Consider the following 70,951-nt stretch of genomic DNA (forward strand, 5'->3'; position numbering starts at 1 on the left):
GGAGTTAAGCTCCAGGGGGCCTGGTGACACCCTGAGGAGTGGGGGGAATGGTGGCATGTCCCCATCTGCAAGCAAAATGGCAGGAGCAATGAGAAACCGAGAACGGCGGTTGCAGAGAGAACACGCGTGGGTGGTGCAGCCTCAGCAGACACACTCCGAGAGGTGGTGGTGGTGGTGGTGGTGGTGGTGGTGGTGTGTGTGTGTGTGGGGGGGGTTGTTTGCATGCGGGAGGAGGGGCTCCCAGACTTGAGGACCGGAGAAAGCATTAGCAACCTGACAGAACCCTGTTAACAAAGGAAGGACTACATCTCCCAGCATGCTCGGGTTCGGTGGGGTGACGGCGGGCGGTGGCTGCGCCGCATCCGACTGGTGGGCGCGGGACCAGGGTGGGCACCCGAGCCTGTCATCCCTGAGGGGTCGGCGGGGTGCGGGCGGCGATGCACCGCTGTCCCTCGCACAAGGGCCGCGCCGGGCTCTTGTTCCCCGCCCCGCGGCCCCGCCCCTTGCCCCACCCCAGCCGGGAGACCTAGCCCGGGCCGCAGCGCAGCGGCCGCAGCAACATTACTCTCGCCGCCGCTGCTCCGCCCCATCCCCTTCTGTTTTTCGCTCATTCTCCGGTGGTGGCGGCGGCGGGGAAGGCGGAGGGGAGGCGGCAGCAGCCAGCTGCGTCTGCAATGAATGATCCCCCAGCCGGAGGGGAGGACTCCAGGTGAGCCTCTACCCTCGGGAGGACCGGGACTCCCCGGCCGCCCAGGTCCCGCATCCCCCGCCATGGATCCCTAGGGGAAGGGAAAAAGGAGGAGGAAAAGACAGTTCTGCCGCCCACCCCCATCTCGTTTTCCTCTTCCTTTATCTCATTGTTGCCGAAGCTGTTTACCGTAGCGCTCCCTTCTTTGCCCCAGCATGGGGCGGGTTCCAGGCGCTGCCCTTGGGCAGGAGCTGCTGGCGGGGTTGCCTGGGGATTCTGCCTAATTCTACCTCTCCAGTCTGTGCACCGAAAGCCGTGGAGAGCTGTGGAGGCCTGGATTGCAGCAGCCTCGGGGCCAACTCCCTGCATCCCCACGCTGGGAGGCTGCATGCGGATTGAGGAGCCGTGTCTGGGGGCTGGGCCAGCCCGGCTGATCCCGACCTAGGAGGAGTAGGACAGGAGGACCGCCCAGGCTGCAGAGCGGCCCATCTGGAAGGACAGAGCCGCAAGATGGCCAGTAAGACCAAGGCCAGTGAGGCCCTAAAGGTGGTGGCCCGGTGCCGCCCCCTCAGTAGGAAGGAGGAGGCTGCTGGTCATGAGCAGATTCTGACCATGGACGTGAAACTGGGCCAGGTGACTCTGCGAAACCCCCGCGCGGCACCCGGGGAACTGCCCAAGACCTTCACTTTTGATGCTGTCTATGATGCTAGTTCCAAGCAGGCCGACCTGTATGACGAAACGGTGAGGCCCCTGATAGACTCGGTGCTTCAGGGTTTCAACGGCACCGTGTTTGCCTATGGCCAGACCGGCACGGGCAAGACCTACACTATGCAGGGGACCTGGGTGGAGCCAGAGCTCCGCGGGGTTATCCCCAACGCCTTTGAGCACATCTTCACCCACATCTCCCGCTCCCAGAACCAGCAGTACCTGGTTCGCGCCTCCTACTTGGAGATCTACCAGGAGGAGATTCGAGACCTGCTCTCCAAGGAGCCAGGCAAGAGGCTGGAGTTGAAGGAGAATCCTGAAACAGGGGTCTATATCAAGGACCTCTCCTCGTTTGTCACCAAGAACGTCAAGGAGATTGAGCACGTGATGAACCTGGGGAACCAGACCCGGGCAGTGGGCAGCACCCACATGAATGAGGTCAGCTCTCGCTCCCATGCCATCTTTGTCATTACAGTAGAGTGCAGTGAGCGGGGTTCCGATGGCCAGGACCATATCCGAGTGGGCAAGCTCAACCTGGTAGACCTGGCTGGCAGTGAGAGGCAGAACAAGGCAGGTCCCAACGCAACTGGAGGGCCGGCCACACAGCCCACGGCTGGTGGTGGCAGTGGCGGCGGTGGTGGCGGCGGCCCTGGTGGTGGCAGCAGCGGAGAGAGGCCTAAGGAAGCCTCTAAAATCAATCTCTCACTGTCTGCCCTGGGCAATGTGATTGCTGCTCTGGCGGGCAACAGGAGCACCCACATCCCCTACCGGGACTCCAAACTGACCCGGCTGCTCCAGGACTCACTGGGGGGCAATGCCAAGACTATCATGGTGGCCACACTGGGTCCAGCTTCTCACAGTTATGATGAAAGCCTCTCCACCCTCCGCTTTGCAAACCGGGCCAAGAACATCAAGAACAAACCCCGGGTGAACGAGGACCCCAAGGACACGCTGCTGAGGGAATTCCAGGAAGAGATCGCCCGCTTGAAGGCCCAGCTGGAGAAGAAGGGGATGCTGGGCAAGCGACCTCGCCGAAAGAGCAGCCGCAGAAAGAAGGCTGTGTCAGCCCCAGCCGGTTACCCAGAGGGGCCAGTGATTGAAGCCTGGGTGGCCGAAGAAGAAGATGATAACAATAACAATCACCGCCCACCCCAGCCCGTTCTGGAGTCAGCTTTGGAGAAGAACATGGAGAATTACCTGCAGGAACAGAAGGAGCGTCTGGAGGAGGAGAAGGCCGCCATCCAGGATGACCGCAGCCTAGTGAGTGAGGAGAAACAGAAGCTTCTAGAAGAGAAGGAGAAGATGCTAGAGGATCTGCGGAGGGAGCAGCAAGCCACAGAGCTGCTCGCAGCCAAGTATAAGGTAAGGACCCCCAGAGGATGAGAGAGGTCCCCACCAGGATTTTGATTGGTGGATTTTCCTTGGAGGGTCTGTGAGTTGGCCTGAAGTGGGGTATGCCCCGTCTTTGGACCACGTACTGATGACTGTCCTAGAGCAGCTATGCAAAGTCCTGTGGTACTAGGTAGCCAGGTACACTTACATGCATGCACAGACACCAGGCAAAGTGGGCAGGTTCTGCAACCAGCGGACTTGAGATGGTCTGACCTGCCGCTGTCCACCTCTGCAAATGGTTCCAGAATTGGTCAGATCTATGAGAGGCCCATGCAGATTTCTCCTCTTATGGTGGCTTCTCATTCCTGCAATGGCCTCCTGCCTGGATACTTTTTTTTTTTTTACCCCCTCTGAGGTATCTTCAGACCTCATGTGGTATTAATAGTGTCTGACGCTTGGATAGCACTTCACAGCTTACAAAATACCACACTTTCATCTTGCCCCGTCTTCACAGGAGCCTTTCAACATGGTGGCTTTTAAACCTCATCTTATGGATGAGGAATTAAGGCTCAGAAAATGACGGGACCAAGGTTCCATTCTTCAGAGCTGCAGAGCTGAGCTAGTTCCTGCAGGCCTCATGCTTTTAGTCTTCAGTGGCAAGGCCAGACCGGGAGAGTGAGGGAATTCTGCTTCCTATGGAAATGACCCTCTGGAGGACACAGTGCCAGGCCTATTCCTTGGTATCATGAGGAAGGAGACTCCGAATGTCATGTAGGAAATAGGATGGAGAGAGAACCGGACTCCATCCCAGAGACCTAGAGTCTAGGCCTCTTAGGCAACAGCTCACTGAGTGACTGGCTGTGTTTTTCCCTTTCCCTTTTACGTCCATTTCCCTTTTTATAAAGTAGGATGTTAGCCTGGGGGATCACTGGGGTTCTACCAACCTGATAAGTCTATGACCCGTATTAATCTGAGAAAAAAGAACAAAACAATTGGCCTACACAATGAAGCCTTGTATCCATTATGTCCAGTTCCCCATTGTCCTGAGAGATGCCCGGACTTCAGCATCCTTACTGAGCTGTCCTCTTCTCAGAGAACCCTGGCTCTACATGGAGCTAAGTTACTAAGCCAATCGTAGACCTGTTAAATCTCTTTCTACTCCTTTTCCCTCACTTTGTAAATAGAATCTCACATAGCCTAGGTTGGCCTAGAACTCTGTGTAGCTAAGGATGACCTTGAACTAATTATCTTCTTGCCTCCATCTCCTGATTGCTAGAATTACAAGCAAGTACCGTCACTATGCCTGGTTTTATGCACAGCTGGAGATCAACCCCAGAGTTTTGTGCATCTAGATAAACTACCAACTGAGCTGCATCTCCAGCTGCCTGTTAAATTCCAGTGCTGCAAATGTCACAACCCAGTGTTCCAGGCATTTCCGGATCCCTGGAGCCTTCAACACTGGGGTTGGAGGAAAAATATGGAGAATTATGAGCTTGCTTGGAAGATCAAACACTGCCATGTCTTATTTCTTCTCGGGAGTGTGGGCTAGGAATGGGGAGGCCCAGCCCACAGCCAGTGGAAGAGCGACAGCTGAGCTGTGTGCATTGTCTGTGTGCTGGGATGTGCTGCTGCACCGGGAGCTATGGCCTGGCATGTTTAATATTTAATTCTCTCATGGAGAAGCTCAACCAGGGTTATTCTGAGCTGCTTCCTCAAGGGAAGGACCAGGGTCTGGTACCTGGGAGAGGCAGGATGTTAAAGGCAAGGCTGCTAGTCCAGGCCTGTCTAGCAGGGAGAGAATCTAATGGTCAGGGTGGTGTTATTTACTGGAAAATCCTATCTGGCCCATCGTCATTGATTTCTCTTCCAAGATATCCCTTACCTTGTCAAGCTGGGAGGCAGTGGGGGTCACAGAGGCTAATAAAGGAAGAAAGTGCTGATGGGTATTTTAGATGTTCTTCTTGGGAACTGACTGGTATCTTTCCATAAGATTTTTTCCATCGAAGACAATGTAAGAACACAGGTAAGGGGACAAGTCAAGAAATCAGGGTGCAGTTGTGCACAGTGGCATGCATCTGGAGTCTCAGTTGCTTGGAAGACTGAGGCAGAAAAACAGTTCAAGTCCAGAGGTGAGGCCAACCTGGGCAAGGTGATGAGACCCTGTTTCAAAATAAATAAACACACTAGCAGATCAGTCGATCGATGGGTCAATACAAAGACTGGGGTGGCCAGAACTGGAATTCCTACACTAGTTGTATAGCCCATCCATGCAACATTATAATCTTATTGTTGGCAGGGGTCTTGGAGTACCAGTGTAGGGTTGGCTCAGGGTCACACAGCCTGTTTATAAGCAATCTAGCTTCTTTCCATTGTTTACACTCCTGGCAAAGTAATTTCGTGGGTTTTTTTTTTCTTCTTTTCTTATTAGTGTATATTAATTATATACACTTTTTCATTATGCTACTTTAATACATGTATATAATGTATCTTGATTATATTTACCCTTATACCGTCTCTTGTCCCTCTCCTATTCCCACTGATCCCCTTACGCTTTCCAACCAACACCTCTTCTGCTTTTCCTGGGTGTGTGTGTTTGTGGTGTATGTGTGGTGTGTAGTCTGTGTGTGTGTGTGTGTGTGTGTGTCTGTCCCGATGAGTTTCATTAAGGTTGCTTACAAGAGCGTGGGCCCCTTACTGGCATCTAGACCACTGTGGAGGAGTGGGGATGTCTTCCTCCTCCAGCAACCATTAACTACATGAAAGTAATTTTTTTTTTCTCTGTGTAGCTTCGCGCCTGTCCTGGAACTCACTCTTTAGACCAGGCTGGCCTCGAACTCACAGAGATCCGCCTGCCTCTGCCTCCTGAGTGCTGGGATTAAAGGCGTGCGCCACCACCCAGCGAAATTAATTTTTTTAAAGGTTTATTTTACCTGTACGTGTGAGCCTGAGCGATGTGCGACATGTGTGTGCAGGAGCCTGCAGAGATCAGTCAAAAGGGGGCATTGGATCCCCTGGAACTTGAGTTGCAGGAGGTTGTGAGGCATCATGAGGGGTACTGAGAACTGGACCTAAGTACTCTGGATGAGCAGTAAGCATTCTTAACCACTAAACCATCATCCCGCTCCAGCAATTTGTTTTTATGTAACACTATAACATCTTAATCTTACTCCTTCAACAAACCCTAGTCATGGACACTGTTTCTATTTGGCAGCTATGAAAGCCAAGGCTGGGGAGATGTGGGCTTGTCCATGAATCTGGGTAAGTGGCAAAGCCAGTACCAGAATTCAGGTCTTCTGATGGCCACAACCCTGTGTTCTTTTTACGTCACCCAAGATTTCTCCAAGTTTGCTCCCTATGGGACTCAGGGCAAAAGCTTTTGCCTCTCGGAGCCTTGGGTTCCTGTCAGCTAATGAGAAACAGAAGTGTGACATGGATCCCCGGGGGAGTGGGTGAGGTGGCTGTTAGATACTAGTTATCAGATATAAACTGAGCAGCCTGGGAAATTCCAGGAGACGAATGAATCCGTATCCTGTGGTTTCTGAAACACCCAGCCCTGGATAATCAGCAGGGATCAAGGCCAGAATGGAACCCAGGGAGAGGACCCAACCTTCCTGTGCTGCCCCTAGGGATACAGCCGGGGTCAGCAATGCCACGATTCTGTGATGGCGGAAACATTTTGACAGCCACAGGGAAGCTATAACGATCCAGTCCCGCCTCTTTCCCAGGGTTGCTCTGAAGATGAAATGAGATCATTAGCGTGGGGGACATTTGAAATAGGTTGAAAACATTGAAATGAATAGTGGGCATTAGCGGCCACAGGGTACCTTCTGTCTGCCAAGCAGGGGTCCAAGACTGACATCTTTGTTGTTCGGATAACTCTTTCCTTACCCTGCTTTTCTAAGTGCATTCTCAAAACTCTGCAGAGCCAGGCAGGCAAGGTCTCGGAGACCTCAGGAGCCTGGGACCATTCCGTTCTCCATCTGCAATGAACTCTTCCCCACTTTCCGAGCTAGCCATCATAGGCACTTGGCACTCTCTGCCCCCTGCCTTCCTCCAGTTCCTTCCACCCCCACCCTAGGCCAGCTAAGAGTAGCTGAGCCGACCCAGTGCCCCCATTCAGTGTCTGACTCATCCTCCAGTCTGTCTTGCCTGCCTGCCACCCTCAAGGCTCCTGATCCTCTTTGTTCTCTGAATGGGCACAAATACCATGCCTGTCTCCTCTAAATCTCTCTTAAAAAAAAAAAAAAAAAATCTCTCCCTTTGCTTTGAGCGCAGTTACTTTGGGCCTCAGAATGTTAAGTGTACAGATGTGTGAGTTTGTGATTGTGACCGGTGCCCTATGTACCATTAATCATTAGCAAGCCACATACTTAGGTCATATCTCCAGGGGGCTGAGGGACTTGCTAGCAATCTCATCCTATGAAGGAGGTGGACTAAGGGAACATTACAGACTCCCAAAGCACAGTAAAGAGTCAGCTCTCTGTAACTGCACATGCACTGGTGAATGCATGAAGAGGAAGCCCTCTCTAGGCAAATTTAACTATGCAAGGAAATTTGAAAGTGATTGTTTTATTTTGAAGCTCCCTTTTTTTTTGGAGAGGTTGATACAGATTTCACAAACTTTGAAAGGAAGCTGTTTGAGGGAGGCAGGTCACAAAACCCAGGCAGAAATGGAAGCGAGACATGCATATGCAACATTGGGGTGATTCTGCAGGAAGCAGGTGGATCTTCAGAGCGAGAAGCTGGAGCCAGACTCTGGCTGGAACCCAACTCTCTCTCTCTCTCTCTCTCTCTCTCTCTCTCTCTCTCTCTCTCTCTCTGGTGGGTTTAGAAAAGAAACCCTCAGAAACAGCCACCAGAGCCAGAGGGATGAGGTCACTGCAGGGAGGGCCAACCTAAGGGAATATTCATTGTCCCCTCTGTGGGTTCCTCGTCTTCCTCCTATGCAGGAGAATGAGCGTTATCCTCATATGGGGTTAGCAGACAGGAAGTTTCAACCCCAGCATTAACAATCTCAGCAATAATAATGAGGTTTATTGAGATCTGCTTTATGCTAACTATATGCAAGCATGCAAATTAGGCCATTTGTTCTACCCAAGCACCTTCCAGGAAATGTCTTGTCACTGCGCCTGTTTTATTTGATTTCTTTATTAATTGAGTCCAGGGCTTTGGGCATACTAGGTAAGCACTGAAATGCTGAGCTACATTCTAACCCTATTTTATTTTTAGTTGGATTTTTTTTTTTCATGTGCTGTAAATTGAAACCAGCACCTTCCTAGTTGATGCAAGGCAAGCAGTCTGCCACTGAGCAGTATCTCCTACACCATACACATAACTTTTTAAAATCTTTATTATTATCTTGTTTGGTTTTGAGAGGTTTTGCTATGTAGTGATGACTGATCTGGAACTTGATAAGTAGACCAGGTTGGCCTTGAGCTCAAAGAGATCACAGCATGCCTCTGCCTCTCAAGTGCTGGAAATAATTACCACCATTCCCAGAAAAACTATTATTGGTTTTTTAAAATTTCATTTAATTTTATTATTTTGTGTGTTTATGGCTATACACCACATGCGTTCGGTGCTCTGGATACCTGAAGAAGGTGTTGAATCCTCTGGAACTGGAGTTACAGATAGTTGTGAGCCATTATATGGGTGCTGGGGCACAAATCTGGGTCCTCTGCAAGAACAAGTCTTTTAACTGCTACACCATCTCTCCAGCCCCTAAAACTATTATTATTAATACAAGGTCTTGCTATTATTATTAATACAAGGTCTCAGGCTAGCCTCCAACTCCTAAATGTCTTGTTTCAATGTCCTGATTCCTGGGATTGTAAGTGTGAATCACTATGCCTGGTTTCAAGAAGTACTTGACAGAATCCACTTGCTTTAAGAATGAGTGTGGGGGACAGGTGGTGGGGAGCACACCTTTAGTCCTAGCACTCGGGAGGCAGAGACCAGTGAGTTCTAGGCCAGCCTGGTCTACAGAGTGAGTTCTAGGACAGCCAGGGATACACAGAGAAACCATGTCTCAAAACAAAACAAAAGAATAAGTGTGGGCTGCAGATGTAACTTAATTAATAGAGTGCTCTCTTAGCATGCCTGAAAACATGGGTTCAGTCCCTAGCACTTACCAGGCTTGGTGGCACAAGCCTGTAACCCTAACTAACACTCAAGAGGATCAAGAGTTCAGGGTCATCCTTGGCTACATAGCAAATTAGAAGCCAGCCTGTGCTATGTGAGCCCCCTTCCCCCCCTTTAAAAACAACTTAGTAGCCTTAGTGGTGATGGTTTCATGTGTGAATACTTCTCCCCAAACTCATTGATTTGAATGTTAAACATGTGCAGCATCATTGTGTTAATCTCTCCTTGGTACAGTAATAGGCTCTCTGTGGAGATGGGATTCAATGGTAGAATAGTTGCTGAATTTGTCACCATCCAAATAGGGCTAAACACCACCCCAGAAGCTCCCCTAATAACCTGGAGAGTGTCTTCTTTCCCAAAGCTGATCTGGTTTCAAACACATGTTCTCAAGGACATTGACCCCTTGCAGACACTGGGGAATGTACAGGCTTAATCATCAGAGCTCTGTGTGCACCTCGACCCCATCCCAACTGAGTCTTCCATTGTCAGACCCTTAAGAAAAGCTTGGTGGTAACACATGGTCCATTTTCCAGACTGGGGCTAACATGTAGGTCAATGTCTATGGCCTCTCCCCCTGTTCGTGGGACTGTACCAGTATTCCTGTGTTCCTTCTAATCGCTGGTGAGTGTGCTCAGTTCTCAGAAGTGTTCTGTGCCCAAGAGCATTTTTGTTCTTGCTTGAGACAGTCTGTCCTGGAACTCACTCTTTAGACCAGGCTGGCCTTGAACTTGGAGACTCTCCTCTCTGCCTCCCGAGTGCTGAGGTTCAAGGCGTGTGCCACCACTGCCCGGCTTGTCCAGAGCATTTTGTAAGGGACAAATCTGACTAGTGGGAAGCCAGTGAGAAGGTGTGTTGGCACTGACCATGACCTTCCTCAGAATCTGTGGACATGAGGTTCAGTGGAGAGCTTTGCCTAGCTAGTCCAAGGCCCTGATCTAAATAAAGATTGAAAAAGAGAACACGTTTTTGAGACAGGGTCTTATGTAGCCCAGATTCTCAATGAGCTTGCTATATAGCCAAGGAAGACCTTGGATTTCTAATCTTCCTGCTTTTTCTTCCTCAGCGCTGGGCCCTCAGGCTTGCCCTGTGTACCCAATTTATCTGGTGCTGGGGATTGAACCCAGGGCTTTATTCATGCTGTGTAAGCACTCTACAAATTCAGCTACATCCATAGTCCATGTTTGGTTTGTTTGGTTGTTTGGTTTTTTAGACAGGGTCTCCTGTAGCCTAGTCTGACTTTGTATACCTGATTTCCTGCCTTCACACACCAGTGATGGATTTATAGGTGTGTACCACTATGGCTGACAGTACATTTTAAAAATGATTTGACCAGTGGGAAATAGATATAAGACTAACTCATTTCCACCTGCCATTTGGGTTTTGGGCTCTGACAAGCTCAGGAGGCCCTTTGGTTAGTTCAGGTTTCTGAGCTCTGTGCTGGCTGGAGGAGTGTGTCAGCCTCCCTGCCTTCCATCCTTCCAGCCCCCAGAAACATGCAATTAGATGAAGTGGCTGTGACAGTGTTCTCATTGTGTGCTGAGGGCCCAGAACAAAGGCCTGGAATTCAGATCAAGAAGAGCACTTTGCTCTTGACCCTGCCCAGCCAGCCTTCGGGCCTGGCCTGGGGCACTTCTTTTGTAGCTGCAGAACTGGGGGCACTTTTGAGTGGCTAGGAGAATGGCCTGTCTCTCCTTAGTACTGCTGTGTGGGTGTAAAAGACCAGCCTCCGTGCTCAGAGCTGTACAGTACCTGCACTTAGGGTTTGGATCTAGAGGTTATATGCTTATTTATTCATCTCTTGTCTTTGTTTGTTTCTGAGACAGGGTTTCTCTGTGTGGCCTTGGCTGTCCTGGAACTCATTCTGTAGACCAGGCTGGTCTCGAACTCAGAGTTCTGTCTGCTCCCATCTTAATGCCGGGATTAAAGGTGTCCACCACCACATCCCACCATTATGATGCTGGAAAACGAAGCCAAGTCCTCATTCATGCTAAGCTGTGCTCTATCTCTAAGCTCCTGGAATTTTTAAAAAATTTTTATTCTTTACTTTTAATATATTTTTTAAAATTTTATGTGCATTGGTGTTTTGCCTGCATGTATTGTAAGAGATTCCCTAGAACTGGAGTTACAGAGAGTTGTGAGCTGCCATGTGAGTGCTGGGAATTACCACTGAACCATCTCTCTAACCCTCTTTTTATTTTATTTACCTATGTATTATTATTATTATTATTACTATTATTATTATGGTTCTTTTCAAGACAGGGTTTTTCTGTGTATCCCAGACTGTCCTAGAAACTTGCTTTGTAGACCAGGCTGACCTTGAACTCACAGAGAGTCTCTGCCTCGGTCTCCCAAGTGCTGGGATTAAAGGCGTGCCCCACCACCGCCTGGCTCTTGCTTTTTCCTTTCTTTATCTGGCTCGCAGGAGGAGGTCGATGGCAACGGTAGTGATAACGCAGCTCCTTTTTGTCCTGGTGTGGTTGATGCAGACACTCTGATATGTTCCTTATGTGCATTGTCTCAGTCTCACGACAGTACCATGAAACAGTGCTACTCCAGGTGACCAGTAAGGAGACTGAGCAGTGTCCCATGCCTTGGGCACGGTGGTTCCAGAATTATGAGGCTGGTGACTAACTGGCACCACAGTACATGACCTTCTCCTCCACACTGCAACACACCTGATCACATGTATACTAGATCCCTCACTAACAGGTCCCGGTGGGAGCTCCCGTCTCCTGGGATGCTTACATAATCATCATGGTCCTTCCATATGATGCAAGCCTGTGCTTGTACTCACCCGTCACCACCAAGTCATAGACTCAAGTCAGATCTTTGGGAAAAAAAATTTTTTTTTTCTAGCCAACCTCATGGCCCAAGCTGTCCTAAAACTTGCCCGGCTGGCCTTGAACTTGAAACCCTCCAATCTCAACCTCCAATGCCTTGCTTCTTTTTAACTTTTTAAAATTTTTTTACCTTAAAAAAACAAAACAAAACAAACAAAAACCAGCAACAACAATATTTTGTTTAGTAAATTATTCAGTTGTGGATTGAACCTAAGGTCTCATCCATATGAGGCAAGTATTGTACCACTCAGCTGCAACTACATTTTATTTGAAACAGGCTCTTAATATTATAATCTAGGTTGGCCTGCAACTCACTACATAGCCCAGGCTGGACCTTGGGACCCTCTTGCCTTAGTCTTCCCCAAGGAGACCACAGGTGTGCACCACCACACTCCACTCATTCATTTACTCTTACAAGCTTTTGTTTGTTTTGTTTTGCGGTGTTGGGCATTGAGTGCAGGACCATGTGCACTACAGTGCTCTGCAGATAATTTCCATCTCCAGGACTGCTGCCTTTTATTTTTATGAGATAGAGTCTTAACTGTGTAGTCCAGGCTACCTTTGAACTCATGACTCTCCTGCCCCAGCCTCCCCAGTTGCTAGGACTACTGGCACATGACTGGCTTTTTTTTTTTTTTTAATTTTTAAAAAAAATTTATTTATTATGTATACAGTGTTCTGCATGCATGTATGGCTGCAGGCCAGAAGAGGGCGCCAGATCTCATTACAGATAGTTGTGAGCCACCATGTGGTTGCTGGGAATTGAACTCAGGACCTCTGGAAGAACAGCCAGTGCTCTTAACCTCTGAGCCATCTCTCCAGCCCTTAATTTTCCAATTAAGAACTTTATACATTCATTTATTTATATGGTATTAATGACACAGCAGTCTTGAAAGTCAGAAGAGAACTTTGGGGAGTTGGTTCTTCGCTTTTCTGGGATTGTGGGGATTGGCGGCATGTGCCTCTGTGCCTCGACCTGCTGAGCCATCTTGCCAGCGCTAGTTTGTTTTTGCCCCCCCCCCCTTTTTAAATCCAACAAAAACAAATCTAAACTTTTAAATGAAGAAAAGAAACTGTTGTCAGAGTTCTGTGGTTTTCAAAAAATAAAAAGTGGGGGGCATGTTTAGACTCCACATAGAAAGAATGGGAGCCAGGTATGGTGGCTCATACCTGTAAGACCAGTATTTAAAATGAGAAGATCAAGAGTTCAAGGACAGCCTTAGGCTACATGGGGAGTTTAAGGCCAGCCTGGACTATATGAGACCCTACCTTTAAAAAAAAGTGTTAACCCATCCTGATAACAAAGATCTGTACTCCCAGCTACTCAAGATTAAGAGTGCATTCTGCTTTTGTTCAATGCCCAGCACCCATATGTTGACTTACAACCACTGAAACTCCAGTTCTAGGGGATCCAGTGTCCTCTTCTGGCCTCTTCAGGCTCTGGCACGTATGTGGTGCACATGGACTCTCACAGGCTTACACACGCACACATAAATAACTAAAAAACACAACGCTGAAACCAAGAACTAGAAATTCAAAGCTGACCAGGTTACAAGAGTGAGTTCAAGGCTAACCTGGCCAACTTGTGAACCAGTCTCAAAATAAAAAGTAAAAAAGTCTAGGGTTGGGGCTGGGGATTTAGCTCAGTGGTAGAGCACTTGCCTAGCAAGCGCAAGGCCCTGGGTTCAGTCCTCAGCTCCAGTAAAAAAAAAAAAAAAAAAAAAAAAAAAAATCTAGGGTTATAACTGAGTTACAATAAAGTGATTGCCTAGGAAGAAGGAAGGCCTAGGTTCAAACCCAGTACCCCTCACCCAAACAAAAAAAAGTGTGTGTGTGTGTGTGTGTGTGTGTGTGTGTATGTGTGTGTGTGTATGTGTCTGTCTGTCTATCTGTCCATCTGTCTGTCTGTGTCTATGTCTGTGTCTGTGTCCTGGTGGGATGATTCACTTAAAAGCAGTAAATAATTTTGAGAAATCAGGGTTTGTAATAATTAGTTACTGATAATCCTGTGACTTGTACACATCTCTTGGTCTCCCAAGGAACATAAGAAACAGTCCCATCAACAGGTGTTCAGTGTATCTTGCTGATGAGTCTTGGCAACAGAGGGTCAGGAACTCAGGGTCAGACAGCCTGGTGAGAAGAGTGATAGAGGGTTATGACTGAGCCTGGGCTGGGAGCCTGGAGTCTCTGTCACCTAGAATGGCCCACCCCTCTGGGCCCTGTACTTCCTCTGCCAAGGACAGGCTAGTTGGCTTAGATTCTGTCACTTCTGGCGAGCTAGCATTCTATTGCCTGGATTTGCATCCCAGATGTTGGAGAGAACCTTCTAGAAAGTTACAAATACAGGAGGGAAATAGTGGGGCCAGTGAGATGGCTTAATGGGTAAAGACACTTGCTGCCAAGCCCGTGACCTGAGTTCTATCTCCAGGTCCCATGGGGTAGGAGAGAACCAACTCCCACATGTTGTCCTCTTGAGTTCCACGTGCCCACCAAGGCACAAGCACATGTGTACACCTACAATACATAAGCATAATATATATATATATATATATATATATATATATATATATATATATATATTTTTTTTTTTTTTTGGAGACAGGGTCTTTCTATGTTATCCCTGGCTGCCTTGGAACTCTCTTGTAGATCAGGCTGGCCTTGACCTCAAAGACATCATCTGCCTCTGTCTCCTGAGTGCTGAGATTAAAGGCATACACTGCCCAAATAACTTTTTTTGGAGAGGGAAATGGTGGAGAAAGATGAGACACAGGTCAGCCTGGGTGCCCCTGCTCTGCCCACTGAGGGAAACGGACCCACCCTTTTCTTAGTGCTCTTCTTTGGTATGGAAGGAGCACTTCTGGGTACCCCCACCTTGCCCAGAGCCAGCCTCACGTCATTCCCTGGCTAGTGTTTTTCCCAATCTCTAATTTCTCTCTTTGCTAATGAGAGTATTCCTGGAACTTGAGACATCAGTCATTTACGTTGCATTTTGCGCCATCCGAGGAGGAGACTCAGATGTAATGTCCTGGTTTATGTCCCCAGGGCAGAAAACCACTGAAAATAGCACTGTTCGCCTGAAAATAGATCTATTCATTCGCTCCCCTTCATCTCTCCTTTCTTCTTCCCTTATTGCTGACTCCTCAAGACCTACAATCAGGGAGCCTGAAAAGAAGAAATAGGTCTGTGATGGTAGGAATGGCTGTCTCTTTTAAGAGATGGAAGCAGGGGCTGTTGAGCTAGGGTATTGTTTTGTTTTGGTTTTGTTTTTTTTTTTGTCCTTTGCAGTGAGTGGTGATAAAATCCCAATGTTGCAATCAGTGAGTTACCATAGCATTTCATTGTGCATAATTTTTTTTCAGTGATACCAAGGCTTTGTTAGGTAATTGTACTGCCTAATGAGCTACATCCCTAGCCCTCCTATGTACATGTTCATTTATGAAGTTTTTCTGTATCTGTTGCCCAACTGATTTTTTTTTTCCCCCCGAGACAGGGTTTCTCTGTGTAGCTTTGCACCTATCCTGGAACTCACTCTGTAGCCCAGGCTGGCCTCGAACTCACAGAGATCCTCCTGGCTCTGCCTCCTGAGTGCTGGGATTAAAGGTGTGCGCCAGCACCGCCCGACTCCACCTGATCTTCTTTAACCAGGGCTGCAAGAGAGTGAGTGTTCCAGCTCGCCACTTTACACAAGAAGACCTCTGAAATCCAGAGGGCTGACCTCTCAGATGGTGTAACAGAGGGTGGCAGGGTGGACACAGAAAGGCTCACTCGAATGCCCAGCGCCCTTCACGTTAGCCTAGTACAGATCCTATAAAGCAGACCCTTGCCGCGAGCATTCCAGGTTTCAGACTCTTTAGGACCATCGAATCTTATAAGTTGAGACCCCTTTTGGGGGTTGAACAACCCTTTCAAAGAGGTCACCTAAGATCATTGGAAAACACAAGGTACTTACATTATACAATTTGTAACAGTAGCAAAATTACAGTTACAGAGTAGCAGCAACAATAATTTTATAGTTGCAGGTCACCACCATGAGAAACTGTATTAAAGGGCCGCAGCATTAGGGGGGTTGATAGAACCTCCCAAGCGTGTGGGTAAGAGTTCTCCAACCTTCCCTCCGTTCCAGAGGCCCCATAGGAGCCCCACACAGGCAAAAGCTGTTTCAGCTGGGAGAACGAAGTGCTCTTGAGCCTTCCTGATGGCTCCTGAGTCAGCAAAGATACAAATATCAAATGCAGCTTCTTTCCACATACTGCTGACCTGAAGCCAGTGGATAGCCAAGGGACAGAGATAAGAGCACTTGGAGTCAGGTTAGTGTCCGGATACAATCCTGCTGGCCAGCTCTGTAATCATGGGTGAGCCTGAGCTCATAGTTTCCTTATGTGTCAAGTGGAGACCACAAGTGTGATATCATGTCATAAGGTTCTTGTGATGACTGAATAGGATGATTAAAGGTAAAAAAGACCTGATGCAGGGGATGGTAAGATAGATTAGTGAGTGAAATGTCAGTCCTGATCCCCCAAGGCCCTCATGGTGGAAGAAAACTGACTCCTACCCGTGAGTCCTTGCTCCCTGACCATTAATAAATACATGGGTCAGGCGGTGGTGGAGGCGCACGCCTTTAATTCCAGCACTCGGAGGCAGAGGCAGGTGGATCTCTGTGAGTTCGAGGCCAGCCTGGGCTACCAAGTGAGTTCCAGGGAAGGTGCAAAGCTACACAGAGAAACCCTGTCTCGAAAAACCAAAAATAAATAAATAAATAAATGGGATTTTTTTTTTTTTTTTTTAAATAGGAAACCCAGTCTAGCCACAGACATAGGGCAAGATGCAGCTGAGAAGCTAGTCTTCTCAGATTGCCCTAGAGTAGCTGGGAGTAGCAGGCCAAAGCTAGTTTCTGTTCTTGGAGACTGACACTCATTGGTAATCTTCCCCAAAGAGTGGATGGTCAGATCTGATAGTCGCCTTCTAGCTTTCCTGACCAGCACTTAAGGAGCAGCACTGAGGGGCTCCTATCTCCTCTGGTCAGTTGATCTCTCTGTCTCTGTCTCTGTCTCTGTCTCTCTCTCTCTCTCTCTCTCTCTCCCTCAGAATGTCTATAGCCACCATGCCTGGTTTTTTATGATGCTGGGGATCCAACTCAAGGCCTCTTGCATCATCCAGCCTTTCTCCCTTCCTTCCAGTGAAATCTCACTGGGTAGCACAGGCTGGCCTTGAACTTATGATCTTCCTACCTGAGCCCCCTAAATACTAGGATCATAGGTGTGTGCCTCCAGGTCCAGTTCAACCTCTGGTTTTGTACTCTGGTTGTTCCTGGAACTGGGAGAAGTGACCTCTGAGGACTCCTGTGTCTACAAGCTGACACATTCCCTGTAGTGATTCTGTCATTAATTATATAGCTGCTGACCTGCCTCTCATACCCCAAGCTGGAGCCCTAATCAAATGGGGGAATTCCTTGAAAAGTTCAGAATTAATATAATAGGAGTTATGCACATAGATTCCTTAGGAGACACCAAGCATGGAGGTCTGTGGCAATGATTCCCAAGGTTTACTTGGTCACATGTGATCAGTTCCCCTCTCTCAAGAATCAGACCATGGCACCCTGGAGCTCCCAACCAGGTCTGCTCTTCCCCCACAGCCTTTGTTGACCTTTTACTCACATTGGCCATATTTAACAGACAGTATAGAAGCAAACAGTGCTTTCCCCAGGCCCCACCCACCTATACTCTTGCTCTGAAAGATCACAAAGGGAGCATTGACCAGAGCAACTGAGATCTCCAGGGAACTTTTCCTTGGGCCCAGAACCTTGTATTGCAGGCCCTCTGCCCTGCACACCCGGCTCGAACTGGCCAAGGGTTGGAGGCCTCCTTGTCCCTCCGATTTCCACAGGCAATGGCTAAGGACAGAGATTTCTAAGGCAAAGGAAGACAGGAGTCTGCTATCTTCAGAAGGAATAGAAAAGAAAAAAGAAAAGAACGAAGAAGCTGATGTGTGACATATTTCAGTGTGGGAGTAAAATGTCATGGGGCTAAGACTGGGGGGGAGGAGGGCTGAGGACCCTGCACCTGGACTCCATCTTGATTTCATACCAGAACCAGCCCCCTCTCCCAACACAAGGCTGGTCTTGTCTGCCAGGCTTGGCAGACACTGAGGGTTTGGGTAAGTGTGCAAGACTTCCTTCTGGGGAAGTGCTATGCAGATTTAATTGTTACCCAGCCTGGGCCGGAGCAGCGGAGGAGAGGGGCCCTGAAGAGATGGAATGGGGTGGAAATGGGTACTTAGTCACCAGCCGGGATATCCAGCCAGCAGGAAGGGTCTTGAAGCAATTCTAGGTCCAAGAAGGACCCCTAAGAGGAAGCAGGCTGGGACTCCTGCCATGGTGATTGCAGGGGGATGGCTGGACTTGGGGGACTCATAGTCTTGGTTGATGCTTTAGATGCCAGGCCTGATTGCTAGCCCAAATTCTGTTTGACAATGTCCAGATGGGATAAAGACCTCAGTAATGCATAGTCTTTGGGTAAGGAGAATATGGGCCTAGGCATAGGTCGTTGTGGAAGATGGAGCCTGGATAAACGGTCCTGTTATGTATCAAAAGCCTATGTTAAGGTTGGGCAATGGTGGCGCACGCCTGTAATCCCAGCACTCGGGAGGCAGAGGCAGGTGGATCTCTGTGAGTTCGAGGCCAGCCTGGTCTACAGAGCTAGTTCAGGACAGGCTCCAAAGCTACAGAGAAACCCTGTCTCGAAAAACCAAAAAAAAAAAAAAAAAAAAAAAAAAAAGAAAAGAAAAAGAAAAAAAAAAAAAGTCTATGTTTACCTAACAGTCACCCCAGCTGGGCATCACAGAACATGCCTGAATGGCAGAAGGATCATGAGTTCAAGGACAGCCTAGTCTATATAGTACGTTCCCGGGCAATCTAGGCTGTATGGCAAGATCTTGCCTCAAAATCAAAATCAAACAAACATAACAACAAACAAAGCATCCCCAAGCAGCACAAAAGAGTGGCTGGGAAAGGAGAAGTCAGGCCTTGATGAGACCATCAAGAAGGCATGGAGGACATGAAAGCATGCTGGTACATACCTGTAATGCAGCACTTGGAAGACAGGCAGAAAAAGCAGGCATTTAGGCCATCCTCAGCTATATATCAAGTTGGAGGCCAGCCTGGGCTACATTCACTCCTAAACCTGTCTTGAGAAAAAACAAACAAACAAAAATGCTGATGATTAAATTAATTAAATGAGGAGGGAGGAGGCTCACTTTCTTTTTTTTGGTTTTTTGAGACAGGGTTTGTCTATGTAACAGCTGGAACTGGCTTTGTAGGCTGGCTGAAAACAATTTTATTACAGTAGCAATTAGCATGAAATATTATCATTTAATTTTTACAGTAATAGATAGCCTCAGCTGGGTGTGGTGATGCATTCCTTTAATCCCAGCACTTGGGAGGCAGAGGCAGGCAGATTTCAGTGAGTTCGAGGCCAGCCTGGTCTACAAAGCAAGTTCCAGGGCAGCTAGGACTGTTACATAGAGGAACCCTGGCTCAAAAAAAATTATAATTGGAAATAGTCTATAAGTAACAAATGAAATATGAGTGGAAACTGCAGGACATGGCTTGTAATTTTTAGAAATTAATTACCATCAATGTGTATGTCCATGCCTTTTTATCACAGTTCACCTGTGGAGAGCAGAGGACAGCCTTGTGGAATTGGTTCTCTCCATTGACTTTTGTGGGGGTTCTAGGGGGTTGAACTCAGGTCTCCAGACTTTCACAGGAAGCACCTTTATTCACTGAAAGGCTCAGCTGTCATTTTAAGTGTGTCTGTAGAAGTGAAGAAAAGTGTGTGTACACGTGGCCCAGCCCAGTGGGCAGGGAAGAAAGAAGAAAGAAATTAACTATGCTAGGAAATGTGTGACGTTTATTATTTTCCCCCAAAGTCATTTTATTTTTAATTTATTACTTACTTTTATTAAATGTCTGTGGATGTGGATGATGTGGATGTGGATAGATGTAGATGTGGATGTGGATGGATGTGGATGTGGATAGATGTAGATGTGGATGTGGATGTGGATGGATGTGGATGTGGATAGATGTGGATGTGGATGTGGATGTGGATGGATGTGGATAGATGTAGATGTGGATGTGGATGTGGATGTGGATGGATGTGGATAGATGTAGATGTAGATAGATGTGGATGTGGATGTGGATGTGGATAGATGTAGATGTGGATGTGGATGTGGATGTGGATGGATGTGGATGGATGTGGATAGATGTAGATGTAGATAGATGTGGATGTGGATGTGGATGTGGATGGATGTGGATAGATGTGGATGTGGATGTGGATGGATGTGGATGGATGTGGATAGATGTAGATGTAGATGTGGATGTGGATATGGATATGGATGGATGTGCATGTGGATAGATGTAGATGTAGATGTGGATGTGGATGTGGATGGATGTGGATAGATGTAGATGTGGATGTGGATGGATGTGGATGTGGATAGATGTAGATGTGGATGTGGATGGATGTGGATGTGGATAGATGTGGATGTGGATGGATGTGGATGGATGTGGATGTGGATAGATGTAGATGTGGATGGATGTGGATGTGGATAGATGTAGATGTGGATGTGGATGGATGTGGATGTGGATAGATGTAGATGTGGATGTGGATGGATGTGGATGTGGATAGATGTAGATGTGGATGTGGATGGATGTGGATGGATGTGGATGGATGTGGATGGATGTGGATGTGGATAGATGTAGATGTGGATGTGGATGGATGTGGATGTGCCACATGAGTGGAAATGCCTCTCAGAGCCAGAAGAAGACATCAGATCGATCCCCCTGGAGCTGAAGTTTCAGGCCTTTATGAACCACCTGACATGGGTGCTGGGAACCAGGCTTGTGTCTGCTATGAGAGCAGCAAATGCTCTTTTAAGCACTGAGCCATCTCTCTGTTCCTCATTATTATTATTATTATTATTATTATTATTATTATTATTATTATTATTTTTGAGGCTGGGTCTCACATTGCCATAGCTGGCCTTGAACTCCTCATCTCCCACCTCCACAGTGCTGGGGTAGATAGGCATGCAGCACTACCCAGGCAGTCTTCCCCTCAGAAATCCTAAAAGCTGCCTTTGAAACCCCATGTATGTACTAGGACTGAACGGGAAAGTGGGAGATGCTTCCTTTCACGGCTGTTTTTGACTGTACCATGTCCGGGCCTATCCTCTTGATCTTTCTTTGTCTTCGCAGCCTGAAGAACCCTATTTTTCTCTTACAGTAGCCCCGAGAAGGCCTTTACTGCCCTTCTCTGGTGTCCTGTCTCCTTTGAGTCTCTGGAGATTCAGAATGGAACTGTACACAGTACTCCAGATTCGGCTGCCTCGTGGTTCTCTGCAAGGGGATGATTCGTTTTGTTCTGTTTCCAAAAAGCCTTCACGAAGGTCCTCGGTCCATGGCTGTTGGATTTTTTAGCTGTAGCAGCGTATGAAGCCGATGTCTTCTGGGAGCAGTGGAGAATTTCATCCTTTACTGTTCTGTCTTACTCTGGCTCATAACGCCTTGCCCACAGCAATCATTATGAGCAGCATTAGGGTCACTTTCCCCTCAAATGGAAAGCTGTAATAGAAGCTCACCTACCTGCCTTTAGAAGCTCACCTACCTGCCTTTTACTTACTTATATTTTTCAGTCAGCTCACATTGTTCCTTAGGACCTAGAATGATTTGGGGGTATCTGTGAAACGGAACATTTGATCGGTACGTGCTTCCTCCGACAATTTTTGTTGTTTGTTTCTTTTCTGTTTTTTGAAACAGGGTTTCTCTGTGCAGCCCTGACTGTTCTGGAACTCACTCTGTAGACCAGGCTGGCCTCGAACTCAGAGATCGGCCCGTCTCTGACTCCTGAATGCTGGGATTAAAGGTGTGCGCCACCACCGCCCGGCTTCCTTGTACAGAGCTCAGTCCTGCCATCCCACACTGAGGCGTTTTTCCACTCAGAGAAATGCCTGTGTTTCCTTGCCCTTTCTCCATCCCACACTCCACGCAATGTTGAATAACCTCTGATGTACAACCTTCTAGTGGCAGGGGCGGGGAGGCATTTTAACATCTCAAGTCCTGGCCACTGGCTTCCCTAATGCTGCAGTAATCGTGTCCCAGTTTGGAAGAGCTCCGAGAGCCTAGTCAGGCGGGCATGATCTTCTGTTGCTGAAAACATGTTGCTTTTCTTGTAGCTGGTCCTGTTTCCTAAAGTCCTCAACACGGGGACACCTAAGTCACCTGGGGACCTAGGAAAATGCAGATTCGTGCATGTGCGTGCGTGCGTGCGTGCGTGTGTGCGTGCGCGTGTGCGTGCGCGTGCATGTGTGTGTGTGTGTGTGTGTGTGTGTGTGTGTGTGTGTGTTATCCCTGCTCGTGCACGCGCATGCTGACACAAGATGCACAAGCTTGTGTGAGCCTATGGAAGCCAGAGATGGACACTGGCATCTTCCTCTATCACTTCCCAGACAAGGTCTTTTAGGGAGCCTGGAGCTCAGTGAACCTAGATTGGCTGGCCAGCACGTCCCAGGGACCTTCCTGTCTCCATCACCTCTCCCATCACTGTTGATCTAAACTCGGGTTACTTACGTTTACGCAACAAGCCTTTTGCCCACCAAGCCACATTCCCAGACCCAGAAAATGCAGACTCCGATTCACTGAGTCTGGGTGGTTTATTAGTTTCCCAGGTGATTCCAATAGGCAGCAAAATTTGAGAAGTGTTGTCTTTTTGTTGAGTGGCAAAGAGTAAAGGATGCTAGAATTACGGAAGATGCTGAGGGACATCTAAAGATGCAGGGCTGGAACGGGTGGTGTGCCAGATATGGAGCCTGGACCAAATGCCAGGCCCTTCGAAGACTTGCTGCCCAGGTGTTAGAGTGCGCAGATACCTGTGATCCTCAACAGTAGGTGGCTTTGTGTCCACCCATCCCACCACCACTTTGCTGGGTTTCCCAGAGGCTGTGACCCCATGACAAGGAACATGCGCTGATGGATGGAAGAAGAGGTTTGTTGTGTTTTGGGTTTTCGAGACAGGGTTTCTCTGTGTAGCTTTGGTGCCTATCCTGGATCTCGATCTGTAGACCAGGCTGGCCTTGAACTCACAGAGACTCCCCTGGCTCTGCCTCCCAAGTGCTGGGACTAGAGGCGTGTGTCACCACTGCCCGGCCAGAAGAAGAGGTTTGGATAGAGCCCTCCCCCCCCCAAAAAAAAGGCTGGGGACCCTCCCCCTTGGGATGAGCCTAAGGATTCTGTACCATTCTTCAAACACTTCAAGGGGAATGCTTTATGTCAAATACTGTGCTGAACCCCGGGGACCCTGATGTAGATGTAACCGTTTTGTTAAATAAGAAACACAGAACCAGTTGCAGAGTTAAAAACCACGAGGTCAGAGCACTTCACTGCTCCTGCTGTCCTTCCTTTCCACAAGAGACCTACTTCTGTGTGTCCTATCTTTTTTATAGACTTTCTGTTCTGCCTTCTCATTGGTTGTAAACCCAGCCACATGACCTCCTCCTCACTGCCTGTTTGTTCAGACCTCCATGTCTTCTATGGTTGGTATTGGGATTAAAGGCATGCACCACTACCGCCCAGCTTCTGCTCTGGTTTGCTCTGACCTCAAGGCAACTTTATTAAAATAAAATCACATTTCAATACAAATAAAATATCACTATACCCTGACATATGAATAAAGCCTTAGCCCTGCCTTGATGGAGCTAATGGGATAAGATGGAATGTTTCTACTATGGGGGAACTGTAGGAATGTGCCCTGGTTATGGTGGAGGTCTGAACAAGCAGCTTCAGAGAGATCAGTGAAATTTTCCTAAGCTGCTCCTGCTGGGTCTTACAAGATGAGTAGCTGTTTTCCGGGTAGCTGTGGAATGGAGAGAAGACAACGTCAGATTTCCTCCTGTGGGGAGTAGAGGCCCATTGGATATTTGAGCAGAGGAGAAGTTGTTTAGACTTGTGGATTTGGAGGATGGATGGAAGAGGAAACCGAGGCTGTAGGTGCCTATGGGTGGTCCAGGCACGTCTTAAAGATTTCAATAAGGTCAATCGGTATCAGTAAGGACAAAAAGGAGATGGTGGTGTAAATTACCATTAGAAACATTTAGTGATGACAATTAACTACTGGCCATTTATAGGGGTGAGGTGCTGGGCTGTGCTGAAGCAAGCTGCCAAGGGCACCAAATTTCAGGGCTATCCTAGTTACAACCTTGAGCTGAGAGGAGTCAAGATGAGTTAAGTCTGTGACATAGTGTGCTGGGTTAAATGGTAAGACAATTATCCAGAGGTGCAGAGGGCTATGGCGTGGCGGCATCAGGATAGCCAGCTCCTCCCTAACCTCTTGCTCTCTCTCCTTGTCTTTGTGAGTGCATGGGGCTTATGTGAGGTTCCCGCCTATCCAACTGGCCTGGCTTTGCTCTGTGTCCACCGCCATATTGCACAAGCCAACCTCTGACCTCCCCGCAGCGTCCTTTGACGCTCTGTTCTCAATGATGTGACGCTCACAGGCAGCTGCCCACTCCCCCAGCCTGGCAGCACTCCCCGCCCCCAGCTCTGAGAGCCTTCGGACATGTCAGCTGGTTCCACCGGGAAAAATTCCAGTGGGGAGACAGCCAGTTTCTTCCAGTGGTTCAAGGTGATGTCAGCCTTCCAGGAGGCCGGCGATGAAATCAGAGGACAGTTGTCTGGCCTGGGAAAGTGCCCTCTTATTGGCAACAATGACAATGCATTTTATGGAGTCGTACTTTGTACAGATCCATTATCGTGTCAGCATCTGGTTCCAGAAGCACCTCCTGAAGGCATTGATGGGGTGGGGGCTTCCACACAGCATGGAGCGCTCAGAGAGGCTGGGGACATGCTATGTGGATCTCTCCTCTCTGTTAGTGTCTTTTCATTTTGTTACATGGGGAGACGAACTGTCTTAGGGGAGGAAGATGTCTGTTGAGGGTTCTCTTCAGCCCCTGACATTGTACTGCCTGTGTTTGTGAGCTGTCCAGAAATGAAGTGATGGTCTAATACTGCAGACGGGAGGAGGGAGGGGCGTGGCTTGCTGGGCCTTTGACTAGCGGGCAGAGCAAGTCTTTTAGGTTGTGTCTAAAGCTCATGTGGAGCCTCATTTTGTCCCTTGTTGCTGGGGAATCTCTTCCTTGGGTTGTTCCGATTCCCTCGGCAGCCCAAGATTAGACCGAGATTTCCTGCTGCCCAAGTGATGAGCTGTCTTCCTGAGTCAGGAACCACACAGTACAAGGGCTGGGCTGTCCAGTGACTGCTTTTTCTTCTCCTGCTGCATGCCATCTGGGGCTTGGTTGCCAGGAATAGATCGCCACCCACCCTCCTCACAGGCATGGTGACCCAGCCGTTCCTTCGTATCCATAGCAAAGAGATCAGGTGCCTTATATTCCCAAAGGGGCCTTCTTTTTCATCCTTAAGGATCCTGTCCACAGTAGAAGCTTTGTGCTACGGCCCTAGAGCCTGGAGGGGGAAACTCAGTTCCCACGGGCAGCTAGCTACAAGGGCTCCATCCCGACAGACCTTACGTCCACTCCTAGAAAAGGATCGCAGGGAAGAGGAGCAGATCGCAGGGGAGAAGGGGAGGGAGGGAGAGAGTCAGAGACAGAGGAGATCTCTTAAGTTGTCGACAGGCATGATGGCACATACCTGCAATCCCAGCACTCAGGTGACAGAAACAGGAGGATTGCCACGAGTTCCAGGCTAGCCTGATCTACAGAATAAGTTCCAGCTAGCCAACACGACATAGGGAGATCCTTTCTCGGAAAAACAAACCAAAAAAAACCAAAAAGCAAAAAAACCCAACCAGACCAATAAAGCTATATGTGGTGGTCCATACTTATAATCCCAGCACTGGTCATCCTCGCCTGCACAGAAGGTTTGAGGTTAGTCTGAACCACACGGGACCCAACTGGGATGCTATGGACCTTTGCCAACCCCGTCTCTGAACCCTGTTGTGTCCTCAGGCCATGGAAAGCAAGCTGCTCATTGGGGGGAGGAACATCATGGATCACACCAATGAGCAACAGAAGATGCTGGAACTGAAGAGGCAGGAGATTGCAGAACAGGTAAGGCAGCTAGGTCTCAGGTTCCCTAAAACCTGAGACGTGAGGCCGTGAGGTCATGTGTGGGTAGACTGGACCGGGAATCCTGGAATTATAGTGCCGAGATCCCAAGCTAAGTCGCTTAGATTCCATGGGTCTACCAGCTCAGGGTCTGGGTGAGAGAAAGGGGTGGTTTTCCATGTAGCCAGCCTCTGTAAGACCTCTGGCATTAGCTCCTGGACCTCCCGTGGCCAACTGTATGGCTATTTCCTAAGTCATCAAGTTAGTTACCAGTCAGCCGTGACACTACAGGGAATGTCCCCAGAGAATGTCGGCACTTAGGGCTGGGGTCTCCATGCACACAGGGTCACACCTGACATAGTTATGTTCACAGGAGCTGAGAAGAGGGCCCCGTGTCCAGTGTTCCACTCAGAATTGTGAGGAACAGTGAACATGAGCCATGGGGTACCCCTGATACCCCGGACCACGGTAAAGCCAGGTCCTACGACAGGCAAAGCAAGCCAGCTCCCCCCCCCCTGCTCTTTAGCGGTCCTCCAGTGTGCCTTGCTTTTCTGTTGTGACCCCCCTTGCCGTGCATCGCCCTAGAAACGCCGTGAGCGGGAGATGCAGCAGGAGATGCTGCTCCGAGATGAGGAGACCATGGAGCTGCGTGGTACCTACTCGTCCCTGCAGCAGGAGGTGGAGGTCAAAACCAAGAAGCTCAAGAAGGTAAGGCGAGCATCAGGGTAAACCAGATGCTGCGTAAGAGTCACCAGCCCAAAGAGGGTGCCTCGAGGGCTCCTCCCCACTGCCCAACCCCTGAGCTAGAGTGCCTGGGCTGATGGGGTGGGGGACAGCCAGGAGTCTGGTGCCAGGGTGTCACTTCCAGTCTACAGGGTGGCCATCTTCATGGTCAGGGTTGACTTTTCTACTTCGGATGTCACCAGTGAATCATAGCTTTGGTAGCTGGGTTATGGAATATGATAAGGCTATGTTGACTCATGCCCAGAGAGGAAGACAAAATTCTCCCCACCATGCCAAGGGACAAGGACCTGGTCACCCAGATCCTGCAAAATTCATGGAAAGATGTGACTTGAGATGGGGGGGGGGTCTAGGGTAGGAAATTCCAGTGTGGAGTCAGGGAAGAGCCAGGAGAGCACCTGGGATCATTGTTGTGACCACCTCAGAGCTGGCCAGGCCAGGCTCAGTCACTCTGGCAGTTATAAGGACATCACTCAGTGGGTTAGGAGGGAAATGGGAAAGCCGTAGCTGGCCCCCATGCCCTCACTTTTGGGAACTCCCAAATAGGTGAGAGTGGGATGAGTCACCTTCCCAACTCACTCAGCCTCTAATTCCAACTCTGATCTCCAAAATGAGACGTGGGTCCTGCCTCCATTCCCCCGACTCCACCCCCAGACAGGGTTTCTCTGTAGCCCTGCCTGTCCTGGAACTCGCTCTGTAAACCAGACTGGCCTAGAATTCGTAGATCTGCCTGCCTGTGCCTCCCGAGTGGAGTGCTGGGATTAAAGATGTGTGCCAACACTGCCCGGCTCATCCACACTCTTCTGTTTTTGAATACCCTGTGATACCAATATTGAGCGGGAGAGAGGGAGAACGGGAGAGCTGGTCACGGCCTATGGTTTCTGTGGGTGGGAGGGACCAAGCCTCAGTGAGGACATAGGCGGCCCTTGAAATAGCCCATCCTGATGGGATGGGCAGCCATTCTGAGTTCAGACCAGGATCCCCAGCCTCCTTCTGGGCTGAGCCCGCAGCCCGCAAAGGCCGGGCTGGGTGACTGGGGCCTGATGGAGCAGCTTCTGAGCCACACCTGTGCATGTCCAGCTCTATGCCAAGCTACAGGCGGTGAAGGCTGAGATCCAGGACCAACATGAGGAATACATCCGTGTGCGGCAGGACTTGGAGGAGGCGCAGAATGAGCAGACCCGGGAACTCAAGCTCAAGTAGGGGCTGGCTCCCCCTCTGGTTCTGGGTCACCACGTCCCCCCAAATTCCTCTGAAAGCCATATCTTGACTATCTACTCACTTGAGTGCCCCCCCCCTTTTTTTTTCTTCATTTGTTTGCTTTTTGTTGTTGTTTTGGTTTTTCGAGACAGGGTTTCTCCATGTAGTTTTGGTGCCTTTCCTGGAACTCACTCTGTAGACCAGGCTGGCCTTGAACTCACGGAGATCCGCCTGGCTCTGCCTCCCGAGTGCTGGGATTAAAGGCCACTGCCGCCCGGCATTGTTGTTTTGTAAGACAGGGTCCTACTCTGTAGCTCAAGCTGTCCTGGACCTTTCGGCTATCCTCCTGCCTCAGCCTCCCAGTTGCTGGGTTATCAGGGGTAGGGCCACCCTGCCCAGCTTGTGTGTGTGTGTGTGTGTGTGTGTGTGTGTGTGTGTGTGTGTGTGTATGTATGTATATGTATATGTGTGCACACCTATGATTAGCATGTGGTGGCCAGGGAGAGTTTTTCTCTATCACCCTTCACCTTATTTTTCATTTATTTATTTTGAGACTAGTCCTCTCACTGAACCTGGGGCTCAGGAGATGATGGGCCAGCTCTTACGTTTGTCCCCCTTCCTTAGCCTAGTTTGATGGCTCCACCTCCTTCTGCCAAAGTGCAGGCTGAGAGTTGGTCCAAAACAACCCTAAAGGCCCCCAGCCCACAACCTCTGCATTAGAAACAGTTTCATTGTTTCTGTAGCGAAGGCATCCCTTCCACCCTCCCCACCCCCACTGCCTTTGTAACAAGTCTCCCCTGCCCCACTTCCCGTGTCTGTCTCTCCGGCTCCCAGGTACCTCATCATTGAGAACTTCATCCCCCCTGAGGAGAAGAACAAGATCATGAACCGCCTCTTCCTGGACTGTGAGGAGGAGCAGTGGAAGTTCCAGCCACTGGTACCCGCTGGAGTGTGAGTCCCTGCGGCCATCGGGCTGGACCTGGGGACTCGCGCGCCTCTCCTGGGGTTGTGGGTGGCGAGGATCTTGAGGCCCTGTCTGCAGAAAGACAGATGTTTGGGCCTTGGGGAGTGGATAAAGGAGTTGCACCTAGAGGATGTTTTTCCCGGGCTCTAACCCTGTATGGGTTCTCCATGAAGGAAGCTTTCCCTGGTCTGGGATTCAAAGGAGCCTGTGAAGGAGGGGCCTGTGTGTGTGTGTGGGGAAGCACCTCTGTTTCCAGTGTAATAGCTCCAGTGTGATAGTTGGCTACTTCTGCTGGATACACATCTGTGCTTTTGTTGATTGCCATAAATAGCAACAATTGTTAAAGTTTGCCCAGCGCTGCTGTGTGTCCGGTCTGTGTAAGAATGCAGACAGAAGGTAAGTCAGACCTGGTCTAAGCTTATGGTCCAGAGGGAAAGACTGAGAAGTACCAGACCCGGGCACCAAAGAGGCCTGATCCAGTCTTTCCAGCTTATCAGTTGGGTGATTCAGCAATTCCACCTGTTTCTACCGGGGAGCAGCAGCGTGCGGCTGCGTCAGATGGCAAGGTGCGCAGCGCCCTCTGCTGGTAGCCGCATAGAACGAGGCTGAATAGTCAAACCCAACAGAGTGCCTCACCCAGCTGGACCAACCTTATAGAGCGTTGGAGGGACAGTACTTCTCCGGATTCTTTACTCTCTGTATTCTAGGGATGCTACTACCACGCAGGGCAGGAGCCTTCCCAAGGCCAGGGTGGAAGCTAGAACGAGGTCCGTAGTGCCTCAGTGCATTACATGCCTGTTTAATCTATCTGCTTTCTGAGAATGTGACCCCACCCACCCAGATGTGTTTACCAGTTGGAAATAGCAAATGTACGAGTAATGGCTTCTCAGTGGTGGCATTCCGCACTTTCAAACCACCTTTTGGATCAGGTGTGGTAGTGCACATCTTTAATCCCAGCACTGGGGAAGCAGAGGCAGGATCTCTGTGAGTTTGTGAGTTTGAGTCCAGCCTGGTCTACCTAGCAAGTTCCAGGCCAGCCCAGGGCTATACAGAGAGATCCTATCTCAAAAGGAAAAAAACTGCAAACAAAACATTGTCTTCCAGCAACCACAGTACAATGATCACGTTTAGGCAGTTTCATACTGAGAGAATTCTATTATAGGTATATATTTTTTTCTCCAGTTTCCTAATTATGTAATTTATGGGTGTTTCCTCCTTCCCTCCCTGAGATCAGATTTAATTGCCTGTTTGGTGTTCTTCTGGAACTGAGATAGAAGGGATACTCATTCTGTTTCATTTTTTTTTTTTTTTTTTGAGTCCTGCAATGTAGCCAAGGCTGGCCTGAAACTCACTGTGTAGCTCAGGATGGCTCTGAACTCCTGAGTTCAATCTTCCTGCCTCATGAGTGCTGGGGTTCCTTGTATGGGTGACACCGTGCCCTGTTTTGAGGGAGGGAACAAATGAGAACAGCATATGACACATATGACAATGCCCTGGTGACACCCATCCCTTTGTATTCTGACTTAATTTTATTTAAAAACATACTTTTTTTATTTTTTAAATCCCAGCTAGTCACTTTGCTTCTTTTTAAAATTTTATTAATTTTTTTATTACATTTAATTGTGTGTTGGGGGTGGGTGGGTAGGTGCACATGCTACAGCAGTCGTTTGGATGTCGGAGGACCACAGAAGTTGGTTCTCTTTCTACCGTGTGGGGCCCAGGGATTGAACTCAGGTTGCCAGGCCAAGGCACCAGTCTCAACTTTTTTTTTTTTTTTTTTTTTTAATGTACTACTATTGTGTATGGATGAGTGTGTGCGTGATTTGTCTGTGGCCACATGTCATCTGGGAGTGAGAGGGTAATTTTGTGGGGTTGGTTTTTTTTCTTTTTTCTTTCTTTCTTTTTTTTTTTTTGCTTTGTTTTGTTTCATTTTGTTTTTTGGAGACAGGGTTCCTCTCTGTAGCCCTGATTGTCCTGGAACTCCATCTGTAGATCTGTAGATCAGGCTGGCCTGGAACTCAGAGATCCACCTGCCTCTGTCGCCTGAGTGCTGGGATTAAAGGCTTATACCACCAAGTTCGAGGTCAGCATGGTCTACACAGCAAGTTCCAGGACAGCCTGGGCTGTTACACAGAGGAACCCTGTCTCAGGCATGCACCACCACTGCCTGGCCCATGGAGCTGGTTTTTTACATGGACTCTAGAGATCACAACAAGACTTTCATGGCAAGTACCTTTATTGCTACAGAGCCATCTCACTGGCCCCAGGAAAGCCTCTTTCAATAATATTCAGGGGGTAGCAAAATGGCTCAGGGCATAAGGATTGCCTGCAGCTAAGCCTGACAACCTGAGTTCAATCCCCAGGACTGGATGGTGGAGGGCGGGTGAGAACTGACGCCCACAAGTTGCCCTTGTCTAGTAGGCAAGCTCTTTAGACACCGAGCTATTTCCCTAACGCTCCACTGAAAAGTTTAAATCCCCCAGTAGTAACATCGCCATCGAGGTGATAAGTGGGATCAGGCCGAATTAGTAAATCCGGATTTAATCTGAGCAGGACATTCCTGGGTGGCCCCAGAGGAAGAGGAGGAGCCATGAAGGGGAACCATGAGGGGAAGTCTCGAGACCTTAAATGCCCTCTGGGGGTGGAGCTGCTGTGTGGTGGGCTTTCTCAGGGATGGGGTTTGGAGGCAGCTGCTCCAGGAGAGGTCCCCAACATCCATTGTCCTTCTTAAGCAAAGTCCCAGAAGAACAGAGTTCTCTTTGGTACTGGACAACCTGAACGCTGGTCATTCCTCCAAAACTTCGGGCTCTTTAGTTTGCCTTTATGTACTGTTCTTTGTTGTGGCTGTTTTTTCTTTTCTTTTTCTTTTTGTTTTTTGTTTTTGTTTTTGAGCTGAGGATCGAACCCAGGGCCTTGCGCTTGCTAGGCAAGCGCTCTGCCACTGAGCTACATCCCCAACCCTGTTTTTTCTTTTCTTTTTTTGACATTGGATTTCATGTAGCCAGGCTGTACCTCTCTAAGCAATACTGCCAGCCCACCACCCCCTTTTTCCTTCTTATGTAGTTTAGGCTGACCTTGAACTCCTGATCCTTCTGCCTCCATCTTCCAACTCTGGGATTATAGGCAGGGGGCCACCATCCTTAGATGATTTTGTTTTTGAGACAGGGTCTCACTGTGTAGCCCAGGCTAGTCTTGACCCCCTGTCTCAGCCTTCCCAGTGTTGAGACTGCAGGCATGTGCAACCACATCCAACTGAGATAATTTTTAAAAATTATTTTCTCTCTTTCCTAATTTGATTTTGTATTTTATGAGTGTTTTGCCTGCCTGTATGTCTGTGCACCATGTGCTTTCTTGGTGCCCACAAAGGCCAGAAGGGCACAGAAGATCCCCGTGAGCCACTGTGTCAGTGGTGCTGGGACTCAAACCCTGGCCCTCCGGAGAGCCAGTGTTCTTAACCACTGAGCTGTCTTTGCAGACCCCTTTCCTTGGTCTCTCTTTTTTCTTTTTAATTCTGAAAGCAGTTGACGGTTAGAATAGAGAAAAAAACAATTCGTCATCAAAGTCCCAGTTGTGACTGGAATCTTGGCTGTGGAAGGAACCCCCTCTTTCCTTCCCAGTCAGCTCCCGAAACTCACAACCCAGGACTCAAGCTGGGCTGAGAACACAAAAGCCTCCTCTCTCTGGGAGTGCATGCGAAACTTCAGGGCATTGCTCTACTGCTTTGCTGGGGCCTGTGGTGTCTGGGATGAGAACGCTGGGATGAGAACCCAGAGTGGAAAGAGTTGTTGGAGAGGAATTAATTACCTGAGGTCCCGCTGTCCCTTGGGGAAGCTCTCGTTCAAGGACTCTGACCTGGAGAGTCACCCCACCCAAGCCCCTCTCCAAAGCCAGGAGTCACTGTTACCGGGGGACAATGTTTAGACAGGTCAGCTTATTTTCGAAGTCTGTCTTCTTCTCCCTTTGCTCTTTTCTGCCTCTTTCACTGCTGTAGTTTTGGTTAAAGTTGCCTTGGAAGCAAAACTTTTCATATTATGGCTGCTTATCAGCACACATTTTTAATTTCTCATAAGCTTTCTTTTTAGGGCTGGAGGGATAATTTAGTGGTTATTTTAGGGCATTTACCTAGCCTGTCTGAGGGCCTGGGTTCAATTAGACTACAAAAATAAATAAAAAAATTAAAAAAAAACCCCTTCATTTTCCGTTATACTTACAGAAAAAGTATCTCCTAAGGGTTATATGTTTGGCAATGGCCCACAGCTCCTAGTTTATAGTCCACAAAGTTACATTGTGACTTGAGGACTTTGGCCTCTGCAATTCCAGTCACGATCCATTTTTTGCAAAATCATGACTGTAAGGATTATGTCCTTAATTACGTCACTAGCCTGCGACGGTGTCCCAGCCTAAAAACCAACACTGACATACGGTTGAAGGACACTGGACTTGGATTGAAAACATTCTGAATTTGGGGTCTGGTGAGGTGGCTCAGCAGGCGAAGGTACTTGCTGCTAAGTCTGAGGACGTGAGTTCAGTCCCTGTGCTCTTACCCCCAAATAAATAAATTATTTAAAAAATTTTAAAGTACTGGGCAGTAGTGGTGCAGAGGCAGGTGGATCTCTGTGAGTTCAAGGCCAACCTGATCTACAGAGTGAGTTCCAGGACAGCCAGGGCTACACGGAGAAACCCTGTCTCGAACTCTCCTCCCCAAAAAAGTAAGGCTTCACAGGCTTGTGAGAGTTGAGAGGAAGTGAGGATGCAGACATGCAGGGCAGGGGAGCGGGGTAAGCAGGGGAGCTGTGGAGAGGATGTAACCAGATCACAGACAAGGCCTATCTATCTGTTGGGTGTGTGTGGAAGACAAGGCAGGAGCACACCCAAGGATGCTGGATGCCTGTTTTCAGAGTAAGAGAAGAAAGAAAGGTCTGGGAGAGGGGAGCTGGAGAAATGACTCAGTAATCAACAACATGTACCGCGCTTGCAGAGAATCTGGGTTCAAGTCCCAGAACCTATACCAGGCACTTTACAACTGCCTGTAACTCCAGCTGCAGAGAGATGCCTCTGGCCTCTTTAGACACACACACACACACACACACACACACACACACACACACACACACACATGTGCACACAATTAAAAATAAAAATCCAGGGCCCTGGGTTCGATCCTCAGCCCAATAAATAAATAGATAGATAGATAGATAGATAGATAGATAGATAGATAGATAAATAAATAAATATCCTTGAAGGGAAGAGAGTGATTAGAAACAATGGGTAGCCAGGCAGTAGTGGCACACACCTTTAATCCCAGCACTCTGGAGGCAGAGCCAGCGGATTTCTGTGAGTTCCAGGCCAGCCAGATCTACAGAGGGAGATCCAGGACAGGCACCAAAACTACACAGAGAAACCCTGTCTCGAAAAACCAAAAAAAAAAAAAAGAAAGAAAGAAAGAAGCAATTGGTAGTGAGAATAGTATCAACCTTTGAGATGGAGCTCATGCTTAAGTTTCCATTTTATTAATGTTATTATTTGCTTTAATTTTGGGTGTTTTGCCTGCATGGATGTCTGTACCACTTGTGTGCCTGCTGCCCACAGAGGCTAGAAAGAAAGCATTGGATTCTCTGGATTCTCTGGACGTTTGTGAGCCATTCTGTGGGTCCTGGGAATCAAACCTGGGTCCTCTGGAAGAGCAGTAAATGCTCTTAGCCAGAGATATCTCTCCAGCCCCTCTACTATGAATTTTTAAGTCAGGTTTCATGTAGCCCAGGCTGGGCTGGTGGGCCATGAACTTGCTGTGTACCAAAGATGACCTCCCTGCTGCTGTCTCCTGAGTGTCTGTAATCCAGGAGTCTATCACTGTGCCTGGTGTATGTGGTCCTGAACATGGAGCCTAGGAATCTGTCCATGCTAGGCTAGAATTCTACCAACTGAAATACATCTCCAGCCCTAGGCTTTTAATATTAAATATTTTACTATTAAATGTCTTTAAAATGGAAAAGTTAAGGTGTTGGTCGATTATAAGAGATCCCAACTTGGAGCTTAGAATCTGCTGAACATATTAACTGTCATTCTGGTCTCTTGGAGGTGTGGATAACTACAAAGCTAGGTCCCAGCTCTGGGCTTCAGACAAAAATCTGTTTATAACACAGGGATCGATCCTGGAAGTTGTCCCGGGGCGAAGATGGAAGACTGGTGTCCCAGTTACAGACTCCCTTCCCCCAGCCCCCCTCTTCCCCCAGCATGCCGCCCAGAATTACCCTGCAGCTACATTGGGTCAGACTACCACTTTCCACTGACCAGCTGCTCTGCCCACTTAGCCCTGCTTTTCTGTCCGAGCCTGAGTTTTCAAGGGTCTCTGGGCCCTGCATGTCCCCCACATGCACCCCTGAAAGATAGTACACAGTGACATAAAGAGTACTTGGGAAGATTCAGATTTCTGGGGTTGCTAATTGTATGACCTTAGGTACAAATCCTGTGTCCCTGTTTCATCCCTACCATAGGAGCAAGGTAGAAAATTCAAGAGATGTGGAGCATGCTTTGTCACTGACAAATCACTTTCCTAACTCTCCCACTTTCTTCTTCGTGAAGTGAAGATGCCTCTCCACGGCATGCTGTGCAGACCTTCATTAAAGCCGCCTCTCCGGCTCCTTGTAGCCCCTGGGAACAAAATGAAATGGGGCTTTTAGAGCCTCCTTGTTCCTGGCTTTCATCTGTACGGGGCCCAGTGGGGTCCAGCACTTTTGAGTAGGCGTGATAAACTAAATCTCAAGACTGTAACTGCTCAGGGTTGGAGAGATGGCTGTCTCAGTAGCAGCCGTGAGGACCTGAGTTCAGATCCCCAGGACCCACATAAGAAGTCAGACATGGTAGTACATGTTTGTAATCCCAGCACTGCAGAGGCAGAAATCAGAGGCTCCTGAGGGCTTTCTGGGCAGCAAGTCTAGCCTAGTCTAGAGCTTGGCAAGCTCTAGGTTCAGAACCTGCCTCCAAGTATAAGGTGTAGGACTTCTCTCTCTCTCTCTCTCCTCTCTCTCTCTCTCTCTCTGTCTCTCTCTCTCTCTCTGTCTCTGTCTCTCTTTCTTTTCTTTCTTTCTTCCTTTCTCTCTGTCTTTTTCTTTCTCCCTTTCTTTCTTTCTTTCTTTCTTTCTCTTTTCTTTCTCTCTCTCTCTCTCTCTCTCTCTCTCTCTCTCTCTCTCTCTCTCTCTTCCTTTCTGATACAGGATTTCTCTGTATAGCTTTGGTGCTTGTCCTGGAAACTGCTCTGTAGACCAGGCTGGCCTCGAACTCCCGAGTTCCACCTGGCTCTGATCCTGAACGCTGGGACTAAAGGTGTGTGCCACTACTGCCCCAGTCCTTAGGATTTCTATTGCTGAGATGAAACACTATGGCCAAAGGCAAGTTATTTCAGCTTACACTGATGGAACTCAAACAGGAGGAACCTGGAGGCAGGAGCTGATGCGGGCGCCATGGAGGAGTGCTGCTTACTGGCTTGCTCTTCATGGTTTGCTCAGCCTGCTTTTTTCTAGAACCCAGGACCTCTAGTCCGTGGTGGCCCCACCCACAATGGTTTGAGCCCTCCTCCATCAATCACCAATTCAGAAAATGCCCTACAGGCTTGCCTATAGCCCCATCTTATGGAGGCGCTTGTCTCAATTGAGGTTCCTTCTTCTCTAGAGACTCAGCTTGTGTCAAGTTGACAAAACCAGCCAGCAGAGAGTTACTGAGAAAGACACTTAGTATCCACCGCTGGTCTCCACACATGTGCACACACATGCAGTGTACAAATATGCACTTGCACCCCTCACACAGACACACACACACTGCACTAAGAATGTAACTTCTCGCCAGGCGGCAGTGGCGCATGCCTTTAATCCCAGCACTCGGGAGGCAGAGCCAGGAGGATCTCTGTGAGTTCCAGGACAGGACAGCCTGGTCTACAGAGTGAGATCCAGGACAGGCACCAAAACTACACGGAGAAACCCTGTCTCCAAACAAACAAACAAACAAACAAACAAACAAAAGAATGTAACTTCTCATTCCTTGCCTGCAGAATGCAAATTAGCCTGGGGGTTCCCACAGCTAGTTTAACCTAGAAACAGAGTATCCTGTCTGGTACTCAGCATGGCTCCTTCCTGTCTTCTCCCTTCCAGTGTCACCTGTTGAATTGTTCATTTGCTTTGTATCCTCCCTTGCGTTAGCAGATGGAGTTCACTCCCAGCCCTGGGTTAGCCCTTGCCATGCTCTGGGCTAAGTGCTTGTCTGGTTGAATCCCAGCAGTTCTGAGGGGGTGACGTGTGTGAGGCCAGGGAGAGTAAGCTTCTTCCCAGGGCAACCCAGATGTAAGGGGATGAGACAGTGTTTGAACCCAGGTCTTGGGTCGCTCCCGAGCCTGTGCCCTCTGCTCTTTAGATTGGATGCCTCTTTCTTGTTTTCTTTGTTTGCGGTCATTTGTCTTCAGTGATTACGATATCAGGTTAGATCATCGTGCTGTTGAGGAGAGGGCTCTGAGGCTATGGACATAGTAGCTCCTGTCTGTAATCCAGGCAACTGTGGAAACTGAGGCAAGATGAGCAAGATTACAGGATGATGAAGAGTTTGCAGCCAACTCGAGCTACAGAGCAAGACCCTGTATCACAAACACGAAACAGGCAGAGTGTGGTGGCCCGTGCCTGTAATCCTAGAACTTGGGAGGTAGAGGCAGGAAGATGAAGAGCTCTGGAGGCCAGCCATGGTGACATAGGACTGTCGGGGGTGGGGTGGGTAAGGACATAGCTCAGTTGGTAGACTACTGCCTATCATGAACAAAGCCCTGGGTTCAGACCCTCAGCGCTCAGAAGGTGGAAGCAAGAAGATCCAAAGTTCAAGGCCATTCTCTGCTACATAGTGAGTTTCAGGCTACCTGACACTAGGTGAGATTCAGTCTCAATAAAACAAAATGGTACAAGGATGGGCAAATGGCAAATAACTTAGTTTTCTTGCCAGTCGATGGTGGCGCACGCCTGTAATCAATCCCAGCACTCGGGAGGCAGAGCCAGGTGGATCTCTGTGAGTTTGAGGCCAGCCTGGGCTACCAAGTGAGTTCCAGGAAAGGCACAAAGCTACACAGGGAAACTCTGTCTTGAAAACAAACAAACAAACAACAACAACAAAAACCCTTATTTTTCTTTTTTTTTTTCTAGATGGGGTTTCTCAAGGTAGCCCTGGCTGTCCTGGAACTCACTCTGTAGACCAGGCTTGCCTGGAACTCAGAGAGATCCACCTGCCTCTACCTCCTAAGTGCTGGGATTAAAGGCACACGCCATCACCACCTGAGTTTTATTTATTTGTTTGGCATGTATGAGTGTTTTTCTTCCATGTATACATGTGTGCTGTGTTCATGCTTAGTGTCCTCAGAGGCCAGAAGAGGGTGTTCTGACCCTCTGGAACTGGAATTAGACAGATATGAGTTACCATGCGGTGTGATAAGAACCAAACCTGGGTCCTCTGTAAGAGTGTAAGTGCCCCGAACAGTGGAGCCATCTCACTAGCCCTACCTTTTTTGTTATTATTGTTGTTTTATTTTTTTCTGAAACAGTCTTACTGTGTAGCCCTGGCTAGCCTGGGAAAGGTAGACCAGGCTGGCCTCGAACTCACAGAGCTCTGCCTGCTTCTGCCTCTTCCCGTGCTGGCATTAAAAGTGTGCACCATCACACCCAGCTATCTTATTTTTTAATCTCTATTATTTTATGTGTGTATTAGTGTTTTGCCCACATGTATGCCTGTGTACCGGATGTGTGCAATGGCCAGAAGAGGGTGTCAGATCCCCTGGAACTGGTGTTACAGATGGCTGTGAGCCACCATGTGGGTGATGGGAACCGAACCTGAGTCCTCTGAGAGAGCAGCCAGTGCTTTTTTTTTTTTCTTTTCTCGAAACAGGGTTTGTCTGTGTAGCTTTGGAGTGTGTCCTGGGACTCATTCTGTAACCCAGGCTGGCCTCGAACTCACAGAGATGCAACCAGTGCGCTTAACCCAAGCCAGCTCTTACCTTATTTTTTGAGACAGGGTCTATTTCCAAACCCAGAGCTCATCAAGTAAACTAGACTAACTGGTGAGCAGTCTGCAGAAATATTTCCATCTCGGCCTCCCTAACTCTGGAACCACAGGCTTTTATCACCTTCTGTAGCTTTTGACACGGGTACTGTCCCAGAGCGAGAGACAAATGCTGCCTGTCTCCATTTCTCCATTTCTGTGTGTTTGCTGTACTAGGGATTGAACCTAAGGCCTTCAATGTGGCAGGCAATATTCTACCACTGGGCTACACCCACAGTTCTGGTCTCACTTTCTTTTGGTTGTTTTACACAAGATCTCATGTAGCCCAGGCTGATCTTGAACTCTTGATTTTCCTGCTGGGATCACAAGCATGCACCACCACATCTGGCCTAGTTTAACTGTTTTATGGATGGGTTTCTGTGTGCCAAGGTATGCATGCACATGCCTTTGAAGATAAGAAGACAATCTCAGGTGTCATTGTTAAGCACCATCCACCTTTTGCTTGAGACAGAGTTCCTCACTGGACTGGAGCTCACCGATTAGGCTGGACTAACTGGACAGGCTCTTCCCTGTTTCTGTGTCCCTAGAACTGAGATTTATAAGTGTATGTGACCATGCTTAGCATTTTTATTTTTACATGGTGTCTTAGTTGAACTGTTTATCAATAAAAACTCAGGAGTCGGGGTTAGGGATTTAGCTCAGTGGTAGAGCACTTGCCTTGCAAGCCCAAGGCCCTGGGTTCAGTCTTCAGCTCTGAGGAAAAAAAAATGTGAGAATAATTTTTGCCAGGCAGTGGAGGTGCACACCTTTAATCCCAGCACTCGGGAGGCAGAGCCAGGCAGATGGATCTCTGTGAGTTCGAGGCCAGCCTGGTCTACAAATCGAGTTCCAGGAAAGGAGCAAAGCTACACAGAGAAACCCTGTCTCAAAAACAAAAAACAACAACAAAACAAAAACAAAAACAAACTAAAACAAACCAAAAACCTCAGGAGTCAGATATTGGGGTAAGAACCTGAATGATCAAAGAACAGTGGAGAAGTGACCAGTGACCCCCTTCTCTCTGTCTCTCTCCGTGTCTCTGTCTCTGTCTCCCTCTCTGGTTCCTCGTCCAAAAAGGCCCAGACCCTCTCTAAGCCCCACCTCCAGACTATTTCCTGTGACTCTCTGTCCTCACTCCTCCAAAACCTCTTTGATTAATTTTGGTCAGCTGGTAGCTAGCTCCACCCTCCGGTTCAAAACAAACTTTATTGACATTCTCAAACCAGCACACAACACTTAGTGTTCTATTGCTGTGAAGAGACACCAGGACCATGGAGACTCTTGTAGAAGAAAGCATTTCATTGGACTGGCTTATAGTTTCAGAGGTTTAGTCCACTATCATCATGGCAGGATGCAGGGTGGCATGCAGACAGACAAGGTGCTGGAGAAGTAGCTGAGAGTTCTACATCTGAATTTGCATGCAGCAGGAAGAGAGAGACACTGGGCCTGGCTTGGGCTTTTGTAAACCTCAGAGCCTACCCCTAGTGACACACTTCCTCCAAAAGCCATAACTCCTAATCTTTTATTTATTTATTTATTTATTTATTTATTTATTTATTTATTTATTTTTTCCTGGAGCTGAGGATGGAACCCAGGGCCTTGAGCTTGCTAGGCAAGGGCTCTACCACTGAGCTAAATCCCCAACCCCCTAATCTTTTCACTCCTTGGTGACCAAACATTCAGATCTATGAGTCATTCTCAATCACCCCACTGCACATAGGCCCTGGGGGTTGACTTGGGTCCTCATTCCAGCATGTGATCAGGCCTTTTTACCATGAGAGAAAAAGAGAGACGTAAGACAGATAAGGTGTGTGTTTTCTTATATTACACCAGTTTAAGCTGTCAGGTTGTACTGGAACAAGGAAATTTTAGCCCCTGAAGTCCACAGGGCCTCCCAGCTCCCTGGTTAGCATTCCTCACGATGCCATTTGCTCTTTGTGTTTGAAGAAATCACTTCCAATCCAGCATGGTGGTGTATGACTATAATCCTAGCACTTGGTAGTTGAGGCAGGAGGATCAGTAGCTCAAGGTCATCCCCAGCTATGAGTTCAAGGCCAAACTGGGTTGCTTGAGACCCGGTCCAGAAAACATCTAAAAGCCCACTAAAACCAACAGTAAATTCATTCCAGTATTCCATTTTCCCTCTAGGAATAACAGTCAAATGAAGAAGCGGCCAACTTCTGCAGTGGGCTACAAGAGACCTATTAGCCAGTATGCTCGGGTTGCCATGGCAATGGGTTCCCATCCCAGATACAGGGTAAGAAGCTGGGAAGCAGAAGCCAGGGAAGGGAGAGAAAACCAAGGAGAAGGGATGCTTACAGCATGTGCTTCCTCTAAGTATCCCATCATCCTTGTGATACCCAAGATCCAGTGTGTCCGGAAGTCAGGTTACTGCTCACATCGATGTATCATTTTACCACAGGCTGAAAATATAATGTTTTTGGAGTTGGATGTTTCCCCACCCGCTATCTTTGAGATAGAATTTTCCCATGATCAAGAACAAGATCCACGGGTTCTACACATGGAGAGGCTCATGAGGTTGGACAGCTTTCTGGAAAGACCTTCCACGTCGAAAGTGCGAAAGTCAAGATCTTGGTTAGTACCACCATGGTGAAAGTGAGCCCTGGACTTTAGGATGCAGTGGGACTGCCTGGGTTGGTCAAAGCTGAAGAGGGTTTGAGTGGCAACCAAAAGAGAACGTGGGGCTGGATGGTGGTGGTGCATGCCTTTAATGCCAGCACTCGGGAGGCAGAGGCAGACGGATCTTTGTGAGTTCGAGGCCAGCCTGGGCTACAGAGCGAGTTCCAGGAAAGGCACAAAGCTACACAGAGAAACCCTGTCTTGAAAGAGAGAGAGAGAGGAAAAACCTCAAATTTCTGCCCTCTGGTTTCTAATCTCTCCTTTGATTTGTCTCCAGGTGCCAGAGTCCTCAGCGGCCCCCACCCGCCACAGCTCATGCCTCCACGGCCTCAGCTCCTCTGCACCCTGCAGCAGTGGTAGACCATGATTGACAGCCTTCAGTCAGGCTGCCCATGATACAGACTCCTAGGACAGGGCAGCCAACCCTGATTCATCGCATCTGATGCTTGGTGCGTGTGCGTGGTATGTATGCATGTGTGTGTGCGTGTGTGTATGTGTGTATACTAGTGTGTGTGAAGGGGTGAGAAACTGGCAGATGGTGCCTCTGCTGGTTTTCGGTGTCTCCTTTATTTAATTCATGTTATTTATTCATGGAGCTTGGTTAGTGAGGAGAGGTTCCCCTCGCCTGAGCTGCCTGGGCCTGCCATGGTCGCTGCATAGCCTCCTTCTTCTGACTGGGTAGACAGCTCAGTCAGGCCCCAAAGCTCCTCCTCATGTCAGCTGCCTCCAGAAGGAAAGATGGCTAGTGCCTGAGAAGACACTACTTCCTTTACCGTCCATTCCACAGTCTCCATCTTCTTGTCTGATGGTGAGCAGCCCGTGATGCTTTCTGGGGCTGGGAAACTGCTGGTGTCCGTTGAGGACAAGCGATAACCGAATAGCATTGGGCCTGCACTCCTGGTGGACTGAGCCTTGCACACCTCTTTCTGGGACCCACACTCTTCCAGCCTCCAGGGTTCTTTCCCAAGGACTTTCAGTAGCCTCACCGAGACTCATCCCGGGCTCTCCAGCCTTGGCAAGAACTCATGGCTTCCCCAACTCCACTTCATTACCAGCCCTCTCCACCCTTGAACTGGGAATTGTGAACCAAATGGTTGTGGCCACCATGAGACCTGCAGGAAACAGAGCGGTGTGGAAACAGCGTGGCCTGCCAGCACGGGAAATCGCTCTCAGGTCCCTTTGTTTCCGACTCCTCCACGAAGTTCCTTTGGTGAACAAACCGCCTGTCCTCAGGCGAGGTGTGGCTTCCTCCTGCCTTGGTCACTGGTCCCTGAAGCTGTCCCCTCTCAGTCCACAGTGGAAAGAAACAGTGTCATTCAGCTCCTTACTAAATGCAGATAGCAAAATCCTTCGCTCTTCCCCTCCGGCTAGTACAAGAAACACACCCGGGCACAATCTTTGCCAGATTTACCTATTACCCCTATTTCTTAGTCACATCTTGGGGGGACACTATTTTGTTGAAAAATTGATCCATTCTTTACTACTTGTGTGGACTGGCCCTTCCTCACCTTCCTCTGTGACAGCCCAAAATGTCTCCAGGTATTGCAAGTGATAAGTAAATTTCTATTTTAAAAAGTTAATTTTCATCGCCCTTTATTTTTTACATGCAAGATAAAACGTATTTTTTTAAGATTTATTTTTATTATTTTGAAACTATGTGTGTCTGTATATATGGATGCAGAGGCCTGGGACGTGGACTCCCCCCCCCCCCACTTGGAGCTGGAGTTACAGGTGGTTGTGAGTGCTGGGAATTGAACTCAGGTCTTCTGTAAGAGCTATATGTGCTCTTAATTGCTGAGCCATCTCTAGCTCCCCCCCCCCCCTCTCAAGGTAGGGCCTTTCTGTGTATCCCTGGCCTGCTACTAGTATCCACTTGCTATGTGGCCCACCCTTGCCTCAAATTTCAGGCACTCCTGCCATGGCTTTCCAGGTGCTGGGACTGTAGATGTGAGCTATGAAACCCAGTTTTTATTTTTAAAATGTTTTTTTATATATGCAATCCCACAAAGTTGCTTATAGTCACTCAGGTTGAGGCAGGAGAATTGCCAGTGAGGATAGCCCATTCTATATGAGGAAACTTTATTTCGGAAAAAAAAAAAAATCACAGCTGGAGGGATGGTTCCATAACCGATAGCACTTGATGCTCCTCCAGAGGGACCCAAGTTGAGTTCCCAGCATCCACCTTAGGCAGCTCCAGGGGATCCGGCGCCCTCTTCTGGCCTCTGCAGTGACTTGCACACACATGCACATACCCACCTACAGACACAGACCTACAAATAACTAAAGATTCAATACGGTTTCTTACATTCAGGTTTAAACTGAGTTGGTGGTGCATGCATACCTTTCATCCCAGCACCTGGGAGATGGAGGTAGACAGATCAGAAGTTTAAGATCTTCCTTGGCTCCATAGCAAAAAAAAAAGAGAGAGAAAATAAATAATAAATTTAAATATGTAAATTTAAGTTGAAATCATCCAGCTCTATTTATCCCACATCAAAGTTGGATTTCTTCCCTAATTTCTTTCCTGGTATGTCTCTAGGGAACACCCATGATCCTCTGTTTCTCTTGTTTTATTTTGCTTGGTTTCATTTTGAGACAGGGTCTCTCTATGTATCCCTGGCTGGATTGGAACTCACTGTGTACACCAGGCTGGCCTGAAACTTGCAGCCATTTTCCTGCCTCTGCCTCCAGAGTGCTGGGATTACAGGCGTGTGCCACTATGCCCAGCCCTCTATCTAAAGAAGTTGATGAGCACACCATTTCTCGGATTAGGAATTTCTGCCGTCAACATCGAACAGTTTACTGCTTAACTATTATTTATTGATTGAAAAATTGAGAAATTATCTTAATAGTAAGGATCATACTGCCAAATATGTTGATTTATTTTCAAGATGTATATTTTGGTGGGTTGTAAGGGGTAATTTCAGTGATGCGAGTGAACAGGAAGTTAGTATTTCAGGTGCTCTAATGTTGGAAGTCCCTTTCGCTGGCTTATGCGCAGGTCTGTCATTTATGTAACGCATGAAGCTGATAGATCTGTCGCAAGTTTTGTGTGTGGCAAAGGGCAGCGGGCCGTTCTCCTCTCTGGGAATTAAGCTCTTCTGAAACTAATCACGTTTCCCTCTGAGGATCACTTTCCTTTGTCTCTCTCTCTCTTTTTTTTTTCTTTTTGGTTTTTTGAGGCAGGGTTTTTCTGGGTAGTTTTTGGTGCCCATCCTGGTTCTCATTCTGTAGCCCAGGGCTGGCCTCGAACTCACAGAGATCCGCCTGCCTCTGCTTCCCGAGTGCAGGGATTACAGGCGTACACCACCACCTCCTGGCTGAGGATCACTTGCTTTAATTCCACTGTTGCGTTTTCTACTGTTCTGCTGGACTAGACCCTTAGGCCTCTCGGCTGTCTGTCCTTCAAGGAAATCTTAGTTTTCCAGCAGAGCCCTGTGATTATTTGACACTCAGGATTCGGATGAGAGGTTTAGCTGTATCTAGGGCAGGAGTTGTGTGTAGGAATCTCCCCCATGTGACCTGGGCAGCGAGGGACCTCTCCCTAACTGCTTTGTCATTTGTAGATGAAGCTGCATGTACCACCCCATTCATCACGTGGACACACTGACTCCACATTGTCTGTGCCACTTGTCCCTCACAGTCTTATAGCACAAAACACCCCACTTCAGCACCCCAGCCTGAGGGCTAGGCCCAAGGTGTGGTCAGAGGAGGAGCCCCTGCTTGTGGTATTGTATGTGTGCGTTTGTGTGTGTGTGTGTGTGTGTGTGTGTGTGTGTGTTTGTGCGTGTTTACCTGTGCAGGGGGCGCTACACTCAATGTAAGATACCCTAGGGACAGAGCCACCAGAGGTGGCTGGATCTCAGTCTGTCTCTCTCTTCCTTTTTTTTTTTTTTTCTTTTTCTTTTGATGTATGAGACATTTGATTGACAAAGTAAGGGCCTTAATTAGGACCAAATTTCCATGTCTGTTGCTATGGTCTTTAATGAAGTTACAAAATGGCCCATTCTTGTCACTCTGTACATATGACTGTCTGGGACATATGTACTATATAAATATATAAATATATCAATATATATAAACATGAGCCTCTGTGCCCGTGGTTTAGGATGGACCCTTTCTTTCTGTTAAGTTGAAATGCACCCTCGCACGGTGCTGCCGGCAGCCTGCGGGCCCCAGCCCTGTCGAGGTTAACACAGTTGACAATAAAGGAATGAGTGTCACTGCAGAGTCAACTGCCTGCTTCTCTTCCTTAGTCTCCTCCTCCTGCTCGCTTTTCATTTTTGCCTTCCTCTCGCTTCTTCAGCAAGGCTTTACAAGTATTTGGAGACTGCGTGCATCCATCAGAACGCTGGGGAAGAAATAATTGCCCGATGAAAAGCTTCTGTTGTGGCTGGGGGATGAGGTTGGCTGTCAGAGTGCTTGTGCCGCGTGTTCAAGGCACTGGGTGGTGGTGATATATCGTGTACCCTAATAAAGCTTGCCTTGAGGATCAGAGAAACAGAGCAAGCAAGCCACAGTCATCACCTATTACCTCACCAGCTCCACGAATCCTCTGAAATCCTCTGAGTCCTCACCCGAAAGGGTCTCAGCTGAACTGCCTTAGTTCCTGCTTCCTCTCGCCTTCTAGACCTTTCTCTGCCCTGCCGTCACTTCTTGGGATTAAAGGTGTGTGTGCTTCTCTGTACTGGGATTAAAGGTTTGAGCCACCACTGTCTGGCCTCTGTGTCTAATCTAGTGGCTGCTCTGTCCTCTGACCCTCAGGCAAGTTTATTAGGGTACACAATCTATCACCACACTCGGTTCCATCCCTGGCATGGAAGGAAAGAAGAAGATAATCAATATGCTAGGACTGGTAGGATTGCTCAGTGAGTGAAAGTGCCCGATGCCAAAGCTGGCAGCCTGACTGTATCCCCAAGGAGCCACACGGAGTGTGGAGAGAGAATCGATGCCTGCAAGTTACCCTCTGACCTCCACGTCGATGCTATGGCAAGGAATCTCACACCACACACTCGCACTATAAAATAAGGTCCAAATAGAGAGACTGTTTTAATTGGGAGAGGATATTGGGAGATGGCCCAGTCAGAAAAGGAACAAGAAGTTGAGTTGGGATCCCTAGCACCCACATAAAAGGCTAGATGTGATTCCAACAGTGTGGGAGTGGAGACAAGGAGTTCCTGAGCCTCACTAGTCAGCCTAATGGAATATGTGAGCCCAGGCTTAGGGAGGAACTCCTCTGTCTTTTAAATTGCCCATTTATGTCTCATCCACCTCTTTGTTGTTTGTTTTTATTTATTTTTGCTGGGTGTTGAGGCAAGCATTTGGAGATCAGAGGACAGCTGGCATGAGGTACCTCTCTCCTACTGTGTGAGCCTCAGGGATTGAACTCGGGTCGTCCGTCTTGTTGGCAAGCACCTTTACCCAGTCAGCCGTGTCACCAGCCTGAGATTGATTCTCAAAAAGAAAAAGAAAAGAACGAAAGAAAGAAGAAAACAGGGTGATTTAGGAAGACATTTTTGGCTTCTACATGCATGCACATATTGCCCTCACCACACACACAAGATGAAGGAGAGAGAGAGAGAGAGAGAGAGAGAGAGAGAGAGAGAGAGAGAGAGAGAATATGATTATATGAATTGATCTGCACAGTAGGTGGAAATGCTCCCATGGTATTTCTGTGTCCGGGTTGTTCACACTCCAGGATAGCAGCCTCCAGCCAGTTAATTCTGAGTTATTGGCTCACCACAGAATTGGTAGGGGATCCTCAGATTCGCTGTCGGGGGGTTGTCAGACAGAAATACATTGATAGAAAGTACACACATGGATGGATGTGTGGAGTGTGCTGATTCTAGTACTAAACTAGTTTCTGAGCTGGTGGAGAGAACACACAAGCACCATGCCTGAGGCCCTGGGTTCCCTTGACAGCCCACAAAACAAACATAAAGACCTAAGTCCCTCTGGAGTCCATCTTGGAGGGAATGAAAAGTAGTGACCCCAAACCTCACAAGGCAGAGAAACTAGTGACCAATGTGGGCGCTGAGGTTTTCTCAAAGGAATTTCTTACCCCCGGTGCTTCCAGCCCTCAAGCTCCCAGGCTTTTAGTCGAATGTCACCCTGGTGCTGGAGACATCTGCCAGGGTTTGCATTGGACACCTTGAATGATAAATAAATAAATAAATAAATAAATAAATAAATAAATAAATAAGAGCGGGGCAGTGGTATGCACACCTTTAATCCCAGCACTCGGGAGGCAGAACCAGGTGGATCTCTGTGAGTTCCAGGCTAGCCTGGGCTACAGAGTGAGTTCCAGGATAGGCACCAAAGCTACACAGGGAAATTCTGTCTTGAAAAACAAAAAACAAAACAACAAAAACCAAAAAACAACAACAACAAAAAAAGGAAGCCATGACTGCTCCTAGGTCCAGTGGAGGGTATTGATTCTAGATATTCGAGAAAACATAGGCAGTAACGGAGACATCTGGGGGAATCCAGAGTAAACACGACCCTGAGCCAGGAAGTGTGAGAAGGGAAGGGAGAGGAGCCTCCGACCAAGAGGGGTGCCTGGGCCAAGAGGCCGGCAGGGACAGTGGCAGAGCCAGAGTGGCTGAGTTATATAGTAGCCAGAGGAGTGTGGGGAGGTAACTGGAGAGTTAGGGGGTATGCCAGTCAGGAGGGCCCTGTAACGGGTAAAGACTGAGGGATGCTGGGAGAACTTGGCATCCAGAGTCCACTTTGATATGTTAATGGGCACATCTGCCGCTTGTCCTGGGTTTGAGACCATATACACTTAAACACACAAGTTCGAGTACTCCTCCCAGGTAGGAATTCCGCCACGTTCCTTCAGAAGCAAGTGAAAGACCCCCGGAGAGATCTCCCTTCAGGAGAGACCCCCGGCTCAATGAGCACGCAGCGACCACTGATCAGATGCAACAGCATGAGGTTTATTAAAACACAGGTACCTGGGGCAACCAAGCCTCTCGGAAGACCAGCTGGGTTGGTGGGATGGGTTTTTATAGCAAGAAGCGCGGGAAAGCATTAGTCAAAGGGTTCTGATTGGATAGTTTAAACAAGGCGCGAATGGTTACAAAGCTCTGATTGGACAATTCAAGTGAGGCGCGAATAGTCAAAGGGTTCTGATTGGATCGTTTAAACAAGGCGCGAATGGTTCTGATTGGACAATTCAAGTGAGGCGCGAATATATAAGCATAAATCAAATGGGGCGTGGATTCAGGCTCAGGGCGGTTTGTGGGTTTCCTTGGTAACCAGATATGTGTGCCGACTCAACCCCTATCTAGAATTCCAGCTGCTCTGGTTGCCTTCTAGCTGAATTCCTTTGTTCCCCTACGTGCCTCACAAGCTAGGGGGTTTGCACAACAGGGCAATGCTTATCGGCTATCTGGGCTGCGGTGGGGCCATTCTATTTCCTGGAACTGTCTTTTGTTCCCTTATAAGCCTTGCAAACATAGCATTCCTATAGGGGTGCCGGGGGGTCTTTCACAAGTTGGGGAAATGGGTAGTCTTACCTGTCCACCTAGTGATGGAGTGATCTTCCTCACCTCAAACTCGTATTTTTCCTCCTCAGCATGCTACTTCTCCTGCCCACGGGTACCGAGGACCACAATGGCTCCCTACATGAGTATGGTAGAAAATGTATCTGCCGGTAGCTTCCTGCTGGTGTGGTCCTGCCATGGGTGCCAGAGAGACAGAATCCCAGTCTTGGTGGGAACAGGACTGGCTGATGTGACATGTGGACAAGACCTACCCCCAAGAGTCACACTGCTGTAGCCATGTGAACGGGTGGTTGTGTAGTAGGAGGGATTAAGGTGTCCTCAGAAGTACATGATGGCTGAAGCCAGCTGCCCCTGAGTGAGGCTCAGTGGTGGTGTGTGCTTCGCTGAGGTTTGATGCTCAGCATTGGAAACAAACACATAAACAAGTGAGGAAGATGATGGATGTAGTGGAGGAGGTGAATAAGTGTGTGTGTGTGTGTGTGTGTGTGTGTGTGTGTGTGTGTGTCCACGATGCAGTCTAGCTTAAGAAAAGTTGAGGGTAGCCGGGTGGTGGTGGTGCACGCCTGCAGTCCCAGCACTCAGGAGGCAGAGGCAGATGGATCTATGTGAGTTCCAGGCCAGCCTGGTCTACAAAGTGAGTTCCAGGACAGCCTCCAAAGCTACAGAGAAACCCTGTCTTGAAAAAACCAAAAAAAAAAAAAAAAAAGAAAAGTTGAGGGCTGGAGAGATGGTTCAGTGGTTAAGAACACCTACTGCTCTTCCAGAGGTCCTGAGTTCAATTCCCAGTAACCACATGGTGGCTCACAACCACCTATGAGATCTGGTGCCCTCTTCTGGTCTGCAGGCATACATGCAGACAGAACACTGAATTTGTAATAAATAAATAAATTTTAAAAAAGATTGTATCATATATATACAAAAAACCAAACATCCCCTTCCCCCAAAGGAAGAAAGAAATATGTCAGAAAGCTATCTCGAGCTGGGAGATGGTTCAGAGGTAAACTGCTCGGACAAGCATGGGGATCTGAGTTTGAGTCTCAGCCCACATAAGAAATCAGGCATGGGCTGCATGCACCTGTAATACTGTAGTTGGGATTGGAGAAAGGGGGATCCCAGGGGACTTCCTAGCCAGCCGGTCCAGCCCATCAGTCAGCTCCAGGTTCAGCAAGACTGCATCTCAAACCGGAAAGGTGGAGAGTCATAGAAGGAAGAACCCTCCATCAACCTCTAGCCTCTATGGGTGTACGTCCACAGCTGCATACACACAAACCACACACACACACACACACACACACACACACACACACACACACACACACACACGAAGGCTATCTAGAGACTTACACAAAAACTGCATCATCAAGAAAGGATGATGAAGAAGCTGGGCGGTGGTGGAACACGCCTTTAATTCCAGCACTGGGGAGGCAAAGGCCGGCAGATCTCTGTGAGTTCGAGGCCAGCCTGGTTTACAGATCAAGATCCAGGAAAGGCTCAAAGGTGTCAGATCCCCTGGAGGTGGAGTTACAGGTGGTAGCTGCTCAGTATGTTGGGAACCGAATCTGAGGCCTCTTCAAGCACAACAAAGGCTCCTAACCACTGAGCCATCTCTCCAGCCCTGATGGAGAGCTCTTGGGAGTGAAAGGGACACTGTATGAGCAAGAGTTTGGTATAAACCTGGACAGCGAACAGTGGCAGGCCCAGCCTCCAAGCAGACAAATTGGGTCAGCAATGCCACTGATCACAGTCTGCTGCCCTGAAGGTTTTAGACTGTTTTAGGACTAGGTCCATCCGGAGACCCAAATGGGGAAGGCAGCTGAGAGGGAACCCCGTGATGGTGATGACATGTCTTATGTGCAAGTTCATCCTGTTCTGCTCACACCGACTTCATTCTGCTCCAAATCAATGCTCGCCTGCTCTCAGGATTTCCAAAGCTTAGAGAAGGATTTTTCGAGACAGGGTTTCTCTGTGTAGCTTTGTGCCTTTCCTGGAACTCGCTTTGTAGACCAGGCTAGCCCCAAACTCACAGAGATCTGCCTGTCTCTGCACCACCACCGCCCAGGCGAGAAGGATTTTTCTAAAGACATCAATGAGATGGAATGGCAGGACGTCTCGGGGTGAACTCCCCAATTACCATTTTATAAGGGAGAGAGCAACAGATGTGCTGTCCTAGACTTGTTCCCTGGTACCAAATGTTGTGAACTGACATTTCAGAATATCTTGGAAGGTTACCAGGATACATTTTCTGAACACTCAAAAAAAGATAAAAGAGAGGCCAGGAAGAGAGGCCAGGCCTGTTAGCAGCACACGACTTTAATCCCAGCACTCAAGAGGCAGAGGCTGGTGGATCTCTGTGAGTTCAAGGGTAGCTTGATCTACAAAGTGAATTCCAGGACAGAGCAGGGCTAGATAGTGAAATCCTATCTCAAAAAAATTAATCAATCAGTGTATTAATTAATTAATAAATAAAAATATTAGAGGTATGGAGGACTAGGTAGATAGCATAGTCACTCAAGTGCTTGCCACACAAGCGCAAAAACTTGAGCTCAATTCTCAGCACTCACATAAACAAACCAGGTGAGGTGGCCTGTGTTTATAATCCCAGTGCTGGGGCAGCTGAGACAGCGTATCCTTGGGGCTTGCTGGCTAACCAGCCTAGCCTAATCAGCAAGCTTCAGGGCAATGAGGGACTCAGTTCAAAAACAAGGTGATGGCACCTCGGATCTCTACAGGAACACACACATAAGCATATACCTACCTGCATGCACACACAAAGATAAAGGGCTATTTCCTGTAGTCCTAACATTCAGGAGATGAAGGCAGGAGAGTGAAGCAATCCTGGGCCACATAGCCCAATCTAAGCCACCCTGACCTCCATGACAAAACTGTCTCCAAAGGGAAAAAAAGGAAGTTTTGTAGACACACAAAGATGAGACAAGTTCTTGTATTTGGAGTAAAGGACGTGGGTCTACCAGAGACTGAATAGATTTACTTCCAGTTTATTAGACCACACGATCAAAACTTAGAGCATTTTGGATCAGGTGTGCAAAGACACTCAGGTTACAAATATCCAAATGCACAAATTCACTTTAAAAGAAAGCCTTAAGTAGGCTGGAGAGATGGCTCAGAGGGTAAGAGTACTGGCTGCTCTTCCAGAGGTCCTGAGTTCAATTCCCAGCAACCACATGGTGGCTCGCAACCATCAATAATGAGATCTGGTGCCCTCTTCTGGCCTATAGGCACACATGCAGGCAGAACACTGTATACATAATAAATAAGTCTTAAGAAAAAAACCCTCTTTTTTAGGGAAACAGTCTATGCAGACTGCTTGCCTAGCATCATAAACCTAGGTTTGAACATCAGAAAGAAGTTCAAGGTCATTCTTTGCTACAAAGTGAGTTCAAGGGTGTCCTGAGACTATGTAAAACAAAACAAAACAACAACAACAAAAACAACAACAAAAACCAGGCAGCAACAATGAAAACAAATAAAACAAAAAGAAGAAAGGAAGAAAGACCTTTAAGTCAGGGATAGTGGCCCATGCCTTTAGTTCCAGCGCTTGGGAGGCAGAGGCAGGAGAATCTCTGAGTTTAAGGCCAATTATTGAATTCACTGGTCTATACAGAGAATTCCAGGACAGCTAAAGCTATAGAGTAAGACCCTGTCCCCCACCCCCACCCCCAAAATCAAGCAAACAACAAGAGCAAAAACAAACAAACTCAAACCAACAATCCTTTCATCTTAAATCAAAGATTAGAAGACACGGTGTATGACTAAGGGATTTTTGTATATGATTTTTATCGTTTTATTAAGTGTGTGTGTGTGTGTGTATACACGTGCCCATTCCACAGCATGCATCTGATCAGAGGACAACTTGCAGGAGTCAGTCTTCTCCGCCCATCGTATGGATTCCGGGACTGAACCCAGGTCAACGGTCTTGGTGGCAAGCACCTGTACTTCTTGATCATCCCTCCTGCCCCACCTGGTCTATTATTTGTCTCTCCTCTAGGTTGCCAGCTGTAGCCAGAGTAAACAAATTGGCTTCATTTTCCTTATTCCGATATATTCTGCCTCTTATGATAGGTAGTTAATTTTTTAGTATCCACATCAGAAACTTCCGTTCATGTTATTTACCCTTGGAACGATATCTACCATGCCAGCCTGTTCCAGTTTAAATTCATGACTGCACAGCTCAGGATGGCTCTCTATGTTGTCAAGCAACCTTGCTACACTCTCCCTGTATGCTTTCTCCTGTTCTCCAAGACAACTGTGTCGTACATTCTCTGTTCTCTGCAAAACCCATCTTCTCTGCTTCCTCAGGCCCGCCCCTCTTTATTAGCTCTTCCCAGATCCTCCCTCCCTGTTGCCCCCTTGACTCTTTTCTAAAAGGTTCTCTCTGTTCCATGCACACAGGGACTCTCTGCTCTGCTGCAGGACCTTTGCAAGTCCCCATCCCTCTACCCCAGTGGTTCTCAATTTTCCTAATGCTGTGACCCTCTAATACAGTTCCTCGTGTTGTGGTGACCCCCTCATCTGTAAAACTGTTTTCATTGCTACTTCATAACTGTAATTGTGCTACTGTTGTGAATCATAATGTAAACATTTTTGGAGATAGAGATTTGTCAAAGGGATTTCTACCCACAGGCTGAGAACCGCTGAAATGTCTTCATGGATAGAATCTAGCTGGAATGTTCCATGCCTTGCTCTTTTTCTAGTTCTTTGCCTTCTCTGTCTTCTTCCTAAACCTGATGTCAAGTTCTGAGTGGTTTTCTTTGTGATTTATACATGCTCACACCCAGTCACACTCTAGCATATTACCTAGTGGGGTTTTGAGTTTGATTTTTAAAAAAATCTCTCTCTCTCTCTCTCTCTCTCTCTCTCTCTCTCTCTCTCTCTCTCTCTGTGTGTGTGTGTGTGTGTGTGTGTGTGTTTTCCAAATGCATGTGGATGACCAGAGAGGCTTGTAGAGGGCATCAGAACCCCTGGAACTGGAGTTGTAGATAGTTGTTGGTTGCCATTTAGGCACTGGAAAGTGAACCTGGGTCCTCTGGAAGAGCAGCCAGTGCTCTTAATGCCCAGCCACGTCTCCAGCCCTTGTTATTAGTTTTTGAGGAAGGGCCTCAATGTGGCCCAGGCTGGCCTCATGTGTACTTGGTATGTGGCTGAGGCTGGCTTTCACCTCCCAACACTACCGCATCCGGCATCACACATGTGGTTCTTCAACATCAGTTCTCCTACTGCCTCTTCTCTTAATTACTCCCCCGTGTTCATTCGAGTAAAGTTTCATGGCTATAGAGCTTTGTGCATCTGGCATATTTCTGAATTCTTAATATTTAAATCACAGTCTTTCACAAAATAACCCGTAAGCACTCTCTTTTTTCTTTTCTTTCTTTTTTCTTCCTCCCTCCCACCCTCTCCTCCTCCTCCTCCTCCTCTCCTCCTCCTCCACCTCCTTCTTCTTTTTGGTTTTTCAAGACAGGGTTTCACTGTGTAGCCCTGGCTGTCCTGGAACTTACTTGGTAGACCAGGATGTAGGCAAAGTTTCTCTCCACCTACCTGTTCCCAAATACCCAGCTGCCACTTCCCAAATAATTGACTCAGAGGCTTAATATTACTTATAAATGCTCAACCCGTAGCTGAGGCTTATTCCTAACTAGCTCTTACACTTAAATTACCCCATAATTCTTGTCTATGTTTAGCCACGTGGCTTGGTACCTTTTCTCAGTACAACATTCTCATCTTGCTTCCTCTGCATCTGGCTGGCAACTCCTGACTCTGCCTTTCCTCTTCCCAGAATTCTCCTAGTCTGGTCACCCTGCCTATACTGCCTGCCTGGCTACTGGCCAATCAGCGTTTTATTAAACCAAGTGACAAATCTCTGCAGTGTATGAGAGCATTATCTCACAACACTAATGTGTCCTTAAACTCACAGAAATCTGCCTGCCTTTGGCCTCAGAATGCTAGGATTAAAGGCAGGGCCACCACCACCTGGCTTCTTTCTTCTTCTTCTTCTTTTTTTTTTAATTTTTACAAATTTTATTTTAAGGTTGGGCGGTGGTGGTGCACGCCTTTAATCCCAGCACTGGGGAGGCAGAACCAGGCAAATCTTTGTGAGTTTGAGGCCAGCCTGGGCTACAGAGTGAGTTCCAGGAAAGGTGCAAAGCTACACAGAGAAACCCTGTCTCAAAAAACCAAAAATAAATAAATTAATAAAATAAAATAAAATCCCAAAAGAAATCTGGGAAGCAGAGACAGGAAGATCTCTGTAAGTTCAAGGCCAGCCTGGTCTACAAAGTCAGTTCCAGGATAGCCAGGGCTGCTACACAGAGAAATCCTGTCTTGAGAAGCCAAATAATAATAAATAAATAGATAGCTAGACAGATAAATAGATAGGTAGAGAAAGATAGATAGATAAAATAATTAATTAATTAAAAAGGTGCAAAAATGCTGCTCCTCACACAACACAGACCTGCAGGACTGAGAAAGGCCACACATGCATGTAATTAGAAATATTTTTAACTTTTTAAAAAGGGGGAGGGGGTCCTTACACATCCAAGACTTACAGAACCAGGGAAGGTCACGGCAGTCTAGGGAGTCTCCAGGAAAGGACTTACAACCTCCCATCTCCCACACACCAGAACCCCAAGAACACTGAGGCTGCAGAGACCAAGGCACTCACTGTGCCCCTCCACTACACAGCACCAAAGGAACCCTCTGGAACCAGAGGGATCTGGGAACTTCACCATTCAGTGAAACTGTGCCGGCAAACCCCCAGGGGTATATAATGCATGACGTTTTTTGCTTCTGTTTGGATCCTGCTCAGTTGGCTCTGTGTTTCTCCACCCGGGTTGCCGTAAGGCATTCTTCACTGTGCTCATTAGTCATGGCTGACACACTCCCTTCTTAGTCCCCATCTTTCTTCATTCTTATTCCTGACTCTTTCTACTTTGGAATTGTAACCTCCCATAGTTTTCAGTCTTTAAAATCTGATGACCCTGACAGCCCCCCAACACCCCCACCCCCCAGTTTACCCACCTTGATTTTTCTGTTATAAATGTAACCCTTCACCCTTATCCTTTCCCTTCCTCCCTTCTTCACACTCCTAATCTTATTAACTAAAATCCAGTGTACTCCTAAGGATTCTGGTGGTTGGTTCTCCAACGGTTATTGAAGTATAAGGGGCCACAGTTATTAATTGGCTAGTATAACAAATGCTGCAACTTTTAATAATAACTCTGAAGAATAATGGTCTTCATCCCCCAATGAAAAGATACAGACTAGAGACTGGAGAGAAAGCTCCAATGTTAAGAGCACTTGGAGCTCTTCCAATGACCAGAGTTTGGTTCCCAGCGCCTGCACTGGAGAGCTCGCAGCTGCCTATAACTCCAGCTCCAGGGGGATCAGTTGGCATCCTCAAGGACTATAATGCATGTGGCATACATACACATACAAAATAGAAAATAAAGACACAGACTGGCACATTGGAAGAAGCAGGAGGTAACTCAAGGCCAAAAGGATAAATGCCACATGTTCTCTCTCCTATTTGGGGCATGGCTTGGAATTTTTAGATCTGTGTTCTAGGGCTGAGGAAGCTAGGAAGGGAAGAAAGAGGTCTTAAGAGGTGAGGAGGTAGGGAATCAGAAGGGACAATCAAGAGGGTAATACTCAGGGTTAAGAGTTTAAGCAGGGATGGAACGAGAGGAAAGAGGTGAGAGGTAGTGTGGGTGGATTAACCAAAACTAAGGCTATGTGGAAAACCCATATTGGAACCAACTGCTTTGTAAACTAATTTCAAAAATATAATTTCGGGCTGGAGAGAAGGCTCAGCAGTTAAGAGCACTAGCTGTTCTTCCAGAGATCCTGAGTTCAATTCCCAGCAACCACATGGTGGCTCACAACCATCTGTAATGAGATCTGGTGCCCTCTTGTGGCCTGCAGGCATACGTGCAGACAGAATACTGTATACATTATATATATATTTATAAAATAAAAAATGTAATTTCACTGAGCGTGGTGGCACATGTCTTTAGTCCCAGCACCTGGGATGCAGAGGCCAGCCTGTGAATTCGAGGCCAGCCCGGTCTACATAGTAAGTTCCAGGCCAACCAGTGCTACTCAGTAGCAAAAAAACCTGAGTTTGAGCACAGGTCCCACATAGGTGGATAAGCTTCCCCTAGAAGACATGGGTTATTTAATGAAAGTCCCAGTGCCAGGTGTAGGCTACCTGCTTATGAGTTTCTAGCAGGTAGGCCCCAACACAAGCTGTGTTTTTAGACTTAGTTACTCACCAGAACTAGAACTTCCTGACGATACATGCCTTGGTTGCAGGAAATAGAAAAATCAAGCTGGAATTGACCTGAAAACTTCTTCCCTCCTGGCTGGTTTGGTTTTGGGGGAGTGGGAGTTGTTTGGTTGTTTGGTTAGGGCTTTTTGTTGGTTTTGTTTTGGTTTTTGGTTTTTCGAGACAGGGTTTCTCCATGTAGTTTTGGTACCTGTCCTGAATCTTTCTCTGTAAATCAGGCTGGCCTCAAACTCACAGAGATCTGCCTGGTTCTGCCTCCTGAGTGCTGGGACTAAAGGCATGCACCACCTCAGGGCTTTTTGTTATTGCTTGTTGTTTTGTTTTGTTTTAGTTCTTTGAGATTCGGTCTCTCTATGGACTGACTAGCCCTGGCTGTCCTGAAACGGTCTATATAGACCAGGCTGGCCTTGAACTCACAGAGATCCTCTTGCCTCTCTGCCACCTGAGTGCTGGGATTCAAGGTGTGTGCCACCACCCCTGGCCTCTGGCTAGCTTTCCTTAATTTTTGCCTTTTAAATTATTATTGTTACGTGCATATATGTGTATGCATATGTATGTGCACAAATATATATAAACCTGCCAACTCTATTTTATTGTTTGTATGTATAGATTGTATTTATTTATTTATTTATTTATTATGCATACAGTGTTCTGCCTGCATCTCTACAGGCCGGAAGAGGGCACCTGATCTCATTACAGATGGTTGTAAACCATCATGTGGCTGCTGGGAATTGAACTCAGGACCTCTGAAAGAACAGTTAGTGCTCTTAACCTCTGAGCCATCTCTCCAGCCCCATATGTATAGATTTTCAAGGCTGACAATTCGGGACAACCAATAAGGGAGCTCATGCTTGGGAGGAGCTAATTCTTTACCCAGAAGTCATTAATTAGTTGCCTGTAGCTCATTGTCTATTGGTGGGACCCCGAGATCCAACATTAACGTCCATTGATATTTCTATTGTTTCAGCTTGTGCAGCCATGTCTAGGAGAGACTCTTTCTCATCAGGCTTCCGGGTATTTTGGCTCTTACCATCTTTCTGCCCTTTTTTGTGATGTTTCTGAACCATAGATGCAGACGCTGTAATGTAGATGTATCTGCATGCTCAATATGATATTACATTCATCACAGCATCAAAACATTAGATATACTCTACACGCTCATCACAAGAGAATGCCAAGTGCTGTACGTGTGAACACTGAGGCAACTTTCTCTTCTCCCACGTCTCCCTCTGCACGTCATAGACGAGTGCAAACGCAAATCATGAAACCAGCTACAAGAATTGTGAACACAGTTCAAAGCTCACCACCAAATTCCCAAACTCACCACTAGGAAGTCTGAGTGGCACCAGGAGCTCCCTACTCCAGAGGACCACCCCGCGAAGGGCTTTCTGGGAACTGCAGAGTTGCCTGCCTTCCTGCTAGAGTCCAGCCTGCAAAGCGCAAAGCGCAAAGCGTGCCGGGAAGTCGGGATTCCCAGGGGTCAGGCTCGCCCTGCATTGCAGGGAGGAGGGGCTGCGTGCTGGTTGCCTTGGCAACTGCTCACGTGGGCAACGGGCGTGAGCGGTCGGTTAAGGGCGGTAAACCAGCAGCCTATTCTCTAGAGGCCGCTGCATCCCGGGTTGGGAGGATTGCTTAGGGGACCCTGGGAGGAGCAGAGCCAGGGAGGGAAGCCGGTCACTCGGGAAGACTGGGGATGGAGACTCCCGCTGAGCCTGCACCTCGGGCTTTTTCTGAGAGCCTGGTCTCAGGCTGGGCATCCTTTGGAAGGAGCAATGCAGATCCCTGGAGATGGGGAAAGGAAGGGGGTTTGGGGGAGGACAGAGATTGGGGAAACCGTTGGCAAAGCTTGAACAGTGCTCATCCTCCTCCCCTAGAGCTGTAAACAGTGTTTTTGGCAGCCCGATATTTATGTGCACGATGGGATTGGGAAAGAGCAGAAAAGGGGTTGGAGGAGAAAACAAACAAAAGCTCTTTGGACTGAAATCAAGGGTCCAGCTCTGAAGCATCGGGGAGTCAGGAGGTTTTCTCCAGTGGCTGGAAGTTTCCTCCCTCTTTAACAATCTCACTGAAATTTACCTCTCGCTGTGGGATTTGCCTCTGGGAAGACGGGAAAAGATGGCCAGATGCCAATGGGAGATAAAAAGATAACCAATGGGAGATAAAAAGATAAAAAGACACTACTGATAGAAGGCTTGCCTAGCAAGCACAAGGTCCTGGGTTCGATGCACAGCTCCACATTAAAAAAAAAAAAAAGACACCACTGAGGCGCAGTCTAGACCCACACAGGGCTTCTTGAAGTGTGCCCTTGGCTTTATTGGAAGCACCCCAATCCCACTACAGGACTGGGACCCCCGCTCCCCATCTTGATGTTCATGCTTTGTACATCTTTTGTCAGGGCACCTTGGGGAACCAGCCATGCAGTTACATGACTGTCTCCTTCTGGGAACACCCTAATAGAGAAGTCACTGAGCTCCTCAAGTTTCCTAAGGTTGCTTTGTTATCCCCCAAATAATCACTGTTATTCCCTTCCCGGGATTATTTCAGAGACCTAGTGACATACTGAGAGCGTTTTAGACTCTGATTTGGGGATCAGTTCCCACTCACAGGGTTTTGAGAACCACTGTGGAGAGAAGTGCTTTGAAAGGCAACTTGTGGTCACAGCCTGCTGCTTCCATCTCCTCCTCCTCCTCCTCCTTCTCCTCCTCCTCCTCCTCCTCCTCCTCCTCCTCCTCCTCCTCCTCCTCCTCCTCCTCCATTTGCCAAGCGGGATTCATCAGCTAGAGAGGGTGCCTGTCTCTATACCCTCTACAAGCCAAAGTGCCTTTAATCCATGCTCCAAGATTTGAAACAAGGGTCTGTCGTTTACTGGTTGAGTGGACTTGGGCAAGTCATTTCAGTTCTTTCCTGCTTGAACAGAGCCAAGAGGTCCTTTGCACGAAACCCTATTATCCAAGGCATTTCTGGTTCTTCTCAGAGGGTGACAGCTGATGTCAGGGACAGGGAAGGAAACCATGGATCTGACAGCTGTTTTTTGTCACCCATTCAGAAGGCCTTAGAAAGCACACCATCTCATGTCAGGCTGTATCCCTTTCAACACCGTCACCTCAGCATTGGCTTTAGTTTCCTTATCTGTGACTGAAGGATTATGATTCATAAGAATCAGTAAGCTTCTGGAAAGTTATGTTATTTTAACAATTTAAATGTCGTTAAATGGATAGTCATGTAGAAAGTAGCATATAGCATAGTGTTAGGGCAGCGAGCCATCCGTGTTGGGGGCTAAGCCAGTGATAGCACTAAGTGGAGAACTTGAGTGTGGGAGTCTTGAGTGAAAAGGAGGCTGAAGAGAAAAACCAGAGCGCTCAACACCTGTAACAATTTCTCAATAGAGGCTTAGAAATCACATACTTTAAAAAGCTGAAAAATTCCAGGGAGGGAAAAAAACCCAGACATTTTTCTAATATGCCAGACACAATTTGAATATTCCTTTAAGATATTCCTCTTGGGGGTGGGAGTGCGGAGCTATACAGACTATTCGATTTCTCTTAACTGCATCAGTGATTTTGTAGTGTTTCCCACAGTGAAGAGACAAAATTCTGTTTTTTCCTTGACAGTAGGTATGTCCTTGTAGCGATTTATGCAGGTAGGTAACTCCAGTAATTTAGTGAAGATGACAAAGTATATAGATGTTATACTGTGTTGCCTTCAATACAGTCACCTCAGCATTGGCCTTGGCCTCAGCTCCCTTGTGTGTGACTGGAGGATTGTGATCCATAAGAAGTATGCGGCCGCTCAGTTCTCAATAGCTGAGGAAATATATCCACTTGTGCTTCCTCGGACTGCCCAGGCACATGACTCCCTGAGCTTCCTCCCCAAGCTACTAACTACTGTCACGTTCCTATAGGACCCTACTCCTAGGAAGTGGGTGGACCATCCACCCACACAAGGACCCTAGATAAAAGCCAACCACCACACAGCCCCGGAAGTACTGTGAGGAACTGGCAAGTACAGAGCCTATTGGGCTCCCAGGAAGCCCATCATGCACGCACAAGCACCTCCAAAGGATTTTTCACAGGAATTATGTCACTCCAGAAAGACTCAGCTCCGCTTCTACATTACTGTTTGCCCCTGGCAGAAAGTCTTGGCCCCTTTCCTCCAGGGCAGGCTGTAAGTGGTGATCTCAATGTATGCTCACTTCCTCCTTGCTTGCTAACCCAAGTGCTTGTCTTTTACGATATATTCCTCTAGATTTTGTCTCTTGGGGTCTCTCACGGTGACAGATAGCAAAAACAATCAATCCTGCTCGGTCTCAGGCTCTGGTCTCCCCTCAGGAGGTGGCAGCCATTGGTCAACCAATGCCAGCTACTTCTCTCCTCCATGGGTCTGCTGTCCTCTCAAGAGGCCTTTACTGGGCCTTCCTCAAGTTATTAAAAAAAAAAAACAAAAAACCTAGGGTCTCAAGCTGTCCTCACACATGCCAAGTCTTCCGAAGGGTTAATGATGCCCTTCCGTCCTTAGATTTCCCCAGTCTCCAGGCCATTTGTAGGAAGACTTCTGGGTCTTGGTGGGACTGTCTGCCATGTTGACTGGCCACCAGCTCAAGGCTATTCTTCAGCCTTTGTCAGACGCTGCTTCTCCTCCTGCCTCTCCAGTTGGCGTGTCCACCCTTGTCCAGTCTCATTTAGCCCCTTCATCTCTGACCTCCTGCCTCCTGACCCCTCACCTTTAAAGCTCTTTATCCATAACGGATCTCTTTTCCTCCGTTCCTACTACCTCACTCCTGAGAAGATGTCTGCAGCATGTTTTCTCAGCCATCCCAGTTCCTTCTGGGTCTCCCAAGAGAACATGCACCCGATATGACTTCTCCGTATGAGTAAATGATTCATATGGCCTCTCTGCAAACTTTGGGATGTGCACTGATAGCAATGAGTTATTTCTCAATCTCAACATGCAAAATGCTCTGCCTTGAAACCTGAAACAGAGTCCCAAAATGTGCATAGTACTAAGTTAAGTACCAGGTAACAGGTGAAAGGTAAACCATTTATTGAGTTAGCAAGAGGTACCAAAACTCGACCTGTAAAACTGGGCTGTAAAAATAGGGCCAGGTGGCAAGGTATAAAATCTAACTCATTTCTGAGGACAAAGCCTCAAGAAATGGAAATGGAAGACTGGGAATCAGGCCTGCAGTTACAAGATCTAAAATCTTCAAGGACAATCATGGGTATAAAGGTCCATGATGTCATGTCTGTATAGTTTGTTCACATTAGAAAAAAGCAACAGGGCAGCCTTGGTGTGCTCAGTAAGACAGATTCCAAAGACTCTGAGCACCATGAATTTTGTCAGTTTCACTCTGTATCACAAAGTGGCTTTGGAAGTAATCAGGATGAAAAATGGGCTAAATCAAGCCTCAAAAATATCTTTGGCTTAAAATAGAAGGAAACCACTAATGAACTTAAAACACAAAACACAAAGCTCTACAAAGATATATGGGTCCATCAAGAAGCAAGAGTGTTGAAACCGTTCAAACAAGAACTGTTTCTTCAAAGACACAAACTAAGAAATCCTCTGATCCAAAGATCTACCAGCTGCTTTTCCAGGGCCTAAGGCAGGCATTCCAAATAGCACACAGAATTGTGGCTTACAGTGGACAGAAGCCTGAGGACAGGACAAGGCCAGGCAATTTGTGCTCAACCAAATACTTGCATCCCAAACAAAACGCCAAGAATTATTTAGCAGGAGAAAGGAAAGGAGCCAGCACACCAGTTGACCAGCAAAGGTCAACAAGTCTAAACCTTAATCAAGAGGACAGATTGGAAGGAACTGGTGACCAAAGTAGACAAACTCAACAGCCAAATCAAGAGAGCTCTCTCCTACCCAGACCTTTGCAATTGGAGACCACAGCTTCTGAGAGAGATGACACTATCCAAGTTACTTCAATCATAGTTCAAAATGTCAATGGCACAGCAGAAAAAACTATGGTGATGAAATCTCCTGTCTGGAGTCTAAGAAGTGTTCTCAAGCAGGAGCCAAATTTCAGGCCCAAGAGAGAATGGAACCTGACTCCCATTGGAAGGGATCCCTGCAGAGTCACTTTATAGAGAAACACACAGCCAAGAAAGAAGAACATGGCTTCTCCAGGGACAGGGCCCTCCATAATAAGCCTTTGGAAAGGACCAATCGCCTCCTTTGGGAGAGAACTCATGGAAGTCTTACTGAGACGACATACTGCAGTCCATCTCAGAGAAGACATAGCAGCCCCTCTGGCAGAACCTTTAGACATCTCCTTGAGAGGACTCAGAGGAGTCCCTCCCAGAGACAGGATAGTAGTCCCTCTGTGAGAACCCTTCAAAGTCTTTCTGAAGGGAGCCATTGCAGTCTACTTAAGGGGAGAGGTCGCAGTCCCTTATGGAGAATCCGACCCATTCCTGGTATACACCCTCTGGGTCCTTCTAGGAGGTCTCTTAGTTCTCTAGAGAGAAGAGGACGAGAAGGAAGAGGACACAGTCTCAGAAATGGAAAAATATGGACCACCAATCTCACTAACTCTAAACCTTAATCAAGAGGACAGACTGCAAGGAACAGGTGACCAATGTAGACAACTGGACAGCCAAAACAAGAGAGCTCTCTCCAACCTAGACCTTGGCAATTGGAGACCGCAGCTTCTGAAAGAGATGCCACTATCCATGTTACTTCAATCATAGTTCAAAATGTAAATGGCAGAGCAGACAAAAACGGTGGTTATGAAATCTCCTCATCAGGGTCTAAGAAGTATTGTCAAGTAGGAGCCAAAATTCAGTCCCAAGAGAGAATGAAACCAGACTCCCATTTGAAGAGACCCCTGCAGAGTCACTTTAAAGAGACACACACAGGCAAGGAAGAAGAACATTGCTTCTTCAGGGAGAGGGCCCTCCATAATAAGCTTTGGAAAGGACCAATCGCATGCTTTGGGAGAGAACTCATGGAAGGATTACTGAGAGATGATCCTGAATTCCTTCTCAGGGAAGGCATAGCAGCCCTTCTGGCAGAACCTTTAGACATCTCCCAGAGAGGACTCAATGCAGTCCCTCCCAGAGACAGGATAGTAGTCCCTCCTGAGAACCCTTCAAAGTCTCACTGACTGGACCCATTAATGTCTACTTAAGGGGAGATGTCGCAGTTCCTTATGGAGGAGCCCACCCAGTCCTGGGAGACCCCTCTGAGTCCCTCTAGGCGATCTCTTAGTCCTCAAGAGAGAAGAGGACGAGAAGGAAGAGGACACAGTCCCTCTAAAAGGAGCCATCTCAGTCCCGTCCAGAGGTCACAGTGCAGTCCATCAGAAAGGAATCATGGTAGTCTCTCTGAGAGAAACCTTGTCAGTCCCTCTGGCAGGAAAAGGCATAATTTTTCTGGGTGAGTCCAGCACCGTCCCTCAGAGTCCAGGCTCTTCAGGTCGTCTTCCAGACTCCACCACAGTCATCCTGAGAGAACTCACTACAGTCCCTCTCAGAACAGACACAGTTATTCTGAGAGCAGCAGGCAAGGTCACAACGAGGGACCCCAACACAGTACCAAGGAGAGGGTCAGGGGTAAGGAGAAGCCCTGTATAAAGATTTCAAGACGTATAACCTAGGGACTTATGCCTCCTAGGGACCACACCAAAAAAATCCAAAAGCTGGACAATTTTGGAGACATGAAGTTACCAGATAAGGAGAGACCTGCCCTTGTGAATTATAGCCTGCAAATATTCACCTAGCCGCTGTCCCTTCCTGCTCAGCCACTGTCTGCACCCTCAGCAGTGAAGGAGCTATCTGGAGGGGAGTGAGAATGGGTCTGTAATTGAAGATCAATAAAGGGGCAATAATCGAACTCTATCTGCATCCATAAGATCACTTGTGGCGTGGGTGGCACTAGGTATGCAAAAGGGGGATTCAGCTCAGTGGAAGAGCACTTGCCTAGCAAGCTCCAGGCCCTGAGTTTGATCCTCAGCTCAAAAAAACAAACAAACAAACAACCAAAAAAAGAAAAGCAAAATGCCGGAACTGAAGGGTTGTGGTTCAGGGGGGACCCCTTACTTAAATCTCCAGACTCTGCCCACTTGCTCCCTAATCCTCTTGTGGCCATGGGGGCTTGGTCTCCAAAAGTGCAGGAGAGGAGTTGTTGAAAGGTAAACCATTTATTGAGTTAGCAAGAGGTACCAAATCTTGACGTGTAAAACTGGGCTCTAAACTTGGGCCACAGTGGCAAGGTATAAAATCTAACTCATTTCTGAGGACAAAGCCTCAAGAAATGGTAATGGAAGACTGGGAATCAGGCCCGCCGTTACAAGTTCTGAAATCTTCAAGGACAATCATGGGTATAAAGGTCCATGATGTCATGTCTGTATAGTTTGTGCCCATTAGAAAAAAGCAACAGGGCAGCCTTGGTGTGGTCAGTAAGACAGAGTCCAAAGTCTCTGATCACCATGAATGTTGTCAGTTTCACTCTGTATCAGAGAGTGGCTTTGAAAGTAATCAGGATGAAAAAATGGGCTAAATCAAGCCTCAAAAATACCTTTGGTTTAAAATAGAAGGAAACCACTAATGAATTTAAAACACAAAACACAAAGCTCTACAAAGATATATGGGTCCGTCAAGAAGCAAGAGTGTTGAAACCGTTCAAACAAGAACTGTTTCTTCAAAGACACAAACTAAGAAATCCTTTGATCCAAAGATCTACCAGCTGCTTTTCCAGGGCCTAAGGCAGGCATTCCAAATAGCACACAGAATTGTGGCTTACAGTGGGCAGAAGCCTGAGGACAGGACAAGGCCAGGCAATTTGTGCTCAACCAAATACTTGCATCCCAAACAAAACGCCAAGAATTATTTAGCAGGAGATAGGAAAGGAGCCAGCACACCAGTTGACCAGCAAAGGTCAACAAGTCTAAACCTTAATCAAGAGGACAGATTGGAAGGAACTGGTGACCAAAGTAGACAAACTCAACAGCCAAATCAAGAGAGCTCTCTCCTACCCAGACCTTTGCAATTGGAGACCACAGCTTCTGAGAGAGATGACACTATCCAAGTTACTTCAATCATAGTTCAAAATGTCAATGGCACAGCAGAGAAAAATTATGGTGATGAAATCTCCTGTCTGGAGTCTAAGAAGTATTCTCAAGTAGGAGCCAAATTTCAGGCCCAAGAGAGAATGGAAGCTGACTCCCATTTGAAGAGATCCCTGCAGAGTCACTTTAAAGAGACACACACAGCCAAGGAAGAAGAACATGGTTTCTTCAGGGAGAGGGCCCTCCATAATAAGCCTTTGGAAAGGACCAATCGCATCCTTTGGGAGAGAACTCATAGAAGTCTTACTGAGGCGAGATACTGCACTCCTACTCAGAGAAGGCATAGCAGCCCCTCTGGCAGAACCTTTAGACCTCTCTCTGAGAGGACTCAGCGCAGTCCCTCCCAGAGACAGGATAGTAGTCCCTCTGTGAGAACCCTTCAAAGTCTTTCTGAAGGGAGCCATTACAGTCTATTTAAGGGGAGAGGTCGCAGTCCCTTATGGAGAATCCGACCCATTCCTGGTATACACCCTCTGGGTCCTTCTAGGAGGTCTCTTAGTTCTCGAGAGAGAAGAGGACGAGAAGGAAGAGGACACAGTCCCAGAAATGGAAAAATATGGACCACCAATCTCACTAACTCTAAACCTTAATCAAGAGGACAGACTGCAAGGAACAGGTGACCAATGTAGACAACTGGACAGCCAAAACAAGAGAGCTCTCTCCAACCTAGACCTTGGCAATTGGAGACCGCAGCTTCTGAAAGAGATGCCACTATCCAAGTTACTTCAATCATAGTTCAAAATGTAAATGGCAGAGCAGACAAAAACGGTGGTTATGAAATCTCCTCATCAGGGTCTAAGAAGTATTGTCAAGTAGGAGCCAAAATTCAGTCCCAAGAGAGAATGAAACCAGACTCCCATTTGAAGAGACCCCTGCAGAGTCACTTTAAAGAGACACACACAGCCATGGAAGAAGAACATTGCTTCTTTAGTAAGAGGGCTCTCCATAATAAGCCTTTGGAAAGGACCAATCGCATGCTTTGGGAGAGAACTCATGGAAGGATTACTGAGAGATGATCCTGAATTCCTTCTCAGAGAAGGCATAGCAGCCCCTCTGGCAGAACCTTTAGACATCTCTCTGAGAGGAGTCAGCGCAGACCCTCCCAGAGACAGGATAGCAGTCCCTCTGTGAGAACCCTTCAAAGTCTCTCTGACTGGAGCCATTACAGTCTATTTAAGGGGAGAGGTCGCAGTCCCTTAAGGAGGAGCCGACCCAGTCCTGGGAGACACCCTCTGAGTCCCTGTAGGCGGTCTCTTAGTCCTCGAGAGAGAAGAGGACGAGAAGGAAGAGGACACAGTCCCTCAAAAAGGAGCCATCTCAGTCCCGTCCAGAGGTCACAGTGCAGTCCTTCAGAAAGGAGCCATGGTAGTCTCTCTGAGAGAAACCTTGTCAGTCCCTCTGGCAGGAAAAGGCATAATTTTTCTGGGTGAGTCAACCACCGTCCCTCAGAGTACCGGCTATACAGGTTGTCTTCCAGACTCCACCACACTCATTCTGAGAGAACTCACTACGGTCCCTTTCAGAACAGACACAGTTATTGTGAGAGCAGCAGGCAAGATCACAATGAGGGCCCCTCAACACAGTACCAAGGAGAGGGTCAGGGGTAAGGAGAAGCCCTGTACAAAGATTTCAAGACTTATAACCTAGGGACATATGCCTCCTAGGGACCACACCAAAAAAAATCCAAAAGCTGGTCAAGTTTGGAGACATGAAGTTAGTAGATAAGGAGAGACCTGCCATGTTAATTATAGCCTGCAAATCTTCACCTAGCCGCTGCCCCTTCCTGCTCAGCCACTGCCTGTACCCTCAGCAGTGAAAGAGCTATCTGGAGGGGAGTGAGAATGGGTCTGTAATTGAAGATCAATACAGGGGCAATAATCGAACTCTATCTGCATCCATAAGATCACTTGTGGCGTGGGTGGCACTAGGTATGCAAAAGGGGGATTCAGCTTAGTGGTAGAGCACTTGCCTAGCAAGATCAAGGCCCTGAGTTTGATCCTCAGCTCAAAAAAACAAACAAACAAACAAACAAAAAATGAAAAGCAAAATGCCAGAACTGAAGGGTTGGGGTTCAGGGGGGACCCCTTACTAAAATCTCAAGACTCTGTCCACTTGCTCCCTAATCCTCCTGTTACCACGGGGGCTTGGTCTCCAAAGGTGCAGGAGAGGAGTTTTTGAAAGGTAAACCATTTATTGAGTTAGCAAGAGGTACCAAATCTTGACGTGTAAAACTGGGCTGTAAACATGCGCCACAGTGGCAAGGTATAAAATCTAACTCATTTCTGAGGACAAAGCCTCAAGAAATGGTAATGGAAGACTGGGAATCAGGCCCGCCGTTACAAGTTCTGAAATCTTCAAGGACAATCATGGGTATAAAGGTCCATGATGTCATGTCTGTATAGTTTGTGCCCATTAGAAAAAAGCAACAGGGCAGCCTTGGTGTGGTCAGTAAGACAGAGTCCAAAGTCTCTGATCACCATGAATGTTGTCAGTTTCACTCTGTATCAGAAAGTGGCTTTGAAATTAAGCAGGATGAAAAAATGGGCTAAATCAAGCCTCAAAAATACCTTTGGTTTAAAATAGAAGGAAACCACTAATGAATTTAAAACACAAAACACAAAGCTCTACAAAGATATATGGGTCCATCAAGAAGCAAGTGTGTTGAAACCGTTCAAACAAGAACTGTTTCTTCAAAGACACAAACTAAGAAATCCTCTGATCCAAAGATCTACCAGCTCCTTTTTCAGGGCCTAAGGCAGGCATTCCAAATAGCACACAGAATTGTGGCTTACAGTGGACAGAAGCCTGAGGACAGGACAAGGCCAGGCAATTTGTGCTCAACCAAATACTTGCATCCCAAACAAAACGCCAAGAATTATTTAGCAGGAGAAAGGAAAGGAGCCAGCACACCAGTTGACCAGCAAAGGTCAGCAAGTCTAAACCTTAATCAAGAGGACAGATTGGAAGGAACTGGTGACCAAAGTAGACAAACTCAACAGCCAAATCAAGAGAGCTCTCTCCTACCCAGACCTTTGCAATTGGAGACCACAGCTTCTGAGAGAGATGACACTATCCAAGTTACTTCAATCATAGTTCAAAATGTCAATGGCACAGCAGAAAAAACTATGGTGATGAAATCTCCTGTCTGGAGTCTAAGAAGTGTTCTCAAGTAGGAGCCAATTTTCAGGCCCAAGAGAGAATGGAACCTGACTCCCATTTGAAGAGATCCCTGCAGAGTCACTTTAAAGAGACACACACAGCCAAGGAAGAAGAACATGGTTTCTTCAGGGAGAGGGCCCTCCATAATAAGCCTTTGGAAAGGACCAATCGCATGCTTTGGGAGAGAACTCATGGAAGTCTTACTGAGGCGAGATACTGCACTCCTACTCAGAAAAGGCATAGCAGCCCCTCTGGCAGAACCCTTAGACATCTCTCTGAGAGGAGGCAGCGCAGACCCTCCCAGAGACAGGATAGCAGTCCCTCTGTGAGAACCCTTCAAAGTCTCTCTGACTGGAGCCATTACAGTCTCTTTAAGGGGAGAGGTCGCAGTCCTTTATGGAGGAGTTGACCCAGACCTGGGAGACACCCTCTGAGTCCCTCTAGGAGGTCCCTTAGTCCTCGAGAGAGAAGAGGACGAGAAGGAAGAGGACACAGTCCCTCAAAAAGGAGCCATCTCAGTCCCGTCCAGAGGTCACAGTGCAGTCCTTCAGAAAGGAGCCATGGTAGTCTCTCTGAGGGAAACCTTGTCAGTCCCTCTGGCAGGAAAAGGCATAATTTTTCTGGGTGAGTCCACTACCGTCCCTCAGAATCCAGGCTATACAGGTCTTCTTCCAGGCTCCACCACAGTCATCCTGAGAGAACTCACTACAGTCCCTCTGAGAACAGACACAGTTATTCTGAGAGCAGCAGGCAAGGTCACAACGAGGGACCCCAACACAGTATCAAGGAGAGGCTCAGGGGTAAGGAGAAGCCCTGTATAAAGATTTCAAGACTTATAACCTAGGGACTTATGCCTCCTAGGGACCACACCAAAATTTCCAAAAGCTGTACAAGTGTAAAAGTCAAGATCTTGGTTAGTACCACCATGGTGAAAGTGAGCGCAGAGTTTAGGATGCAGTGGGACTGCCTGGCTTGGTCAAAGCTGAAGAGGTTTTGAGTGGCAAACAACAGAGAGCGTGGGGCCACACGGTGGTGGCACACACTTTTATTGCCAGCAATTGGGAGGCAGAGGCAGAGGGATCTCTGTGAATTCGAGGCCAGACTGGGCTACAGAGCGAGTTCCAGGAAAGGCACAAAGCTACTCAGGGAAACTCTTTCATGAAAAAGAGAGAGAGAGAGAGACAGAGAGAGACACACACAGAGACAGAGACAGAGAAAGGAAAAACCTCAAATTTCTGCCCTCTGGTTTCTAATCTCTCCTTTGATTTGTCTCCAGGTGCCAGAGTCCTCAGCGGCCCCCACCCGCCACAGCTCATGCCTCCACGGCCTCAGCTCCTCTGCACCCTGCAGCAGTGGTAGACCATGATTGACAGCCTTCAGTCAGGCTGCCCATGATACAGACTCCTAGGACAGGGCAGCCAACCCTGATTCATCGCTTCTGATGCTTGGTGCGTGTGCGTGGTATGTATGCATGTGTGTGTGCGTGT

General features: G+C 47.8%; 1 protein-coding gene and 1 long non-coding RNA gene across 5 annotated transcripts; one reads left to right on the forward strand and one right to left on the reverse strand.

The window, feature by feature from the left end:
- Nucleotides 1–337: 337 nt before the first annotated feature.
- Kif3c (kinesin family member 3C) lies at nt 338–43,002 on the forward strand. The gene is made up of 8 exons (XM_036170363.1): nt 338–2,755; nt 25,717–25,818; nt 26,401–26,523; nt 27,637–27,755; nt 28,591–28,707; nt 40,931–41,039; nt 41,205–41,377; nt 41,700–43,002. Exons 1-8 carry the CDS (start codon nt 1,199–1,201, stop codon nt 41,791–41,793), a joined length of 2,394 nt encoding a protein of 797 aa, XP_036026256.1. The 5' UTR covers nt 338–1,198; the 3' UTR covers nt 41,794–43,002.
- A 792-nt stretch (nt 43,003–43,794) lies between these two features.
- On the reverse strand, nt 43,795–58,654 carry LOC118571393. Of its 4 annotated transcripts, none has more exons than XR_004943361.1 (4): nt 58,554–58,654; nt 47,484–47,572; nt 46,776–46,876; nt 43,795–43,824 (listed from the first exon to the last, which is right to left on the reverse strand). It is a non-coding gene; the product is annotated as an uncharacterized LOC118571393 (long non-coding RNA). The 4 variants fall into 4 exon arrangements; XR_004943362.1 differs by lacking the exon at nt 43,795–43,824 and adding an exon at nt 44,703–45,773; XR_004943363.1 differs by lacking the exon at nt 43,795–43,824 and having other exon boundaries at nt 46,169–46,864.
- Between the last annotated feature and the right edge of the window lie 12,297 nt (nt 58,655–70,951).

The sequence above is a fragment of the Onychomys torridus genome, chromosome 21 (assembly GCF_903995425.1).
Source record: "Onychomys torridus chromosome 21, mOncTor1.1, whole genome shotgun sequence".
Taxonomy (NCBI): Eukaryota; Metazoa; Chordata; class Mammalia; order Rodentia; family Cricetidae; genus Onychomys; species Onychomys torridus.

Coding starts and splice junctions, on each gene's coding strand:
- Kif3c (XM_036170363.1), top strand. CDS start 1,199: ATGGCCAGTAAGACCAAGGCCAGTGAGGCCCTAAAGGTGGTGGCCCGG. Junction 25,819..26,400: donor GGCAGGAGATTGCAGAACAG/GTAAGGCAGCTA, acceptor GCATCGCCCTAG/AAACGCCGTGAGCGGGAGAT. Junction 26,524..27,636: donor AAACCAAGAAGCTCAAGAAG/GTAAGGCGAGCA, acceptor GTGCATGTCCAG/CTCTATGCCAAGCTACAGGC.